We start from the raw sequence: 72,089 nt of genomic DNA on the forward strand, positions 1-72,089 counted from the left end.
AGATCTGATGATTTAAATGTGGGTGGCACTTCAATACTTGCTCTCCCTCTCTCTCTCTCTCTCTCTCCTGCTCTGCCATTGTAAGATGTACCTGCTTCCCCTTCACCTTCCACTATGATTGTAAGTTTTCTGAGACCTCCCAGTCATGCCTCCTGTTAAGCCTGTGGATCTGTGAGTCAATTAAACCTCTTTTCTTCATAAATTAACTAGTCTCAGGTAGTTCTTTATAGCAGTGTGAGAATGGACTAATACAGAAAATTGGTACTGGGAGTGGAGCATTGCTATAAAGATACCTGAAAATGTGGAAGTGACTTTGGAACTGGGTAACAGGCAGAGGTTGGAACAGTTTGGAGGGCTCAGAAGAAGAGAGAAAGATGTGGGAAAGTCTGGAACTTCCTAGAGACTTGAATGGTTTTGACCAAAATGCTGATAGTGATATGGACAATGAAGTCTAGGCTGAGGTGGTCTCAGAAGGAGATGAGGAACTTATTGGGAACTAGAGTAAAGGTCATTCTTGCTATGCTTTAACAAAGAGACTGGCAGCATTTTTCCCCTGCTCTAGAGATCTGTGGAAATTTGAACTTGAGAGAGATAATTTAGGGTATCTGGCAGAAGAAATTTCTAAGCAGCAAAGCATTCAAGATGTGAACTGGCTGTTTCTAAAAGCATATGATCGTATGCATTCACAAAGAGATGATCTGAAATTGGAACTTATATTTGAAAGGGAATCAGAGTATTTAAGTCTGGAAAATTTGTAGCCTGACCATGTAGTAGAAAAGAAAGCCCATTTTCGGGGAGAAATTCAAGCCTGCTGCAAAAATTTGCATAAGTAAAGAGGAGTTGAATGTTAATAGCCAAGACAATGGGGAAAATGTTTTCAGGGCATTTCAGAGATCTGCACATCAGCCCCTCCCATCACAGGCCCAGAGGCCTAGGAGGAAAAAATGGTTTCATGGGCCATACCCATGGCCCACTACTCTGTGCAGCCTCAGGAGATGGTGCCCTGCATACCAGCTGCTCCAGCTCCAGCTATGACTAAAAGGGGCCCAGGTACAGCTTGGGCTTTGGCTTTAGAGGGTGCAAGCCTCAAGCCTTGGTGGCTTACATGTGGTTTTGGGCCTGTGGGTGCACAAAAGACAAGACTTGAAGTTGAGGAACTTCTGCCTAGTTTTCAGAGGATGTATGGAAATGCCTAGATGTCCAGGCAGAAGTTTGCTGCAAGGGCAGAACCCTCATGGAGAATTTCTACTAGAGCAGTGTGGAGGGGAATATGGCTTTGGAGCCCCCATACAGAGTCCCCACTGAGGCACTGCCTAGTGGAGCTGTGAGAAGAGGGCCAACGTCCTCCAGACCCCAGAATGGTAGATTCTTGCAGACATCTTGCATAGTGCACTTGGAAAAGCTGCAGGTACTCAACGCCAGCCCATGAAACCAGCTGTTGGGGCTGTACCCTGCAAATCCACAGAGACAGAGCTGCCCAAGGCCTTGGGAGCCCACTCCTTACATTAGTGTGGCCTGGATGTGAGAAATAGAGTCAAAGAATATTATTCTGGAACTTTAAGATTTAATGACTGCCCTGCTGGGTTTGGGACTTGCATGGGACCTGTTGCCCCTTTGTTTTGGCTGATTTCTCTCATTTGGGATGGGAGCACTCACCCAAAGTCTGTACCCCCATCGTATCTTGGAAGTAACTACTTGTTTTTGATTTTGCAGGCTCTTAGGTGAAAGGTACTTGCCTAGTCTTAGATGAGACTTTAGACTTGGATTATTGGGCTAATGCTGGAATGAGTTAAGACTTTGGGGGACTGTTGGGAAGGCATAATTATGTTTTGAATATGGGAAGGACATGAGATTTGGGAGGGGCCGGGGCAGAATTATATGGTTTAGCTCTGTGTCCCCACCCAAATCTCATGTTAAATTGTAATTTCCAGTGTTGGGGGAGGTACCTACTGGGAGGTCACTGGATCATGGGGCAGATTTCCTCCATGCTTTCCTCATGATAGTGAGTGAGTTCTCATGAGATATGATTCTTTAAAAGTGTGTGGCACTTCCCTACTTACTCTCTCTCTCCTGCTTTGCCATGATAATATGTGCCTGCTTCCCCTTCACCTTCTGCCATGATTTTAAGTTTTCTGAGCCCTCCCAGTCATGCTTCCTGCTAAACCTGTAGAACTGTGAGTAAATTAAATTAAACCTCTTTTCTTCATAAATTACCCAGTCTTATGTTATTGTTTATAGCAGTGTGAGAACAAAATAATACACCATGCATTTATGATAAATTGCCTTTTGACAAAGATGCCAAAGGCACACAATGTGGGGAGGACAGTCTAATTAATAAATAGTGTGGGGAAAACTGGTTATCCACATACAGAAGAATGAAATTGGACCCTAACCTTGCATCACATAATGAAATCAACTCAAAAAAGATTAAAGACTTAAACATAAGACCTAAAACTGTAAAAGAACTAGAAGAAAACAGAGAGTGAGAGCTTCATGACATAGGTCAGGGCAAGGACTTTTTGAATATGACCCCAAAAGCTCAGGCAACAAAAGCCAAAATAGACAAATGGGGATAGCATCAAACTAAATAGTGTCTGCACAGAAAGAAAGGAAAAAAAAAAAAAAAAACAACAACAGAAACTCCAATTAACAAAGTAAAGAGACAACCCACAAAGTGGATAAAAGTTATTTGCAAACTGTACATCTGATAAGTGGTTAATATCCAAAATATGTAAAGGGAGCAAGATGTCTGGATAGAAGGCTCCACCAATTGTCCCCCCAAGAAGGACACCAATTTAACAGCTATCTACACAAAAAAGCACCTTCATAAGAATCATAAATTAGGTGAGCACTCACAGTACCTGGCTTTAACTTCATATCGCTGAAAGAGGCACTGAAGAAGAGAAAAAAAGTCTTGAATCACAGACACTACCCATCCTCCATCCCTTGGCAGTAGCCATGTGGCACAGAGAGAGAATCTGTGAAGGTGGGAGAGGGAGAGCACAGCAATTGTAAGACATTGCATTGAACTCAGTATTGCCCTGTCATAGCAGAAAGCAAACTGGGCTTAACTCAGCTAATGGCTGCCCACAGAGGGAGCATTTAGACCAGCCCTAGCCAGAGGGAAATTACTCAACTCAGCAGTTGGAACTTGAGTTCTGGCAAGCCTTGCCACACTAGGCTAAAGTTCTCTGGGTCCCTAAATAAATTTGAACAGCAGTCTAGGCCACAAGGGTTGAAATTTGTAGGCAAGTCCTGGTGCTGAACTCAACTCAGCGCCAGTGAACTGGTGGGGCACATGACCTACTGAGACACCAGGTGGGACAGCTAAGGGAGTGCTTGTGACAACCCCCCCCCCCAGCCACAAGCTACACAACTTATGGATTCAAAAGGGACCCCTTCCTTCTGTTTGAGGAGAGGCGAGGGAAAAGTAAAGAAGACTTTGTCTTGCATCTTGGATACCAGCTCAGCCACAGTAGGATAGAGAGTCAGTCAAAGATGTAAGGCCTCCTTTCCAGGACCTAACTCCCAGACAATGTCTGTAGACACACACTGGGCCAAAAAGGAATCCACTACCTTGAAGGAAGAGACCCAGTCCTGGCAGGACCCGTCACCTGCTGACTAAAGAGCCCTTGGGCCCTGAATAATGAGGAGTAATACCCAGATAGTATGTCATGTGCCATGGGTGAGACTCTGAGACTTCCTGGATTCAAGTGAGACTTAGCATATTCCCAGCTGTGGTGTCTATGGGGCAAGACTCCTTCTGCTTGAGAATAGGGGAGGAAAAAGTAAGGGAGACTTTGTCTTGCACTTTACATGCCAGCTCAACCTCAGGGGTTGAGAGCACAAAGTAGGCTCTTGGGAACCCCAATTCCAGGACTTGGCTCTTGGACAGCATTTCTGGACCTGCCCTGGGCCAGAGGGGAGCCCGTTGTCATGAAGGGTGAGTTCCAGGCCAGGCAACATATACCACAAGCTGACTGAAGAGCCTTTGGGTCTAAAGGGAACATTGGCAGTAGCGTGACAGTACTCTCTGAGGGCTTGTGGTGGTACTAGCCATGGGATGAGGTTCCTCTGCCTATGAAAAGTGAAGAAAAGATTGGGAAGAATTGCATCACATGATATGAATGCCAGCTTAGTTGTAGTGCAATAGAACACCAGGTAGACTTCTGAGGTATTGACTCCAGTTCCTGGCTCCTGGATGGCATCTCTGGACCTCCCTGGGGCCTGAGGGAACTTGCCTTCCTGAGTGGAAGGACACAAGCCTGATAAGCTTCAACACCTTCTGATTATAGAGTCTCAGTGCCTTGAACGAACATAGGTGGTAGCCAGGTAGTGATTACAGTGGACCTTGGGTGAGACCCAGTGCTGTGCTGGCCTTAGTTCTCAGGCAGCACGGTCCCAGTGATGGTGGCCACAGGGATGCTTGTATAACCACATTACAAGCTCTAGATGGCTGAGAACAGAAACAGAGACTTTGTTTGGGAGGAAGTAAGGTCAGAGAACAAGTGCCTGCCTAGTAATCCAGAGAATGCCTCTGGATCTTATTCAAGACCACCAAGATAGTACCTCTATAAGTCTGCAAGAACCACAGTGTTACTGGGCTTGGGGTGTCCCCTAATGCAGATATGGCTTAGAACATAATACTAAAGTCCTTTTGAAGACCTTGAAAGTCTTCCTCGGAAGGGCAGGTAAAACAAGCTTAGCCTGCAAAGACTACAATAAACACCTAACTCTTCAATGCCTTTACACAGACAAATATCTCTCAGTACCAAGACCATCTATGAAAACATGACATCACTAAATCAACTAAACAAGGTACAAGGGACCAGTTGTGAAGAAACAGATATGTGACCTTTCAGACAGAGAATTCAAGGTGGCTGTTTTAAGGAAACTCAAAGATATTCAAGACAACACAGAGAAAGAATTCAGAATTCCATGAGATAACTTTAACAAAGAGATGGAAATAATTAAAATGAATCAAGCAGCAATTCTGTGGCTGTAAAATGCAAATGACACACTGAAGAATGCATTAGACTCTTTTAATAGCAGAACTGATCAAGCAGAGGAAAAAAATAATGTGCTTGAAGATAGCCTATTTGAAAATAATCAATCAGAGATGATAAAAGAAAAAAGAATAAAAATAATGAAGCATTCCTACAGGATCTAGAAAATAGCCTCAAAAGGGCAAATCTAAGAGTCATTGACCTTAAAGAGGAGGTAGAGAAAGAGATAGGGGTAGAATGTTTATTCAAAGGGATGATAACAGATAATTTCCCAAACCTAGAGAAATATATCAATATCTGTGTACAAGGAGGTTATAGAACACTAAGCATATTAACCCAAAGAAGACTACCTCAAGGCATTTAATTATTAAGCTGCCAAAGGTCAAGGATAAAGAAAGGATATTAAAAGCAGCAAGACAAAAGAAACAAATCACATACAATGGAGCTCCAACATATCTGGCAGCAGCCTGTTCAGTGGAAACCTTACAGGCCAAGAGAGGATGACATGACATATTTAAAGTGCTGAAGGAAAAAAAAAAACTTTTACCCTAGAATAGTATATCCAGTGAAAATATCCTTCAAACATGAAGGAGAAATAGTCTTTCCCAGAGAGCCAAAAGCTGAGGGACATCATCAACACCAGACTTGTCCTACAAGAAATGCTAAAGGGAATACTTTAGTCAGAAAGAAAAACACATTAATGGGCATAAGAAATCATATGAAGGTAGAAAACACTCTGCTAATATTAAGTACACAGAAAAACACAGAGTATTATAACCCTGTAACTGTGCTGTGTACTCTTAAGAAGAAAGACTAAATGATGAACCAATCAAAAATAATAACCACAACAACTTTTCAAGACATAAATAGAACAATAAGATGTAAATAGTCACAACATAAGTTAAAAAGTAGGGGGATGAAGTTAAGGCATAGAGTCTTTATTTGTTTTCTTTTTGCTTGTTTATGTAAGCAGTGTTAAGTTGTTATCAGCTTAAAATAATGAGTTATAAGAGAGTATCTGCAAGCCTCACGGTAACCTTAAATGAAAAAAATATGTATGACAGATACAGGAACCAAAGAAATCAAGAAATTATGTTATACCACCAGATGAAATCACCTTCACTAAAGGGAAGGCAGGAAAGAATGAAAAAAGGAGAAGAAGATCACAAAGAAACCAGAAAACAAATAACAAAATGGCAGAAGTAAGTCCTTACTTATCAATAACAGCATTAAATGTAAATGGACTAAAATTTCTAATCAAAAGACATACCGTGGCTGAATGGGTGATAAAAAAAAAAAAAAGGGAACCCAATGATCTATTGCCTACAAAAAACACACTTCAACTCTGAAGACACACATAGACTGAAAATAAAGGGATTCAAAAGATATTTCATGCCAATGGTAACAAAAACAGAGCACATGTACCTATACTTATATCAGACAAAAGAGATTTCAAGAGAAAAACTAACAAGAGACAGAGGAGGTCACTAATGATAAAGGGGTAAATTCAGCAAGAGATATAACATTGTGAATATATATGCACTCACTACTGGAGCACCCAGATATACAAAGAAAATATTATCACTGCTAAAGAGAGAGAGAGGCCTCCATACAATAAGAGTTGGAGACTTCAACACCCCACTTTCAGCATTGGACATATCTTCCAGACACAAAATTAACCAAGAAACAACGGGCTTAATCTGCACTATAGACCAAATTAATCTAATTATATTTACAGAACATTTCATCCAAGAGCTGCAGAATACACATTCTTTTCCTGAGCACATGGAACATTCTCATGGAGACACCATATGTTAGCTCACAAAACAAGTATTAAAACATTACAAAAAATTGAAATAGTATCAAGCATCTTCTCTGACTACAATGGAATAAAACTAGAAATCAATAACAAGAGGAATTTTGGAAACTATACAAATACATGGAAATCGACCAATATGCTGCTGAATGACCAGTGGGTCAATAAAAAGTTAAGAAAAAACTAAAAAAGTTTCTTCTGCTGCTGAGAGACCAGTGGGTCAATAAAAAGTTAAGAAAAAAGTAAAAAAATTTCTTGAAACAAATGATTATGAAAACACAACATACCAAAATCTATGGGATATAGCAAAAATAGTACTAACTGAGAAGTTAATAGCTATAAGCACCTACATCTAAAAAAGAAGAAGAATTCAAATAATGTAACAATCTATCATAACAAACTAGGAAAGGAGAGTAAACAAAACCCCAAATTAGTAGAGGAAAAGAAATAATAAAGACCAGGGCAGAAATAAATGAATTTGAAATGAAGAAAATGATATGAAAGGTCAAGGAAACAAAAAGTTGGGTTTTTTTTTGAAAAGATTAACAAAATTGACATACCCTTCATGAGACCAAATAAGAAAAAAAGAGAAAAAAATCCGAATAAATAAAATCAGAGGTGAAAAAGGAGATATTACAACTGATAACACAGAAATGGAAAGGATCACTAGTGGATACTATGAGCAACTATAGGCCAATAAGTTGGAAAATCTAGAAAAAATGGATAAACTCCTGGACACATGCAACCTACCAAGACTGAACCATGAAGAAATCCAAAACCCAAACAAACCAATAACAAGTAACAAGATCAAAGCTGTAATAAAAAATCTCCCAGCAAAGAAATGTCTGGGACCCAATGGCTTCAGTGCTAAATTCTGCCAAACATTTAAAGAAGAATAAAAAGCAATCATATTCTGACTAACCAAAAAAATAAAAGAGGAGGGAATACTTCCAAACTGATTCTATGAGATCATTGTTAGCCTGATATCAAAACCAGACAAAGACACATCAAAAAAAAAAAAAAAAAAAAAAAAAAAAAAAAAAAAAAAAAAGAGAGAGAGAGAAAACTACAGGCCAATATCATGTATAAATATGGATGCGAGAATCCTTAGCAAAGTACTAGCAAATGGAGTTCAACAGCACATTAAAAAGATCACTCATCATGACCAAGTGAGACTTATCCCACCAATGCAAGGATGGTTCAAAATATACAAATCCATGAATGTGGTACCTCCTATGAATGGAATGAAGGATCAAAGTCAAATGATCATTTCAGTTGATGCTGAAAAAAGTATTTGATAAAATTAAACATCCCTTTATGATAAAAAAGTTAAAAAATCCTGAGGATAGAAGGAACATATGTCAACATAATAAAAGCCAAATATGACAGACCAACAGCCAGTATCATACTGAATGGGAAAGAAACTGAAAACCTTTCCTCTGAAATTTGGAACATGACAAGGATCCCCACTGTCACCACTGTTATTCAACACAGTACTGGAAGTCCTAGTTAGAGCAGACAAGAGAAAGAAAGAAAGGGCATCCAAATTGGAAAGGAAGAGGTCAAATTATCCTTGTTTGCAGACAGTATAATCTTAGAAGTGGAGAAAAACTAAAGAGTCTACCAAAAAAAAACCCTATTGGAACTGAAAAGCAAATAAGGACAGTTGCAGGGTTCAAAATCAACATACAAAAATCAGCAGCATACATATATGCCAACACTAAACAATCTGAAATAGTAATTAAAAAAGTAATTCCATTTTTAGTATCTACAAATAAAATACCTAATAATTAACTAAAGAAGTGAAAGATCTCTATAATAAAAACTATAAAACATTAATGCAAGAAATTGAAGAGGACACAATAAAATGGAAAGATATTCTATTTTCATGGATTGGAAAAATCAGTACTGTAAAAATGTCTATACTATCCAAGGCAATCTACAGATTTAATGCAATACCTGTCAAAATGCCCATGACATTCTTCCCAGAAATATAAAGAGTAGTCCTAAAATTTATATGGAACCACAAAAGATGCAGAATAATAAAGACTATCCTAAACACAAAGAAAAAAATTGGAGAAATCACAGTATCTGACTTTATACTACAGAACTATAGGAACTAAAATATCATGATGCGGGCATAAAAACGGACACATAAATCTGTGGGACAGAGTAGAGAACCCAGAGAGAAATCCATTAATCTACAGTGAACTCATTTTTGACAAAAGTGTGAAGAACATACACTGGGGAAAGGACAGTCTTTTCAATAAATGATGCTGAGAAAACTGGATATCCATATGGAAAAGAATGAAACTAGACTTCTAACTCTCTCCATATACAAAAATCAAATCAAAATAGATTAAAGACTTAAATCTAAGATCTCAAACTGTGAAACTCTTGCAAAAAAACATTGAGGAAAATCTGCAGGACATTGGTCTGTGTGAAAATTTCTTCAGTAATACACCACAAGCACAGGCAGCCAAAGTAAAAATGGACAAATGAGATCACATTAAATTTAAAAGCTTCTGCATGGCAAAAGAAAAGGACACAATCAACAAAGTTAAGAGACAATCCACAGAATGAGATAAAATACTTTCAAACTACCCATCTGAGAACAGATTAAATAACCAGAATACCTAAGGAGCTCAAACAAATTTACAGGAAAAAGCTAATAATCCAATTTAACAATGGGGAACAGATCTGAATAGATGTTTTTCAAAAGAAGACACAGCAATGACAAACAGGTATATGAAAAGGTGCTCGACATCACTGAGCATCAGAGAATTGTATATCAAAAACTACTATGAGGTATCGTCTCACCGCAGTTAAAATGGCCTTAATCCAAAAGTCAGGCAATAACGAATGCTGGCAAGGATGTGAAGAAAAGGGAACCCTCATATATTGTTAGAGGCAATGTTAATTAGTATAACTAGCATGGAAACCTGTTTGGAAGTTCCTCAAAAATCTAAAAATAGAGATAGCATACAATCCCACTCCTAGGTATATACCCAAAAGAAAGGAAATCAGTATACTGAAGAGATAGCCACACTCTCATGTTTATTGCAGCACTTTTCACAATGACCAACAGTTGGAAGCAATCTTAGCATCCATCGATAGATGAACGGGTACAGAAAATTTGGTACACATACACAACAGAATACTACTCATCCATAAAAAGAATGAGATCCCGTCATTTGCAACAACGTGGATGAAACTGGTGGTCATTATGTAAAGTGAAAATAAGCCAGGCACAGAAAGACAAACTTCACCTGTTCTTACTTATTTTTGCTAGCTAAAAACTAAAACAGTTGAATTCATGGAGATACAGAGTAGAAACATGGTTACCAGATATCAGCAAGGGTTGTGGGTTTGAAGGACAGGGATTGGGGAGAGTTAATGGGTACAAAAAATAGAAAGAATGAATAAGATCTGGTATTTGCTAGTTCAACAAAGTGACTATAATAAAAAATAATTTAATTATACATTTAAAAATAACTAAAAGAGTGTAATTGGATAGTTGGTAACACAAAGGATAAATGCTTGAGGTGATGGATACTCCATTTACCTGGATGTGATTATTACACATTGCATGCCTGTATCAAAATATCTCATGCAACCCATAAATATATCCACCTACTATGTACCCACAAAAATTAAACATTAAAATTAAAAACAAAACAAACAAAATATACAAGGAACAACTCAACAGCAAGAAAACAAGTAACCAATTTTTTAAATGGGCATGGACCTGAATAGACATTTATCAAAAGAAGACATATAAGTGGCCAACGGGTTCATGAAAAAATGTTCAATGTCACTAACCATTTTCTTTCTTTTTATTAATATTATTATACTTTAAGTTCTAGGATACATGTGCACAACGTGCAGGTTTGTTACATATGTATACATGTGTCATGTTGGTGTGCTGCACCCGTTAACTTGTCATTTACATTAGATATATCTCCTATTGCTATCCCTCCACCCTCCCTCCAACCCACAAAAGGCCCCGGTGTGTGATGTTCCCCACCCTGTGTCCAAGTGATCTCATTGTTCAATTCTCACCTATGAGTGAGAACATGCGGTGTTTGGTTTTCTATCCTTGCAATAGTTTGCTCAGAATTATGGCTTCCAGCTTCATCCATGTCCCTACAAAGGACATGAGCTCATCCTTTTTATGGCTGCATAGTATTCCATGGTGTATATGTGCCACGTTTTCTTTTCTTTTTTTTTTTTAAATTTATTTATTATTATTATACTTTAAGTTGTAGGGTACATGTGCATAACGTGCAGGTTTGTTACATATGTATACTTGTGCCATGTTGGTGTGCTGCACCCATCAACTCGTCATTTACATCAGGTATAACTCCCAATGCAATCCCTCCCCCCCTCCCCCCCTCCCCATGATAGGCCCCGGTGTGTGATGTTCCCCTTCCTGAGTCCAAGTGATCTTATTGTTCAGTTCCCCCCTATGAGTGAGAACATGTGGTGTTTGGTTTTCTGTTCTTGTGATAGTTTGCTAAGAATGATGGTTTCCAGCTGCATCCATGTCCCTACAAAGGACACAAACTCATCCTTTTTTATGGCTGCATAGTATTCCATGGTGTATATGTGCCACATTTTCTTTTTTTTTTTTTTTTTTTTTGAGGCGGAGTCTCACTCTGTCGCCCAGGCTGGAGTGCAGTGGCGCGATCTCGGCTCACTGCAAGCTCTGCCTCCCGGGTTCCCGCCATTCTCCTGCCTCAGCCTCCCGAGTAGCTGGGACTACAGGCGCCGCCACCACGCCCGGCTAATTTTTTTGTATTTTTAGTGGAGACGGGGTTTCATTGTGTTAGCCAGGATGGTCTCGATCTCCTGACCTCGTGATCCGCCCGTCTCGGCCTCCCAAAGTGCTGGGATTACAGGCTTGAGCCACCGCGCCCGGCCGTGCCACATTTTCTTAATCCAATCTGTCACTGATGGACATTTGGGTTGATTCCAAGTCTTTGCTATTGTGAATAGTGCTGCAATAAACATACGTTTGCATGTGTCTTTATAGCAGCATAATTTATAATCCTTTGGGTATATACCCAGTAATGGGATGGCTGAGTCATATGGTAAATCTAGTTCTAGATCCTTGAGGAATCGCCATACTGTTTTCCATAATGGTTGAACTAGTTTACAATCCCACCAACAATGTAAAAGCGTTCCTATTTCTCCACATCCTCTCCAGCACCTGTTGTTTCCTGACTTTTTAATGATCGCCATTCTAACTGGTGTGAGATGGTATCTCATTGTGGTTTTGATTTGCATTTCTCTGATGGCCAGTGATGATGAGCATTTTTTCATGTGTCTGTTGGCTGTATGAATGTCTTCTTTTGAGAAATGTCTGTCCATATCCTTTGCCCACCTTTTGATGGGGTTGTTTGTTTTTTTCTTGTAAATTTGTTTGAGTTCTTTGTAGGTTCTGGATATTAGCCCTTTGTCAGATGAGTGGATTGCAAAAATTTTCTCCCATTCTGTAGGTTGCCTGTTCACTCTGATGGTAGTTTCTTTTGCTGTGCAGAAGCTCTTTAGTTTAATGAGATCCCATTTGTCAATTTTGGCTTTTGCTGCCGTTGCTTTTGGTGTTTTAGACATGAAGTCTTTGCCCATGCCTATGTCCTGAATGGTACTGCCTAGGTTTTCCTCTAGGATTTTTATGGTATTAGGTCTAACATTTAAGTCTCTAATCCATCTTGAATTAATTTTTGTATAAGGAGTAAGGAAAGGATCCAGTTTCAGCTTTCTACTTATGGCTAGCCAATTTTCCCAGCACCATTTATTAAATAGGGAATCCTTTCCCCATTTCTTGTTTCTCTCAGGTTTGTCAAAGATCACATGGCTGTAGATGTGTGGTATTATTTCTGAGGGCTCTGTTCTGTTCCATTGGTCTATATCTCTGTTTTGGTACCAGTACCATGCTGTTTTGGTTACTGTAGCCTTGTAGTATAGTTTGAAGTCAGGTAGCGTGATGCCTCCAGCTTTGTTCTTTTGACTTAGGATTGTCTTGGAGATGCGGGCTCTTTTTTGGTTCCATATGAACTTTAAAGCAGTTTTTTCCAATTCTGTGAAGAAAGTCATTGGTAGCTTGATGGGGATGGCATTGAATCTATAAATTACCGTGGGCAGTATGGCCATTTTCATGATATTGATTCTTCCTATCCATGAGCATAGTATGTTCTTCCATTTGTTTGTGTCCTCTTTTATTTCACTGAGCAGTGGTTTGTAGTTCTCCCTTGAAGAGGTCCTTTACATCCCTTGTAAGTTGGATTCCTAGGTATTTTATTCTCTTTGAAGCAATTGTGAATGGAAGTTCATTCATGATTTGGCTCTCTGTTTGTCTGTTACTGGTGTATAAGAATGCTTGTGATTTTTGCACATTAATTTTGTATCCTGAGACTTTGCTGAAGTTGCTTATCAGCTTAAGGAGATTTTGGGCTGAGACAATGGGGTTTTCTAAATATACAATCATGTCATCTGCAAACAGGGACAGTTTGACTTCTTCTTTTCCTAACTGAATACCCTTGATTTCTTTCTCTTGCCTAATTGCCCTAGCCAGAACTTCCAACACTATGTTGAATAGGAGTGGTGAGAGAGGGCATCCCTGTCTTGTGCCAGTTTTCAAAGGGAATTTTTCCAGTTTTTTCCCATTCAGTATGATATTGGCTGTGGGTTTGTCATAAATAGCTCTTATTATTTTGAGGTACGTTCCATCAATAACGAATTTATTGAGCGTTTTTAGCATGAAGGGCTGTTGAATTTTGTCAAAAGCCTTTTCTGCATCTATTGAGATAATCATGTGGTTCTTGTCTTTGGTTCTGTTTATATGCTGGATTATGTTTATTGATTTGCAAATGTTGAACCAGCCTTGCATCCCAGGGATGAAGCCCACTTGATCATGGTGGATAAGCTTTTTGATGTGTTGCTGAATCCGGTTTGCCAGTATTTTATTGAGGATTTTTGCATCGATGTTCATCAGGGATATTGGTCTAAAATTCTCTTTTTTTGTTGTGTCTCTGCCAGGCTTTGGTATCAGGATGATGTTGGCCTCATAAAATGAGTTAGGGAGGATTCCCTCTTTTTCTATTGATTGGAATAGTTTCAGAAGGAATGGTACCAACTCCTCCTTGTACCTCTGGTAGAATTCAGCTGTGAATCCATCTGGTCCTGGACTTTTTTTGGTTGGTAGGCTATTAATTATTGCCTCAATTTCAGAGCCTGCTATTGGTCTATTCAAGGATTCAACTTCTTCCTGGTTTAGTCTTGGAAGAGTGTAAGTGTCCAGGAAATTTTCCATTTCTTCCAGATTTTCCAGTTTATTTGCGTAGAGGTGTTTATAGTATTCTCTGATGGTAGTTTGTATTTCTGTGGGGTCGGTGGTGATATCCCCTTTATCATTTTTCATTGCGTCGATTTGATTCTTCTCTCTTTTCTTCTTTATTAGTCTTGCTAGTGGTCTGTCAATTTTGTTGATCTTTTCAAAAAACCAACTCCTGGATTCATTGATTTTTTGGAGGGTTTTTTGTGTCTCTATCTCCTTCAGTTCTGCTCTGATCTTAGTTATTTCTTACCTTCTGCTACCTTTCGAATGTGTTTGCTCTTGCTTCTCTAGTTCTTTTAATTGCGATGTTAGAGTGTCAATTTTAGATCTTTCCTGCTTTCTCTTGTGGGCATTTAGTGCTATAAATTTCCCTCTACTCTCTACACTGCTTTAAATGTGTCCCAGAGATTCTGGTATGTTGTATCTTTGTTCTCATTGGTTTCAAAGAACATCTTTATTTCTGCCTTCATTTCGTTATGTACCCAGTAGTCATTCAGGAGCAGGTTGTTCAGTTTCCATGTAGTTGAGCGGTTTTGATTGAGTTTCTTAGTCCTGAGTTCTAGTTTGATTGCACTGTGGTCTGAGAGACAGTTTGTTATAATTTCTGTTCTTGTACATTTGCTGAGGAGTGCTTTACTTCCAATTACGTGGTCAATTTTGGAGTAAGTACGTTGTGGTGCTGAGAAGAATGTATATTCTGTTGATTTGGGGTGGAGAGTTCTATAGATGTCTATTAGGTCTGCTTGCTGCAGAGATGAGTTCAATTCCTGGATATCCTTGTTAACTTTCTGTCTCGTTGATCTGTCTAATGTTGACAGTGGAGTGTTGAAGTCTCCCATTATTATTGTATGGGAGTCTAAGTCTCTTTGTAAGTCTCTAAGGACTTGCTTTATGAATCTGGGTGCTCCTGTATTGAGTGCATATATATTTAGGATAGTTAGCTCTTCCTGTTGAATTGATCCCTTTACCATTATGTAATGGCCTTCTCTGTCTCTTTTGATCTTTGATGATTTAAAGTCTGTTTTATCAGAGACTAGTATTGCAACCCCCGCTTTTTTTTGTTCTCCATTTGCTTGGTAAAGCTTCCTCCATCCCTTTATTTTGAGCCTATGTATGTCTCTGCGTGTGAGATGGGTCTCCTGAATACAGCATACTGATGGGTCTTGACTCTTTATCCAGTTTGCCAGTCTGTGTCTTTTAATTGGAGCATTTAGTCCATTTACATTTAAGGTTAAGATTGTTATGTGTGAACTTGATCCTGCCATTATGATATTAACTGGTTATTTTGCTCGTTAGTTGATGCAGTTTCTTCCTAGCCTCGATGGTCTTTACATTTTGGCATGTTTTTGCAATGGCTGGTACCGGTTGTTCCTTTCCATGTTTAGTGCTTCCTTCAGGGTCTCTTGTAAGGCAGGCCTAGTGGTGACAAAATCTCTAAGCATTTGCTTATCTGTAAAGGATTTTATTTCTCCTTCACTTATGAAACTTAGTTTGGCTGGATATGAAATTCTGGGTTGAAAATTCTTTTCTTTAAGAATGTTGAATATTGGCCCCCACTCTCTTCTGGCTTGGAGAGTTTCTGCCGAGAGATCTGCTGTTAGTCTGATGGGCTTCCCTTTGTGGGTAACCCGACCTTTCTCTCTGGCTGCCCTTAAGATTTTTTCCTTCATTTCAACTTTGGTGAATCTGGCAATTATGTGTCTTGCAGTTGCTCTTCTCGAGGAGTATCTTTGTGGCATTCTCTGTATTTCCTGGATTTGAATGTTGGCCTGCCCTACTAGGTTGGGGAAGTTCTCCTGGATGATATCCTGAAGAGTGTTTTCCAACTTGGTTCCATTTTCCCTGTCACTTTCAGGCACCCCAATCAGACGTAGATTTGGTCTTTTTACGTAATCCCATACTTCTTGCAGGCTTTGTTCATTTCTTTTTCTTCTTTTTTCTTTTGGTTTCTCTTCTTGCTTCATTTCATTCATTTGATCCTCAATCGCTGACACTCTTTCTTCCAGTTGATCGAGTCGGTTACTGAAGCTTGTGCATTTGTCATGTATTTCTCATGTCATGGTTTTCATCTCTTTCATTTCGTTTATGACCTTCTCTGCATTAATTACTCTAGCCATCAATTCTTCCACTTTTTTTTCAAGATTTTCAGTTTCTTTGCGCTGGGTACGTAATTCCTCCTTTAGCTCTGAGAAATTTGATGGACTGAAGCCTTCTTCTCTCATCTCGTCAAAGTCATTCTCCGTCCAGCTTTGATCCGTTGCTGGCGATGAGCTGCGCTCCTTTGCCGGGGGAGATGCGCTCTTATTTTTTGAATTTCCAGGTTTTCTGCCCTGCTTTTTCCCCATCTTTGTGTTTTTATCTTCCTCTGGTCTTTGATGATGGTGATGTACTGATGGGGTTTTGGTGTAGGTGTCCTTCCTGTTTGATAGTTTTCCTTCTAACAGTCAGGACCCTCAGCTGTAGGTCTGTTGGAGATTACTTGAGGTCCACTCCAGACCCTGTTTGCCTGGGTATCAGCAGCAGAGGCTGCAGAAGATAGAATATTTCTGAACAGCGAGTGTACCTGTCTGATTCTTGCTTTGGAAGCTTCCTCTCAGGGGTGTACTCTACCCTGTGAGGTGTGGGGTGTCAGACTGCCCCTAGTGGGGGATGTCTCCCAGTTAGGCTACTCAGGGGTCAGGGACCCACTTGAGCAGGGAGTCTGTCCCTTCTCAGATCTCAACCTCCGTGTTGGGAGATCCACTGCTCTCTTCAAAGCTGTCAGACAGAGTCGTTTGCGTCTGCAGAGGCCTCTGCTGTGTTTGTTATTGTTTACTGTGCCCTGTCCCCAGAGGTGGAGTCTACAGAGACAGGCAGGTTTCCTTGAGCTGCTGTGAGCTCCACCCAGTTCGAGCTTCCCAGCAGCTTTGTTTACCTACTTAAGCCTCAGCAATGGCGGGTGCCCCTCCCCCAGCCTCGCTGCTGCCTTGCCGGTAGATCACAGACTGCTGTGCTAGCAATGAGGGAGGCTCCGTGGGCGTGGGACCCTCCCGGCCAGGTGTGGGATATGATCTCCTGGTGTGCCTGTTTGCTTAAAGTGCAGTATTGGGGTGGGAGTTACCCGATTTTCCAGGTGTTGTGTGTCTCAGTTCCCCTGGCTAGGAAAAGGGATTCCCTTCCCCCTTGCGCTTCCCAGGTGAGGCAATGCCTCGCCCTGCTTCAGCTCTCGCTGGTCGGGCTGCAGCAGCTGACCAGCACCGATCGTCCGGCACTCCCCAGTGAGATGAACCCAGTACCTCAGTTGAAAATGCAGAAATCACCGGTCTTCTGTGTCGCTCGCGCTGGGAGTTGGAGACTGGAGCTGTTCCTATTCGGCCATCTTGCTCTGCCCCCCGCCACATTTTCTTAATCCAGTCTATCATTCATGGCTATGTCACTAATCATTTTCAAATTAATACCACAAGAAGATGTCACCTCACACCTTTATAATGGCTTTTATCAAAAAGATGAAAGACAAGTGTTGGCAACAATGTGGAGTTAAGGGAACCTTAACACACTCTTGGGAATGTAGATTAATACAGCCATTATAGAAAATGACGTGGAGGTTCCTCAAAAAACTTAAAATATAACTACCATATGATCCAGTAATTCCACTTCTGAGAATGTATTCAAAGGAATTGGAATCAATATGTCAAAAGGATATCTGCACTTTCATGTTCATTTCAGCATTATTCATAATAACCAAGTTATAGAATCAACCTAGGTGTCTAGAAAGATAAATACTGCATGATCTCACTCATGTGTGGAATCTAAAAATAGTTAAATTCATAGAAGTAGATGATAGAGTGATGATTACCAGAGGCTGAGGAGGGGGGACAGAGAGAATGGGCAGTTGAGGGTCAAAGGATACAATGTTTCAGTTAGACAGGAGGAATAAGTTTTGATATCTATTGCACAGCAGGGTGACTATAGTCAATAATGATGTATGTTTCAAAATAACTGAGAATAAATGTCAAATGTATCTCCACAAAAAAATGTTAAATAAGTGAAGTGATGGATATATTAACTTGAGTTAATCATTCCACATTATATACATATATCAAAACATCATATTGTACCCCATAAATATAATAGTTATAATATATTAGATAAAAATAATATTAGTAAAACAGTAAAAAAATGCACTCTGGTAATTAAAAACTGGTGTGCTTTGTCCAGGCTCTGTCTCTTCTCATTCCATAGTGACCTCAGAGGCCATGTGTTGATAGTGACAGCCCCAAAAGACTAAATAAGCTTGGATCTCCAAGTCTTTGCTTAGAGGAAAACCACAGGCCAGGAAAATCTTCATTGGACTTCTTATGAGAGAGAAATAAATTCATATTGCGCTAAGCCACTGATATTTGGAGGTTTGTGAATCACCCCATTACCTCATCCCAAAGAAGTTTTGACTGTTGATACTACGTGGTGTCCAGAGATATCAGCTGGGATGTGAAGTCTAGACTTTCAGACAGACAAGTCAATTTTTCTCTTGACCTTGACTGCCACGCCGAGCTCTCCTTTTACACTCATAGTGTCTTGTACTACATAATTTAAGGAAGGAATGACCATGTAGACCATGTCCCTGATTTGTGTCTAATTACCAAATCAGCCTAATTATTACCAAATTCTTCTATCTACTCGTGGACTCCTGAAACCTCAGGCTGCTCCTTCCTTGGACAAAAGTTGTTCTCTAAATTTTTGTGTTCATATTTATGGGGCATATGTGATATTTTGTTATATACATAGAATGTGTAATGATCAAGTCAGTATTTGGGGTATCTATCACCTCAAATATTTATCATTTCTATGTGCCGGTAATATTTCAAGTCTTTTAGCTGTTTTGAAATATACAATACATTGTTGCTAAGTATAGTAACCCTACTCTGCTATCAAACATTAGAACTTATTCCTTCTATTTAACTGTACGTTTGTACCCATTAACCAGGCTCTCTTCAATCCTCCTATCCCCACATCACCCTTCCTAGCTTCTGGTATCTATCATTCTACTCTCTATCTCCATGGTATCAACTTTTTTACCTCCCACATATGAGTAAGAACATTGGTCTTTCTGTGCCTGGCTTATTTCACTTAACATAGTGACCTCCAGTTCCATTCATGTTGCGGCAAATAACATGATTTCATTCTTTCTTATGGCTGTATAGTATTCCACATTTTCTTTATCCATTTGACTGTTGATGGATACTTAAGTTGATTCCATATTCTTGTTGTTGTGAATAGTGCTGCAATAAACACCGGGGTGCAGGTATACCTTTGATATACTGATCTTCTTACCTTTGGATAAATACCCAAGAGTGGGATTACTGGATCATATGGTAGTTCTATTTTAAGTTTTTTGAGAAATCTCCATACTGTTTTCCACAGTGGCTATACTAATTTATGCTCCTGCATAGTGTATAAGAATTCCCCTTTTCTCCACATCCTCACCAGCATGTTATTTTTTTTTTTTTGTCTTTTTAGTAATAGCCATTATAACTAGAGTAAGGTAATATCTCACTGTAGTTTTGATTTGCACTTTCCTGCTGATTAGTGATGTTGAGCATTTTTTCATATATAACTTGGCCATTTGCATGTCTTCTTTTTTTAATTTCTCTCATCTTCATTTTTATTAAAAAAAAAAACAAAAAAAAAACAAAGTCACCACCAACCACATGACAACTGGCCAGACAAGGCCTTGCTTCCCTTCCTCCTTCGGGTCCCCTGGGCCTCGTCAGCAGGGTCAGGGAAGCAATCGGCACTGATGTTAGCTTTGTCCAAAGGAGTATTACAAGAGAGGCTCGGGAAAGGGAAGGAAACCTGGACAGGCTTTTCAGCATTGAGAAATCACTTAAAACGGATTTGCTTTCAGTAACTGGTATGTCTGAAATGCGGGGAGGGAAGACCATGCTGTCAACAATCATAATTCGCTTTTTACAGGTTGACTCCAGCGAGCGTTGGGTCGGAATTGCGTCTTAAGGAAGGAGAATAGTTTCATGAGCTTTCTCAGCTCTCCTGGAACAAAGACGAAGGTGCTACATGTTGTTTGTTAGGCTTATACTACAGCGGGTTTGGGGCTGCAGGTCTGAAGTCCTTGTTAGGGCATTTAGTGCTGGTGAGAAGGGTGGGCCCCAGCCTTGGACGCTGAAGTCCTCTAAAGACAAGGCAGAGACACAGCCTCAGATCCCCGTCACCTTCCACTGAATAGGGGAGATGGGGAGGAGGTCTCAGCGGTTGGCCTCCTGCAAGCCCAGATGCCTGCCAGCCTGGGCCTGCTTCCTTAGCGCTGTGAGAGCTTGTGTCTGGTGAGCAGAGAGAAGCAAGTGTGGTCCCTGCAGGGCTGACTCCGCGCAGGGCTCCCCAGCTTTGGGCTTGCAGGGCGACCCTGCTCTGTGACCCAGCGGCGGCTTCAGCCCCAGGGGGAGCTGTGGCACGCACTGCTGCCTACTCCTCGCCAGTCCTGATAGCTGAAGAAGGCGCTCACTCCGTAGGCGACCATCACCAAACACGCAAAGAACGAGGCAACTGCACGCTGGTTATACGGCTGTGTGCCCTTTAGGTACGTCAGGTCAACTGCCGCAGAGCAGGCAATGAAGGCGGTGACATAGAGCATGGCGGCAATGATGTTAAAGATCATTAACACTAGTGGCCAGGGCACCTTGTACAACTTCATGTGCAGCTGAAACAGGTAGAGGTTGAATAAGACGATTGTCACCAGCCAGAGGAAGACAGCGACGAACATCACCCAGCCATAGGCCGGGTACAGGTGGTACGGGGTGTCTGCAATCAGGGCCCACACCAGCAGCCCCAGCACCAGCTGCAGCAGCATGAACACCCTGAGGCGGGAGCGCACAAAGCCCAGGTCCATGCGCAGCGTGGACACAGAGGTTCCGGCGCCCTGCGCAGGACTGCTAGTCCACGTGCTCACTTTTGACTGGAACTCGGCCATGGCGGCTCCACTCAACTCTCTAGGTCGCTTCTGCCGCTGTCGCCGCCCCGCCAGTGGTGGGTGCCGGTTCCCGCGCCGCCCTTCCCAGAGGCTCCCTATCCGGATACGCTGTGGCCCGTGACACTGCAGGAGGCCGTATGTCTTTTGAGAAATGTCTATTCATGTTCTTTGCCCACTTTTTAATGGGATTATCTGTGTGTGTGTGTGTGTGTGTGTGTGTGTGTGTGTGTGTGTGTGTGTGTGTGTGTTTAAACTGTTGTTTGAGTTCCTTGTATATTCTGGATATTAGTCCCTTGTCAGATGAATAGTTTGCAAATATTTTCTCCCATTAACAAGTTGTCTCTTCACTCTGTTGTTTCCTTTGCTGTGCAGAAGCTTTTTAGTTTAATATAGTTACATTTGTCTGTTATTATTTTTGTTGTCTGTGCTTTTGAGGTCTTAACTGTGAAATCTTTGCCTAGATCAATGTCCTAAAGTATTTTCCCTGTTTTCTTCTAGTATTTTTTAGAGTTTCAGTCTTATATTTAAGTCTTTAAGTTCTCTTGAGTTGATTTTTGTATGTGGTGAGAGATGGGGATTGAGTTTCCTTCTTCTGTATGTGGATATCCAATTTTTCCAACACTATTTAGTGAAGAGGGCATCCTTTACCCAATGTAGGTTCTTGGTTTCTTTACCAGTATGGAAGTTTTAACTTTTACATCTTGAGACACTTGAAAGTCTTCATGTTTTGGTTCAAATACTTTAACCTTGACACAATTTTCCATTTTTTTACACAATTCTTACAAATTTTAAAATGATATCTGGATAAATTTCTCATAACCTGTCTGACTGCTTGCCCATAATTTTAAGGCCATTAATATGCTAGGACATTTAAGAAAACTTTAAGATTCACTATACTTTTAATTTGTTATGTGCGTAGGAATTGATTAAGTCTTGGAAGGTTTTATTTGTTTGTCAGATATATAAGGGGCTTAAAAAGTACATTGAGAATGCATGCCTATAATCCCAGCTATTAAGAAGGCTGAGGTAGGAGGATTGCTTGAGTCTGGGAGTTTGAGATCAGCCTGGGCAACGTAGCAAAATCCCATCTCAAAAAAATAAACTAAAAAAAGTAAATTAAATTATTCCATCCCCTTACAGGCAGTTGAAAATGCAGAAGGGTACTTAATTAAATGGGACAAATGTCAGTCAAAAATATTTGCATGATTGTTAAACTTTACTAGATTTAATAACGGAATAATACAATTTGTAGGTTGAACTTAAAAGCTTAGAATAAACTAGGTTTGGAATTTGTATCTGTAATAAATAAGTCACTTATTATAAACTCCCTCACCTGAGAGCAAAACATTTTCTGCAAACAAACAAAAAATCTCATATTATAGATAAAAAACCAACCAACCAACCAAACAAAAAAGAGCCAGTTCCACACCACACAGTAGATAGCTTTGAACCTGCTCTGAGTTGGGGAATTAGATAATCAAGAGTTTGAGAATACTGTGTAGAATAAGGGTAATGGACCCTGATCAGGGTTTGAGAAACTCCTCAACAGAGAAAGAACATGAAATTTAGTGCATATAAAAGATGTGGTATATTTAGACCAGAATAATCATCATGAATGTTTGTTAAAAATAGGATCCTGAGTCTGTGATTCTGATTCCATGGATTGGAGGTGGAATTCTGGGCATCCAGAGTGTTTAATACAATGGTTCTCACAGGGTGGTCCATGGAACAGCAGCGTCAACATCATCTGGAAATTTATTAGAAATGCAAATTATTGGAATCTCTTAATTCCCAGTGTGTAAGATTCTCTAATAATCTGTTTGAACAAGCCCTCTAGTTGACTTTGATGCTCACTACAATTTGAGAACCACCAGTTTAACAGATGATTCAGTTGAGTCTTATGATTGGATGAGTTTTTCAAACACTACTGCAAGTGACAGAAAATTCAGGGCTTGACCTCCTCATTGAAATGGTCGGTTGAAGTTCACAGAATGTGGTAGTTTATTGCTAAAGGCATCTTAGGGCAAGTCTTTAATGGAGGAATCTACAAAAACAGCAAACAGTTGGTTGAAAATAATTGAGCCCATGGCATGGAATAAGAATTACATATAGTTAACAATTAACTTACACATACCAAATTTAAATGATTCAGCAGAGTTCTGAAATTAATCTGTCTATATATACATTTTTAACAAAAAGTGGTTTGTCTTGGCCAGATATGTCTGAAAACCTTGCTTCTGTTCAGATTCGGTCCAAATCTCTCTACTTATGATTTGTTGATCCTTTTTCGCATTCTTTGTAGTCCTTACCCAGCACTGAGCTGCTATTTCTGAAACTGCAGTTAAGGCTCCCGGCTCCGACTTATATTAAGATATTTCCTCTAATGTTCTTTGCCGATTTGAGCCAGCTATTATTTAGGAATGGCTTCTCTGTTTGCCTGGCTTAGTGGTTGTCTCCCTCTCTGAGGAATCTCTGTCTACTGCTTCTCAGTGCTGCCAATACTTCCTGGCTTCATGTCCTCTCAACACCTTCATTTTTCAGTTTTCAGATTAAATATGAGCTAGAAGGAGGTCATCCATTGGGTAGACCCATGGCATTTCCTATTATCACAATGTAGCCTATTGGATGAGGCAGTCTGCTTAATTTTTAATGATTTTTTTTTTGTGTGAATTAATGCAAGTGCATGACTGTGACAGACTGACTATTTAGAAGCCTTTGAAAATTTCATCTTGGTTGTGTTACATATAATTAAAATAGCCATGTACATGAGTGCATCTATTGTACATACCTGCAAAGCATGAGGTTTGGAAGTGCAATGAGATGCTGGAGATAAATCTTGGAAATGCCACTGTTATCTGACAATTCATAATTCTGTAAAGGATGAGGAAGTCGTAAGTAATTGTACTGGAATAAGTAACTGTTTCTGCAGCATTGCCATGTATTTCCCACATGGGCTCATTGAACAGGAAGATTGTACTCCTAAGGGCAGGACTGCCCTTAATATTTGCAGAGCTTAAGGCAAGAAGATCGGTGGAGCCCCACTCCCCAAGCCATGCAGCCCCTATCTCCGTTTCTTTCCACCTCTGGCTCTGTCCTGAACCACTAGGAGCCTTTGGTGACTAGACCGTGTGACTAAATTCCATCACCCCTATCACCCCAACCAGCAGTCACCCCGTAGCACAGTTTGCTCTCAGAATAATGGATCCAAAAGACAGAACTGCATAGGTACTGGAAGTGGCTTGGAAATGTTGGGCAGGGAATCTCAGGGTCCTGAGATCCAGAGTTTGACCTCGATGGGGAGATGTGGGCTTTGAGTGGATATGGCCCCTTGGTCCTATGGATTTCTTGCCTCATGTGAAGGGCACACTGGAGGAGATATAGTGCAGGGCCTTCTAAACTTTTGAGTCCGACTTGTTTGCCACGATCAGGAATGTGTGATATAAGATGGCATGAAATAAGTGTAGACCTCCCCATAGGTGAGGGACCTAGGTGAGGACCCTAGTTTCCCAGGTCTAACGGTAATACTGGTTATGGAATCCAAAGATGGAGAAGATTAATTTGTCAGCAAGGGCGTGTCATGATTGTGGGAACTACACCAGATCCCTTACAGTACTCTTTGTCTTGTGTTTAGATGTCTAATTTTTACCAGTAGCCATGATCAGTTAATGTGGAATCCCAAATCATTATGCTCCCATTTCTCCTTTCTTATATTGTCTACACCCACCTGCTGGAATCTCCCATAGCAATTCGATTTTGCTATTATTTATGCTTTGCAATTTTTAATCAGTCTTTGGAGTTAGAATGTCCCAAAATTCTTTGGGATTTTGAAATGCTTCACGGGGGAAAAATGAGTTTAGTGGTTAAGTAAGTTGAGGGAATTAAGCATGTGTCATCTCCCTGGCCTGGTGACTTAAAATATAGCTTAACATAATAAAGGCTCCGAGAATTTGTGCAGTAAAGAAATCTGTTTCACTTTACTTAACTCATTGATTCCTACATGTATTTGAAAATAGACTCCCACACCTTTTATGCCAAAGAAATAATTATTGGTAGTTTCTGTCTTAAAAACTTAAACTAAGGCTTTCATTCATTCATTTGATACTTATTTACTATCCCAATGACTGGACTAGAAGTACAAAGGTAAACAAAATAAGACTCTGCTTTTGGGGAGCTGTTAATCATTTTACCAGTGTCTTCACATGTTGATTCCATTTATGTTTGGGAAAAGTTTAGTTTTTTTTTAGGAATCTTAGTTCTGTTATAACTTGAGGTCAGCTGCTATTTAGATGGCTGGAGAAATGCTTGCCTGTCAGAGAGTGTCTATTGCTGATTATATTTTCCAATGTGCTCTGCATGTGAAATATACCTTTGAATTAGAAAATCAGAGATTCCTTTTATCTTGGGTCTGATGTGGGCCATGCCAAATACCCAGGGTACCTTAGGGCTGAGGTAATCCAGTACTCCCTCCCAGGATGTGTTGTATCGCATTTATTGATTTGGTATGTTGAAACATCATTGCATCCCTGAAATAAATCCCATTTGATTATAGTGAATAATTATTTTTATATGCTGTAGAATTTTGTTTGCTAGTATTTTTTAGGATTTTTGCACCTATGTTCATCAGGGATATTGACCTGTAATTTTCTTCTCTTATAATGTCCTTGTCTGAATTTGGCCTCAAAGAAAGAGTTTTGAAGTATTCCCTCCTCTAGTATTTTTTGGAAGAGTTTGAGAATGATTGTTATTAGTTTTCCTAAATGTTTGGTAGAATTCAGCAGTGAAGTTATGAGGTCCTGGGCTTTTCTTTGATGGGAGGCATTTGATTCCTGATTCAATCCTTTACTTATGTTGGTCTCTTCATATTTTTTATATCTGTATAATTCAGTCTTGGGAAATTGTATGTATCTAGGAATTTATCCATGATTTCTACATTATTCAATTTGTTGCCACATAAGTATTCATGGTAATCTCTTATGAGCATTCATATTTTTGTGGTATCAGTTGTAATTTCCCCTCTTTTACTTCTGATTTTATTGTGTCTTCTCTATTTTTTTCTTAGTTAAGCTAAAGGTTTATCAACTTTGTTTATCTTTTCTAAACACCAACTCAGTTTTCTTGATATTCCCTACTGTTTTTCTAGTCTCTATTTTATTTATTTCTACTCTGATCTTTGTTATTTCCTTCCTTTTGCTAACTTTGGGCTTAGTTTTTTGTTTTTTCTTTAGTTTCTTGAGGTGTAATATTATGTTATTAGGCATTTATTGCTGTAAATTTTCCTCTTAGAACTGCTTTTGATGCATCCCACAAGTTTTTGTATTTTGTGTTTCCATTATTGTTTTTGTCTCAGGATATTTTTTGATTTCCCTTTCTTAATTTTAATTTTTATTTGTAAACTTGTATTTTAGGTTCAGGGATACATGTGCAGGTGTGTTATATAGGTAAATTGCATGTCATGGGGTTTTGGTGTATGGATGATTTCAGGTAATAAGCATAGCACCCAATAAGTAGTTTTCAATCCTCACTCTCCTCCCATTTTCCACCCTTAAGTAGGCCCTGGTGTCTGTTGTTCCCTTCTTAGTGTCCATATGTACTCAATGTTTAGCTCTTACTTATAAGTGAGAGCGTGTGGTATTTGGTTTTCTGTTCCAGTGTTAGTTCACTTAGGGTAATGGCTTCCAATTTTATCCATGTTGTTGCAAAGGGCATGATCTTATTCTATTTTATGGCTGTGTAGTATTCCATGGTGTCTATGTACCACATTTTTAAAAAATCCAGTCTACCATTGGTGGGCATTTAGGTTGATTCCATGTCTTTGCTATTGTGAGTAGTGCTGTGATAAATATATGGGTGCATGTGCATTTATGGTACAATGGTTTATGTTCTTTAGGGTGAATACCCAATTATGGGATTTCTGGGGCAAATGGTAATACTGTTTTAACTTCTTTCAGAAATTGTGAAACTGCTTTCCACAGTGACTGAACTAATTTATATTCCCACCAGAAGTGTATAAGCATTTTGATTTCTTCTTTGACCCATTGGTTGTTTAGGAGTATGTTGTTCAATTTCCACATACTTATGGATTTTCAAAATTTCTCCTCTTATTGGTTTCTATATTAATACCATTGTGGTCAGAAAAGGTAGTTAACATGATTTTGATCCTCTTAAATTTGTTCAGACATGTTTTGTGGCCTAACATATGACCCATTCTGGAGAATGTTCTGTGTGTGCTTGAGAAAAATGTGCATTCTGTTACTTTTGTATGGAATGTTCTGTATATATCTGTTAGGTTCATTTGGTCTAAACGTAGTTCAAGTCAAATGTTTCCTTATGAATTTTTTTTGAAACAGAATTTTTCTTTGTTAGCCAGGCTAGAGTGCAGTGGCATGATCTCGGCTAACTGCAACATCTGCCTCCTGGGTTCAAGTGATTATCCTGCCTCAGCCTCCTGAGTAGCTGGTATTACAGGTGCACACCACCATGCTTGGCTAACTTTTTGTATTTTTGGTAGAGACGTGGTTTCATCATGTTGGCCAGGCTGGTCTCAAACTCCTGACTTCAAATCATTCACCGTCCTCAGCCTCCCAAAGTGCTGGGATTACAGGTGTGAGCCACTGAGCCCAGCCTCCTTATTAATTTTTGTCTAGATGATCTGTCCATTGTTGAAAGTGGGGTACCGAAGTCCCCTACTATTACTGTATTGCAATCTATCTCTCCTTTCAGATCCTTTAACATTTCTTTTCTACATTAAGGTGCTCCAATATTGGGTGTGCATATGTTTACAATTGTTATATCCTCTTGATGAATTCATCCCTTAATCATTATAAAATGACCATCTTTGTCTCTTTTTCACTTAAAGTATATTTTGTCTCATATGGGTATAACTACAGCTATTATCCTTTGGTTTCCATTTATGTGGAATGTCATTTCCTATTCCCTTACTTTTAGTCTATATGTGCTCTTCAAGGCGAGGTGAGTCTTTTATAGGTAGTATATAGTTGACTTTTCTGGCCACTCTATGTCTTCTTATTGAAAAATTTAATTCATTTACATCAAAAGTAATTATTTGTAGGTAAGGATTTACTACTACCATTTTGCAATTTGTTTTCTGGCTGTTTTGTGTATACTTTGTTTCTTTCTCTTTTGCTGTCTTGCTTTCTGATTTGATAATTTTCTTTAATGATATGCTTTGAATCCTTTCTATTTATGTTTTGTACATCTACTGTAGATTTCTTTTTGTGATTATCAAGAGACTTACATGAAGTATCTTTTTTTTTTTTAAATGGTTGGTAGAACTCATTGTTTTTTGTTTATTATACTTTAAGTTCTAGGGTACATGTGCACAACGTGCAGGTTTGTTACATATGTATACTTGTGCCATGTTGGTGTGCTGCACCCATCAACTCGTCAGCACCCATCAACTCATCATTTACATCAGTTATAACAGGTTATTCCAAGCTAATAACAACTTAACTTTGGGAGCACAAAATAGCTGTATGCTTTTACTCCCCCACAACATTTTAAGTTTTTGATGTCAAAAAGTACACAATTTTGAAATTGGTATCCCAAGACAATTAATTTTTCTATAGTTATTGAAATAGAGTTGTCTATTAATAATTATACTAGAAATAAAATTGCTTTACAAACCACCATTTCAATCCAGAGTATTCTGAATGTGATTATGTATTAGTTATACTATTGAGTTTTGTACTTTTATATGTTTTATGTTATTAATTAGAGGCCTTGGCCTTTAGGTAAAGCTTAAAGAACTCTCCTTAGTAATTTCTGTAAGGCAGGCCTAGTGGGGATGAACTCCCTCAGCTTTTGTTCATTTGTGAAGGTTTTCATTTCTTTCTCACTTCTGAAAGTCGTTTGTCAGGTAAAGTATTCTTGGTTGGCAATTAGTTTCTATGAGCACTTTGAATATATCATTCTATTCCTTCCTGCCTCTATTAGTCTGTTCTTGCATTGCTACAAAGAATACCTGAGACTGGGTATTTATAAAGACAATTTACAAAGAAAAGAGGTTTAATTGGCTGGCTCATAGTTCTGCAAGCTTTACAGGAAGCATGGTGCTCACTTATCATCAAGGGGATGGCTGAAGCCATTCATGAGGGATTCACCACCATGATCCAAACGCCTCCCACCAGGCACCACCTCCAAGACTGGGGATTACATTTCAACATGAGATTTGGGCAGAAACAAATATCCAACTATATTATTCTCCCCCTACTCCTCCCCAAATCTTATGTCCTTCTCACATTGCAAAATACAGTCATGCTTCCTAATCATCCCCCAAAATCTTAACTAATTCTACCATTAACTCAAAAGTCCCAGGTCCAAGTCCAAAGTCTCATCTGAGAAAAGACAAGTCCCTTCCACCTAGAAGCCTGTAAAATAAAAAATCAAGTTAGTTACTTCCAAGATACAGTAGGGGTATAGCCATTGGATAAATATTCCCACTCCAAAAGGGAGAAATTGGCCAAAAAAGGGAGGAATGGGCCCCACATAGGCTGAAAACCCAGCAGGGCAGTCATTACATCTTAAAGCTCTAAAACAATCTCCTTTGATTCCATGTTCCACATCCAGAGCACACTGGCGCAAAGAGTGGGTTCCCAAGGCCTTGGGAAGCTCTTCCTCTGTGGCTTTGCAGGGTTAAAGCCTCAGGGCTGATCTCACAGCTTGGCATTGAATATCTGTAGCTTTTCCAAGCTAAGGATGCAAGCTGCCATTTTTTCTACCATTCTGGGGTCTGGAAGATGATGGGTCTCTTCCCACAGCTCCACTAGGCAGTGCTCCAGTGGGGACTCTGTATGGAGCCTCCAACCCCACATTTCCCCTCTGCACTGTCCTAGTAGAGGTTCTCTGTGAGGCCTCCACCTCTGCAGCAGGCTTCTGCCTGGACACTGAGGCTTCTCTATACATCCTCTGAAATCTAGGCAGAGGCTGCTAAGAATCCACCACTCTTGCGCCCTGTATGCCTGAAGGCTTAACAACATATGGAAGCCACCAAGGCTTATGGCTGGCATCTTCTGAAGCAGTAGCCTGAGTTGTATCTGGGGCCCTTTGAGCCAAGGCTGGAGACAGAACAGCTTGGATGTGAGGAGCAGTGTTCTGAGGCTGCACAAGGCAGCAGGGCCCTGGGCCTGGCCTACAAAGTCATTCTTCATTCCTAGACCTTGGCCTGTGATGGGAGTAGCTGCCACAAAAGTCTCTGAAATGCCTTCAAGGTCTTTTCCCTATTGTCGTGGCTGTTAGCATGTGGCTCCCTTTTGTTATGCAAATGTCTCTAATAAGTGATTGCTCCACAGCCCACTTGAATTCCTCTCCTGAAAAAGTTTCTTCTTTCTCTGCCACATCACCTACAATTTTTTCAAGCTTTTATGCTCTGCTTTCTTTCTAAATATAAGTTCCTACTTTAAATCATTTCTTTGCTCCTGCTTCTGAACACAGGTTGTTAGAAGCAGCCAGGCCAAATCTTCAATGCTTTGCTCCTTAGAAATTTATTCTGCCAATACCATAGGTCATGACTCTCAAGTTCAAACATCTACAGATTCCCTAGAAAATGAACAGAATACATCCAATCTCTTTGCTAAGGCATAACATGCATGACCTTTGCTCCAGTTCCCAATAAGTTCCTCATTTCCCTCTGAGACCTCAGCAGCCCGGGCTTCACTGTCCATATCACTATTGGCATTTTGGTCACAACCACTTAGTCTCTAACAAGGTCCAATCACTCTTTCATCTTCCTATATTCTGAGTCCTCCAAACTCTTCCAGCCTCTGTCTGCTACCCAGTTACAAAGCTGCTCCCACATTTTTAGGTTTCTTTACAGCAATACTCTACTCTTTACCAATTTTCTGCACTAGTCTGTTCTTTCATTGCTATAAAGAAATACCTGAGTCTGCATAATTTATAAAGAAAAGATGTTTAATTGGCTTATAGTTCTGCAAGCTTTATAGGATCCATGTGACAACATCTGCTTGGCTTCTGGAGAAGCCTCAGGAAGCTTACAGTCATGGCAGAAGGCAAAGGGGGAGTAGACATATCATATGGTGAAAGCAGGGGTGAGAGAGTCAGGGGGAGGTACCACATACTTTTAAACAATCAGATCTCATGTGAACTCACAAAGAGTTCACTTATCACCAAAGGGATGACTGAAGCCATTCATGAGGGATCTGCCCCCATGATCCAAACAACTCCCAGCAGGCCCCACCTCCAAGACTGGAGATTACATTTCAAGATGAGATTTGGGCAGGTACAAATATCCAACTATATTACTGTCCTGCAGTGTTTCTGCTGAGAAATATGCTGATAGTCATATTGGAACTCCCTTGTAGATAATGTATTTCTTATTTCATGATGCTTTCAGAATTTTTTCTTTGTCTTTAATTTTTGATAGTTTCATTATTTTGTGCATTGGTGAACTCTGGGTTGAATATTGTTGGTGACCTCTCTGCCACCTGTACCTGGATGTTGGCATCTTTCCTAAGATTTGGGAGGTTTTCAGCCATTTTTTTTTAAAATATGCTTCTGGTCCCTTTGTTCTCTCTTTTCCTTTGGAATTACTGTTATGTGGTAATTAGATCTCTTGATAGTGTCCCATAGTTCTCATAGGCTTTCTTCCTTCTTTTTAGTCTGCTTCTTATTTTTGCTTCATTGGTTGGACAATTTCAGATGTTTGAAGTCAGGCAATGCGATGCCTCTGGCTTTGTTTTTTTGCTTGTGATTGCTTTGGACATTTGGGTTAAATTTGGTTCCAAATAAATTTTATAATAGATTTTTCTAAATCTGTGAAAAGTGATATTGGTATTTTGATAGGAATAGCATTGAACCTGTAAATTGCTTTGGGCAGTATGGTCATTTTAACTATGTATTTTCTTCCAGTCCATGAGCATAGAATATTTTTCCATTTATTTGCATCACATCTAATTTTTTTCAGCAGTATTTTGTAGTTCTCATTGTAGAGATCTTTCACCTCCTTGGTGAGATAAATTCTTATGTATTTCATTTTCTTGTTGCTATTATAAATGAGATTGTGTTCTTGATTTGGTTCTTAGCTAGATGTTATTAGTGTGTAAAAATGCCACTGATTTTTGTACATTGATTTTGTATCCTGGAACTTTACTGAATTTATCAGTTCTAGTATCCTTTTTCAGAGTCATTAGGGTTTTCTATGTATAGAATCATCTTTAAGCTCTCTTATACTTTCTTCTGCTTGATTGAGCCTACTGTTAAAGCTTTTTATTGCATTTCCATTTCAGTCATTGTATTTTTCATCTCTAGGAGTTTTACTTTTTATTATTTCTATTTCTTTGTTACTCTTTTCATTTTGTTTGTGCACTGTTTTCCAAACTGCATTTAATTTTTTACTTCATACATTCTTGTAGCTCACTAAACTTCCTCAAGATTATTATTCTGAATTCTTTGTCTGTCATTTTATAGACTTCCATTTTTAAAGGTTCACTGTTGAAACTTTGTTAGTTTCTTTAGAGGTGTCATGATTTCGTGGTTCTTTGTAAACCTTGTGTCCTTGCATTTGTGTCTGTGCATTTGGGGAGACAGCTACCTCTTCTGGCTTTTACAGGTGTTCTTTGTCAGGGATAAACCTTCACTATTTAGCCTGGCCTGTGATTCTTTGTGGGCCAACTCATAATGACCCTGGGCAGGAAGAGCTTGCTTTTGGATTCTCTAGATATGTGGGCTGCTGCCTTAGCTCTGATTTGGGATGGGGCTGCTGACTCAGCTCCACTGTCAGGTAAGACCACTGGCTGAGCTCTTTAATCAGGCAGAGCTGCTGGCAGGTTACTACAATTGCCTTTTATTGGGCTTGACCAAAAGGTGTATTCCATGGCCAGGTAGCACCACTGTTTGAGGTATGTATTTGGACAGGGTTGTAGGCTGGGACCTCAGGTTAGGCAGAATCACTGCTTGAGATGGATGGGACCAGCTGCTATGCTAAGTAGAAATGCACTGTTGAGGTTTGCCTCCCTGCCTAGATGGGGCCTTGTGGTGGGCTTTGAGGATGGGCCAAGCACTGTTTAAACTCCTAGGTGTGGCAGAAGTAGCCTCTGCACTTTGCCAAAATGCACTGTGGTGGGCATCTATCTCTCTGGGCAGTGTCTAGGCAGGCTGAGTTTGAAGCTGAGTTGAGTGCTGTTTAAACTCTTGGTTGTGGCAGAACTAGCCACTGCTCTTTCCCAGCATTCACTGTGGCAGTCCATCACACCTTTCCAGGACAAGGTCTTCAAGTGGGCATTGAGGCCATGCCAAGCGCTGTTTAAACTCCTATGTGTGGCAGAACTAGCCCCTGCTTTTTGCTAAATTGTGCTGTCCCTGGATGGGGCCCTCGGGTAGGGTCTAAGGCTGGGCCTGGAGGCTGTCTGTTTAGAGATTCCAGCCAGGCAGAACTTCCCACCAATTCTGGTAACAGTCAGCTCAGCTTTGAAGATGAGCTATGCTGTTGACTGCTGTCTCTGATCATGTGCCATTACTGGCAATTACAAAGAACTAACACAAGTATGTGTATACTAGTCACTGTGTTCTTGCTTTATTTCTATCTGACCCTAGGTAGTCTAGTCATGCCAATACCTCTTGTGTTCCCTATGAGGTGAGAGTAAAGTGGGCTTCTTGGGAAGCATCTCAAAATGCTAGGGAAGCTGTATGTCCACCTCTGGCTCTCTTTCCCCACTGTAGAAACTGTGACTCCTGAGGAATTCTCTCTGTGTGACACTGTGGCAACTTGGGGGAGGGGAAGGAAGAGGGGTGACACAACCAGTGAGATCATGTTTTTTACCCTCTCTTGTGGTTCTTATTTGGTTCTGTGGTCCACACAGGTATATCAGGCTTATTTCCAAGTTTTGAGGTTTTCACAAAGGTGTTCTTATTTGTGGCTATTTGTCAGTTGAACTTTTGTGGAGGTTAGTGAAGTCTGAGATCTATTCTGCCAGATTGCTGAGGTGTGTTCTTTACTGTCTTTCACTGTTCCCCTCTGGAACTGACCTTCTGTTACCCACAATGGCAACTAACTTAAAAACACACTCTTGGCCAGGCACACTGGCTCACACCTGTAATCCCAGCACTTTGGGAGGCCGAGGCAGGCAGATCATGAGATCAGGAGATCGAGACCATCCTGGCTAACACAACGAAACCCCATCTCTACTAAAAAAAATATGAAAAAATTAGCTGGGTGTGGTGGTGGGTGCCTGTAGTCCCTGCTACTCAGGAGGCTGAGGCAGCAGAATGGCATGAACACAGGAGATGGAGCTTGCAGTGAGCCGAGATCGTACCACTGCACTCCAGCCTGGGCGACAGAGTGAGACTCCATCTAAAAGAAAGAAAGAAAGAAACAAACAAACAAAACACAAGCAAACAAACAAAAAACAGTCTTTGCATTAACTTTCATTCTCATTTCCTTACACCTTATCAGTGTTTCCTGGTATTGCCTCTCAGTAAAACAAACAATCAAACAAAACCATTTTAGAAAACCAAAACCTACACTCAAACACTTGGGCTACTTATTGGAGAAACCCAAAATCAAGCCAGTGATTCTAATATATTTGGTCATTAAGTTTGCCTAATGGGAGCTAGTGACAGTTTCTTGACTTGCAACTATCATGTTGCAAAATGTTTTGTGTTTTGTTCCATTTTTAATTTCTTTATTTTATTATTTATTTATTTATTTTTTGAGGCGAAGTCTCACTCTGTCATCTAGGCTGGAGTGCAGTGGCAAGATCTCTGCTCACTGCAACCTCCACCTTTCAGGTTCAAGCGATTCTCCTCCCTCAGCCTACCAAGTAGCTGGGACTACAGGCATGCGCCACCACACACAGCTAATTTTTCTATTTTCAGTAGAGAGGGGGCTTCACCTTGTTAGCCAGACTGGTCTTGAACTCCCGACCTCAAGTAATCCGCCTGCCTCAGCCTCCCAAAGTGCTAGGATTACAGGCGTGAGCCATCATGCCAGGCAACTTCTTTAACGTTAAGAAAAAATATATTCAGACCCTACTAGTGGTAGAGATTACAAACCCAGAAAGAAAAATGTATACTGACATTAGGAGTCGAAAAAGAAAAACGCATGATCTAAATTTCCATCTGCTTTTTTTCTTTTAACTTGAATCTGGCTAAATTCACTGGTACATTACTGCTAGTTGGCAAAATAGATTTTTTAATTGTTGCATTCCCTGTATATGTCATTAAAAATGAGAAAGCTGAAAGTAGCCATAAGGAAAGGGAGAGGGATATTGTGTTTCAGTGTGATAGGTAGCTTCTGAGATGGCCCTCAAATACTCCTATCTCTTAATATGTGTGACCTTGAGTAACATGCTTCTAGACAATAGACTATCTCAACTTTGTGGAGATGTAATTTTGTCGTTAGCTTATAAGAGATTGTAGCCTTTGTCTTGCTATCAGACCTTCTCCTTTGCTAGCTTTGTGAGGCAAAGTGTCTTATTTAGGAGACACATGTGGCACAGAACTGAGGTGGACCTCTGGCTAATAGCCAGCAGTTAACTGAGATCCTCAGTCCAGTAATCCAAAAAGAACTGAATTCTGGCTGGGTATAGTGGCACGTGCCTGTAATCCCAGCATTTTAGGAGGCCAAGGCAGGAGGATCACTTGAGGCCAGGAGTTCAAGACCAGCTTGGGCAGCATAGCAAGACCTTGTATCTGTAAACAATTTTAAAAATTAGCCAGGCATAGTGGTCTAGGCCTGTAGTCCAAGTTACTCAGAAGCTGGGGTGGTAGGATCACTTGAACCCTGAGGTTGAGGCTGCAGTGAGCTGTGGTCAAGCCACTGCCCTCTACGCTTGGCAACAGAGTGAGACCCTGTCAAAAAAAAAAGAAAAAAGAAAAGAAAAAGAACAGAATCCTCTCTGCAATCATGTAGTGAACTTATAAGTGAATCTTACATTGGTTGAGTTTTAGATGGACTCAGTTCTGGCTGACACCTTGCTTGAAGCCTTGGAGGACACCCTGAAGCAGAAGACACAGTTAAGCTATGCTTGGATTCCTGGCCCACAGAAAATATGAGATAATAAATGTGTACAATTCTTAAGTATTTCCACTTTCCTATTCAATCTGTTTAGAGCAAATATTTGGGATTTAGAAGGAAAATTTAGACTTTAACAGGGTCACTGCCACCTTGAATACTGAATCAAATTGACCTTGATAGGGATGCATTATGCTTATATTTCAGATTCGAGCTCTCACTTTTGTTAAAAGAAAAGGAAAATACTTTCTCTTTGAAAGTCTACCTGACCAAAATTCTTCATATAAAAATGGCTTCTATAGATTAGTTTCTGAGTACATTTTCTACCAATGGTCTTAAGTCATCCCTAAGCATATGCAAATCTCTTAGCAACAGAAGATTATTCCAAATGAGAAAGCATTATGAGCCAACTCCCATGTAAGCATCTGAGCCAACAAAGATGGGGTCTAAGCTTTATTTTAAAAAAATTTTAAATAAAATTATCCTGAGAGAATGGAGCAGTATGTATAAATCTATCAACTGTTTGAATAAGTTCAGTTGTTTCAAGGTTACTTCTTCTGTGTCTAGTATAAATATATTTCAAAAATATATACAGTAAAATGTGAAAAACAGTTTCTTTGGGATCAACTTGTCTGCTGCCAGAGAAGTTACATTTCTTGTAAAACAATGCTACATAATGGATGGTGGTGGAGTGAGGCCAGCTGGTTTTAAATATCAAGCTGACAGTGGAATGTGGTATTTAGAAGATAGTCACAGCACAACACACAAGGAGGCATAGAGACCTACTGCTTGACAACTTAACAAAAATGCAGTGTGTTCTCCAAAGGATTATTTTAGCCTTATAAATACCTACTTTTTACAAAGTTTCACTTTAAGCTCAATGTGTTTTTCTGTTGTGGGTGAACTCCATGGGAGCATCTGAGAGGTGAAATTCCTTTATAACCAGGTCCTTTTGCACTTGATTTGTTAGCTTAGAAGTTTCTGAGTTGGAGTACATGGAATGATCCACTGTGGTGTGGGAAGAAAATATTAGGAGTTTTCTTTAGATATAAGAAATAAATTAAGCATTATCAGCAGTTAATATACGGACTGACACTAGTGGCTTCACTCAGTCCATCTGCATAGAAGGTTGTTGTGTGCTGTAAGTGTCACGTGTGTCCGTGTGAAGAGACCATCAAACAGGCTGTGTGTGAGCAACAAGGCTGTTTATTTCACCTGGGTGCAGGTGGGCTGAGTCTGAAAAGAGAGTCAGCGAAGGGAGATAGGGGTGGGGCCATTTTATAGGATTTGGGTGGGTAGTGGAAAACTACAGTCAAAGGGGGTTGTTCTCTGGCAGGCAGGGGCAGGGGTCACAAGGTGCTCAGTGGGGGAGCTTCTGAGCTGGGAGAAGGAATTTCACAAGGTTAATCACTCAGTCAAAGTTGGGGGCAGGAACAGATCACAATGGTGGAATGTCATCAATTAAGGCAGGAACCGGCCATTTTCACTTCTTTTGTGATTTTTCACTTGCTTCAGGCCATCTGGATGTATACGTGCAGGTCACAGGGGATAGATGGCTTGGCTTAGCTTGGGCTCAGAGGCCTGACATTAAGCAAAAATAAAATTTTAAGGCCCCCCACTGACTGAATTAATCCCTCCTTTTAAGCTTTTAACCAGATCATGATGGGAAGGAGGGGTCAGACAAGACTCATTATACTCTCCTCCCTTTGGAATTCAAGCATAACTGACCAGCATTAACATTAAAACAGAGATCTTAAAAGTGACAAAAGAGACTTTGTAGCAATAAGACACCAAATTCCAACCTGATTCTAGTATAGTATCACATGACAGATAGCAGGCCCTGAAAGAAATGGAAGTATTTTACCCCAAAATATATTTATTTGGCATATTTTTATTTTTGTTTTTCATACTTTTAAATTTATTTTATTTTATTTGTTGGGAACTTTTTATTTGAGAAGTCAAATGATTAAGTTTTGACACATATCTCTAAAGGTTGACAGAAATTTCTTAGATAAAGTTTGAAGCCTGAGTATGGGCAGTGTCATTATCTTAACACATAAGAAGACGAATCCTTCCATCTTATATCAATACCTCATTGCTTCTGAGATTCTTTTTTTTTTTTTCATTGTACAAATGCAAAGAGTTTTAAAAGAACGCATATATGGGCTTTTAAACACAAAGCAGTGAATTGTGTTCTTCTCAAGGCTTTGTTCTTCTAAGGAAGCCCAGGTTTCTGTTGACAGTTTCAGTTTTGTTTTCCTTCAAGTTTTATTTTAAGTTCCAAGGTATGTGTGCAGGCTGTGCAGGTTTGTTAAACAGGTAGACATGTGCCATGGTGGTTTGCTACACAGATGAGCCCATCATCTAGGTATTAAGCCCAGCATCAATTAGCTATTCTTCCTGATGCTCTCATTCCCTTCACCCGCATCCCCTGACGGGCTAGAGTATGTGTTGATCTCCCCCATGTGTCCGTGTGTTCTCATCGTTCAGCTCCCACTTATAAGTGACAACATGCCATGTTTGATTTTCTGTTCCTGCCTTAGTTTGCTGAAGATAACGGCTTCCAGTTCCACCCATGTCACTGCAAAGGACATGATCTAGTGGTTGTGGTGGTGGTGTTTTTTTTTTTTTAAATGGCTACATAGTATTCCATGGCTACTTATGTATCACATTTACTTTATCCAGTCTATCACTGATGGGCATTTGGGTTGATTCCATGTCATTAATATTGTGAATAGTGCTGCAGTGAACATATGTGTGCATGTATCTTTATAATAGAATGATTTATGTTCCTTTGAGTATATATGCAGTAATGAGATTGCTGAGTCAAATGCTATTACTGCCTCTAAATCTTTGAGGAATCACCGCACTGTCTTCCACAATGGTTGAACTAATTTATACTCCCAACAACAGTGTAAAAGTTTTCCTTTTTCTCCACAATCTCACCGGCCTCTGTTATTTTCTGACTCTTTAATAATCCCCATGCTGACTGGCATGAGATGGTGTCTCATAGAGGTTTTGATTTGCGTTTCTTTAATGGTCAGCAATGTTGAGCTTCTTTTCTTTTCTTTTTTTTTATTATATGTTAAGTTCTAGGGTACATGTACACAATGTGCAAGTTTGTTACATACGTATACATGTGCCATGTTTGTGTGCTGCACCCATTAACTCATCATTTACATTAGGTATATCTCCTAATGCTATCCCTCCCCCAACCTCCCACAATAGGACCCAGTGTGTGATGTTCCTCTTCCTGTGTCCAAGTGATCACATTGTTCAATTCCCACCTATGAGTGAGAACATGCGGTATTTGGTTTTCTATTCTTGCAATAGTTTGCTGAGAATGATGGTTTTCAGCTGCATCCATGTCCCTACAAAGGACACAAACTCATCCCTTTTTATGGCTGCATAGTATTCCATGGTGTATATGTGCCACATTTTCTTAATCCAGTCTGTCACTGATGGACATTTGGGTTGATTCCAAGTCTTTGCTATTGTGAATAGTGCCACAATAGACATACGTGTGCTTGTGTCTTTATAGCAGCATGACTTATAATCCTTTGGGTATATCCCCAGTAATGGGATGGCTGGGTCAAATGGTATTTCTAGTTCTAGATCCTTGAGGAATTGCCACACTGTTTTCCACAAGGAAGAACTAGTTTACAGTCCCACCAACAGTGTAAAAGTGTTCCTATTTTTCCACATCCTCTCCAGCACCTATTGATTGTTTCTTGATTTTTTAATGATTGCCATTCTAAGTGGTGTGAGATGGTATCTCATTGTGGTTTTGATTTGCATTTCTCTGATGGCGAGTGATGAAGAGCATTTTTTCATGTGTCTGTAGACTGTATGAATGTCTTCTTCTGCGAAATGTCTGTTCATATCCTTTGCCCACTTTTTGATGGGGTTGTTTGCTTTTTTCTTGTAAATTTGATTGAGTTCTTTGTAGGTTCTGGATACTAGCCTTTTGTCAGATGAGTAGATTGCAAAAATTTTCTCCCATTCTGTAGGTTGCCTGTTTACTCTGATGATAGTTTCTTTTGCTGTGCAGAAGCTCTTTAGTTTAATGAGATCCCATTTGTCAATTTTGGCTTTTGTTGCCATTGCTTTTGATGTTTTAGACATGAAGTCCTTGCCCATGCCTATGTCCTGAATGGTATTACCTAGGTTTTCTTCTAGGGTTTTTATGGTTTTAGGACTAACATTTAAGTCTCTAATCCATCTTGAATTAATTTTTGTATAAGGAGTAAGGAAAGGATCCAGTTGCAGCTTTCTACTTATGGCTAGCCGATTTTCCTAGCACCATGTATTAAATAGGGAATCCTTTCCCCATTTCTTGTTTTTCTCAGGTTTGTCAAAGATCAGATGGCTGTAGATGTGTGGTATTATTTCTGAGGGCTCTGTTCTGTTCCATTGATCTATATCTGTATTTTGGTACCAGTACCATGCTGTTTTGGTTACTGTAGCCTTGTAGTATAGTTTGAAGTCAGGTAGCGTGATGCCTCCAGCTTTGTTCTTTTGACTTAGGATTGTCTTGGCGATGTGGGCTCTTTTTTGGTTCCATATGAACTTTAAAGCAGTTTTTTCCAATTCTGTGAAGAAACTCATTGGTAGCTTGATGGGGATGGCATTGAATCTATAAATTACCTTGGGTAGTATGGCCATTTTCACAATATTGATTCTTCCTATCCATGAGCATGGTATGTTCTTCCATTTGTTTGTGTCCTCTTTTATTTCACGGAGCAGTGGTTTGTAGTTCTCCTTGAAGAGGTCCTTTACATCCCTTGTAAGTTGGATTCCTAGGTATTTTATTCTCTTTGAAGCAATTGTGAATGGAAGTTCATTCATGATTTGGCTCTCTGTTTGTCTGTTACTGGTGTATGAGAAAGCTTGTGATTTTTGCACATTCATTTTGTATCCTGAGACTTTGCCAAAGTTGCTTATCAGCTTAAGGAGATTTTGGGCTGAGACAATGGGGTTTTCCAAATATACAATCATGTCATCTGCAGACAGGGGCAATTTGACTTCTTCTTTTCCTTACTGAATACCCTTTATTTCTTTCTCTTTCCTGATTGCCCTAGCCAGAACTTCCAATACTATGTTGAATAGGAGTGGTGAGAGAGGGCATCCCTGTCTTGTGCCAGTTTTCAAAGGGAATTTTTCCAGTTTTTGCCCATTCAGTATGATATTGGCTGTGAGTTTGTCATAAATAGCTCTTATTAAGATACGTTCCATCAATACCGAATTTATTGAGAGTTTTTAGCATGAAGGGCTGTTGAATTTTGTCAAAGGCCTTTTCTGCATCTATTGAGATAATCATGTGATTTTTGTCTTTGGTTCTGTTTATATGCTGGATTGCATTTATTGATTTGCGTATGTTGAACCAGACTTGAATCCCTGGGATGAAGCCCACTTGATCATGGTGGATAAGCTTTTTGATGTGCTGCTGGATTTGGTTTGCCAGTATTTTATTCAGGATTTTTTCATCGATGTTCATCAGTAATATTGGTCTAAAATTCTCTTTTTTTGTTGTATCTCTGTCAGGCTTTGGTATCATGATGATGTTGGCCTTGTAAAATGAGTTGGGGATGATTCTCTCTTTTTCTATTGATTGGAGTAGTTTCAGAAGGAATGGTACCAGCTCCTCCTTGTACCTCTGGTAGAATTCGGCTATGAATCCATCTGGTCCTGGACATTTTTTGGTTGGTAGGCTATTAATTATTGCTTCAATTTCAGCACCTGCTATTGGTCTATTCAGGGATTCAACTTCTTTCTGGTTTAGTCTTGGGAGAGTGTAAGTGTCCAGGAAATTATCCATTTCTTCTAGGTTTTCTAGTTTATTTGCGTAGAGGTGTTTATAGTATTCTCTGATGGTAGTTTGTATTTCTGTGGTTTCGGTAGTGATATCCCCTTTATCATTTTTTATTGCATCTATTTGATTCTTCTCTCTTTTCTTCTTTATTAGTCTTGCTAGCAGTCTATCAATTTTGTTGACCTTTTCAAAAAACCAGGTCCTGGATTCATTGATTTTTTGGAGGGGAGGGTTTTTGTGTCTCTATCTCCTTCAGTTCTGCTCTGATCTTAGTTATTTCTTGCCTTCTGCTAGCTTTTGAATGTGTTTACTCTTGCTTCTCTAGTTCTTTTAATTGCGATGTTAGAGTGTCAATTTTAGATCTTTCCAGCTTTCTCTTGTGGGCATTTAGTGCCATAAATTTCCCTCTACACACTGCTTTAAATGTGTCCCAGAGATTCTGGTATGTTGTATCTTTGTTCTCATTGTTTTCACAGAACATCTTTATTTCTGCCTTCATTTTGTTATGTACCCAGTAGTCATTCAGGAGCAGGTTGTTCAGTTTCGTGTAGTTGAGTGGTTTTGATTGAGTTTCTTAGTCCTGAGTTGTAGTTTGATTGCACTGTGGTCTGAGAGACAGTTTGTTGTCATTTCTGTTCTTGTACATTTGCTGAGGAGTGCTTTACTTCCAATTATATGGTCAATTTTGGAATAAGTGTGATGTGGTGCTGAGAAGAATGTATATTCTGTTGCTTTGGGGTGGAGAGTTCTGTGGATGTCTGTTAGGTCCCCTTGGTGCAGAGTTGAGTTCAATTCCTGGATATCCTTGTTAACTTTCTGTCTCGTTGATCTGTCTAATGTTGACAGTGGGGTGTTAAAGTCTCCCATTATGATTATATACGAGTCTAAGTCTCTTTGTAAGTCTCTAAGGACTTGCTTTATGAATCTGGGTGTCCTGTATTGAGTGCATATATATTTAGGATAGTTAGCTCTTCCTGTTGAATTGATCCCTTTACCATTATGTAATGGCCTTCTTTGTCTCTTTTGATCTTTGATGGTTTAAAGTCTGTTTTATTGGAGACTAGGATTGCAACCCCTGCTTTTTCTTGTTTTCCATTTGCTTGGTAGATCTTCCTCCATCCCTTTATTTTGAGCCTATGGGTGTCTCTGCATGTGAGATGTGTCTCCTGAATACAGCAAACTGATGGGTCTTGACTCTTTATCCAATTTGCCAGTCTGTGTCTTTTAATTGGACCATTTAGTTCATTTACATTTAAGGTTAATATTGTTATGTGTGAACTTGATCCTGTCATTATGATATTAGCTGGTTATTTTGCTTGCTAGTTGATGCATTTTCTTCCCAGCATTGATGGACTTTACATTTTGACATGTTTTTGCTATGGCTGGTACCTGTTGTTCCTTTCCATGTTTAGTGCTTCCTTCAGGATCTCTTGTAGGGGAGGCCTGGTGGTGACAAAATCTCTAAGCATTTGCTTGTCTGTAAAGGATTTTATTTCTCCTTCACTTATGAAACTTACTTTGGTTGGATATGAAATTCTGGGTTGAAAATTCTTTTCTTTAAGAATGTTGAATATTAGCCACCACTCTCTTCTGGCTTGTAGAGTTTCTGCCGAGAGATCTGCTGTTAGTCTGATGGGCTTCCCTTTGTGGGTAACCCGACCTTTCTCTCTGGCTGCCCTTAACATTTTTCCTTCATTTCAACTTTGGTGAATCTGACAATTATGTGTCTTGGAGTCACTCTTCTCGAGAAGTATCTTTGTGGCGTTCTATTTCCTGAATTTGGATGTTGGCCTGCCTTACTAGGTTGGGGAAGTTCTCCTGGATGATATCCTGCAGAGTGTTTTCCAACTTGGTTCCATTTTCCCTGTCACTTTCAGGCACACCAATCAGACGTAGATTTGGTCTTTTCACATAATCCCATACTTCTTGGAGGCTTTGTTCTTTCTTTTTACTCTTTTTTCTCCACACTTCTCTTCTTGCTTCATTTCGTTCATTTGATCTTCAATCGCTGATACTTTTTCTTCTGGTTGATCGAGTCAGTTACTGAAGCTTGTGCATTTGTCACGTATTTCTTGTGTTATGATTTTCATCTCTATCAGTTCTTTTAAGGCCTTCTCTGCATTGATTATTCTAGTTATCCATTCATCCATTCTTTTTTCAAGGTTTTTAGTTTCTTTGCACTGGTTAGATAGTTCCTCCTTTAGCTCTGAGAAGTTTTATCAACTGAAGCATTCTTCTCTCAACTCGTCAAAGTCATTCTCCATCCAGCTTTGTTCCATTGCTGGCGATGAGCTGCGTTTTTTGGAGGGGAGATGCACTCTGATTTTTTGAATTTCCAGCTTTTCTGCCCTGCTTTTTCCCCATCTTTGTGGTTTTATCTGCCTCTGGTCTTTGATGATGGTGACGTACTGATGGGGTTTTGGTGTGGGTGTCCTTTCTGTTTGTTAGTTTTCCTTCTAACAGTCAGGACCCTCAGCTGTAGGTCTGTTGGAGTTTGCTTGAGGTCCACTCCAGACCCTGTTTGCCTGGGTATCAGCAGCGGAGGCTGCAGAAGATAGAATATTGCTGCACAGCGAGTGTTGCTGTCTGATTCTTGCTCTGGAAGCTTCCTCTCAGGGGTATACCCCACTGTGTGAGGTGTGAGGTGTCGGACTGCACCTAGTGGGGGATGTCTCCCAGTTAGGCTACTCAGGAGTCAGGGACCCACTTTAGCAGGCAGTCTGTCAGTTCTCAGATCTCAACCTCCGTGCTGGGAGATCCTCTGCTCTCTTCAAACTATCAGACAGAGGCATTTACCTCTGCTGAGGTTTCTGCTGCTTTTTGTTTAGCTGTGCCCTGTGCCCAGAGGTGGAGTCTACAGAGGCAGGCCAGCCTCCTTGAGCTGTGGTGGACTCCACCCAATTCGAGCTTCCAGGTGGCTTTGTTTACCCACTTAAGCCTCAGCGATGGCAGGCACCCCTCCCCTAGCCTCGCTGCCACCTTGCAGTTAGATCTCAGACTGCTGTGCTAGCAATGAGGGAGGCTTCGTGGGTGTGGGACCCTCCCGGCCAGCTGTGGGATATAATCTCCTGGTGTGCTATTTGCTAAGACCCTTGGTAGAGCATAGTATTAGGGTAGGAGTTACCTGCTTTTCCAGGTGGTGTGTGTCTCAGTTTCCCTTGGCTAGGAAAAGGGATTCCCTTCCCCCTTGCACTTCCCAGGTGAGGTGATGCCTCGCCCTGCTTCAGCTCTCACTGGTTGGGCTGCACCAGCTGACCAGCACTGATTGTTTGGCACTCCCCAGTGAGATGAAGCCGGTACCTCAGTTGAAAACGTGAAATCAACCATCTTCTCTGTCACTCACACTGGGGGCGGGAGGCTGGAGCTGTTCCTATTCGGCCATCTTAGGCACACCCCGAGGCTCCAGTTTCGAGCTTCTTTTCATATGATTGTTGGCCGCATGTATGTCTTCTTCTGAGAAGTGTCTGTTTATGTCCTTTACCCACTTTTTAATGGGGTTATTTATTTTTACTTTTAATATTTTTAAACTTATTTTATTTTTATTTTTTGGTAACTTTTTTATTTGAGAAGTCAAATGATTAAGTGTTGACACATATCTTTAAAGGTTGGTAGAAATTTCTTAGATAAAGGTTGAAGCCTTAATATGGGCAGTGTCATTATCCTAACACATTGGAAGATGAATCCACCCATTTTATATCAATGCTTCATTGCTTCCTAAGTTCTTTTTTTTTCACTGTTCAAATGGAAAGAGTTTTAAAAGAATACATATGTAGGCTTTTAAATAAAAAGCAGTGAATTGTTTTCTTAAGGCTTTGCTCTGCTGAGGAAGCCCAGATTTCTGTTGACAGTTTCTATTTTGTTTCCTTCAATGTTTCTTTGTTTATTTTAAGCTCCAGGGTACATGTACAGGATGTGCAGCTTTCTTACTCAAGTATGTCTTCTTTTGAAAAGTGTCTCTTCGTGTCGTTTGCCCACTTTTTAATATAGTTGTTTGTTTTTTTCTTGTAAATTTGTTTACATTCCTTGTAGAGTCTGGATATTAGACGTTTGTCAGATGGATCAAAAAACCGCACACCTAAAATCTTCTGATCTTTGACAAACCTGACAAAAACAAGCAATGGGGGAAAAATTCCCCACTTATTAAATGGTGCTGGGAGAACTGGCTAGCCATATGCAGAAGATTGAAACTGGACCCTTTCCTTAAATCTTATACAAAAATTAACTTAGGATGAATTAAAGACTTAAATGTAAAACCCAAAACCATAAAAACCCTAGAAGAAAATCTAGGCAGTACCATTCAGGACATAGGTACAGGCAAAGATTTCATGACAAAAACACCAAAAGCAATTGTAACAAAAGCAAAAATTGACAAATTGGATCTAATTAAACTGAAGAACTTCTGCACAACAAAAGAAACTATCATAAGAGTGAACAGATAACCAACAGAATGGGAGGAAATTTTTTCAGAGACCTGTGCACGACTGGGAATGGGAGAATCCCCCTTGCTCACCCAAAATGTCCCCACTGTGGTTCTATACTGAGGCAGAGAGCCATCTGGACATCTTGCAGAGGCAATTCTCAAATCCAAGGGGACCTCTACAAGCCTTAGACCCTGGAACAAACTGGCACCAGCACCATAGCCCTTGTAGAGGCTGCAGTTGCAGTGCCTAGGAGCAGTAAGATTGCTCCAACATCCCTCACCAGATAAGGCTCAGCACCAGCTTCTGGCCCAGTGGTCCTGCTTTTCCCAGAAATTGACTGACAGCTGTGGCCTCCTGTTGTCCTGGGAAGAACATGAAGGGGAGGGTGGGTTCCTTTCTGCCACTAGTAGCCAGGCAGGCAATGCCTGCTGGAGCTTACAGCCCAGTGGCCTTGTTTCTGTCTGAACTTAGCCAGCAGGCAAAGCCTCCTGTTGTCCCAAGAAGCACCTGGATGGCAGGGAGGGTGTCTCCACCCACCCCTGTCACTGGTAGCCAGGCAGGCAATGTCTGCCAGATCTTCCAACTCACTGGTTCCACTTTTGTGTGAACTCAGACAGTGGGCACAGCCTCCTCTTGTCCTGGGAAGCACCCAGATGGTAGGGCAGATGACCACATCCATTTTCACCATTGGTAGCCAGGCAGGTAACACCTGCTAGAGCTTCTGGCCTAGTGATTCTGGTTCTGTCTAAATTCAACCAGTGTTTAGACAGTGGGGTGTAGCAGCCTTTGTCCCAGGAAGCGCTTAGACAGCAGGGCAGGCAACCCCAACCACTCCTACCACTGATAGCCAAGTGGACAATGCCTGCTAGAGCTTTCAGCTCAGCAGTCCCACTTCTGTCCAAACTCAGGGGGTGCAACCTCCTGTTGTCTCAGGAAACACCCAGACAGCAGGGTAGGTGATTCCACCCACTCCCACCTCTCATAGCCAGATGGGCCATCCCACCAGAACTTCTGGGCCAGCAATTCTGCTTCTGCCTGAAGTCTGTCAGCAGGCACAACCCTATGGAAGCCCTTGGATAGCAGATTAGGTGACCACCCCCACCCCCACAGCTCCTGGCCAAGCAGAACTTGCTGGCTTGGGCAGTGCCTGTGCAGGGAGGAGCCTTCACTCTCAGATCACTGAAAGAGATGAGACACCTGGGTTCACAGGCCAGTGGAGGAGTGGGGTGTGCCTCCCTCCACAGGGCCAAATACTAACAGCAGAATTGACCAAACAGAGCAAAACAACTCAGACCTTGAAGACCAGTTCTCCAAAATAACTTAGTCAGACAAAAATAAGGAATAAACAATAAAGAAGAAGGAACAAAACTTCCAAGAAATATGGGATTATATGTAGAGATCAAATCTATGATCCATTGGTGTTACTGAAAAAAAGTGAGAGAAAGTAAGCAACTTGGAAAACATATTTCAGGATATTGTTCACAAAAACTTCCCCAGGTTTCCTAGAGAGGCCATGATTCAAATCTAGGAAATGCAGAGAACCCCTGTGGCATATTATACAAGATGACCATCCCCAAGACACATAGTCATCAAATTCTCCAAGGTTGAAATGAAAGAAAAAATGTTAAATGCAGCTAGAGGGAAGGAGCAGGTTGCCTACAAAGGGAACCCCATTAGGCTAATGGTGGAACTTTCAGCAAAAACCCTACAAGGCAAAAGAGATTGGGGGTCTATATTCAGCATTCATTTTAAAAAAAGAAATTCCAACCTTTTCAGACAAGTAAATGCTAAGGGAATTTGTTACCACCAGACTTGCCTTAGAAGAGGTCTTTGAGGGAGTGCCAAATATGGAAAGGAAAAACCATTACTGGTCACCACAAAAACACACTTAAATAATAGACCATTGACACTATAAAGCAATCACACAATCAAGTCTGCATAATAACCAGCTAACAACATGGCGAGAGAATCAGACTCACCCATATCAATATTAACCTTGAATATAAATGGCCAAAATGGTACAATTAAAAGGCACAGATTTGCATATTGGATAAAGAAGCAAGATCCAACTGTATGCAGTCTTCAAGAGATCCATGTCACATGCAATGATACCCATAGGCTCAAAGTGAAGGGATGGAGAAAAATCTACTAAGCAAATGGAAAACAGAAAAAAGCAGGGGTTGTTTTTTCTAATTTTAGGCAAAACAGTCTTTAAACAAACAACAATCAAAAAAGACAAAGAAGGGTGTTACATAATGGTAAAGAGTTCAATTCAACAAGAAGACTTAATTATTCTAAATTTATATGTACCCAACATAGGAGCATCCAGACTCATAAAGCAAGTTCTGAGAGACCTATGAAGAGACGCAGATAACCACATAATAACAGTGGGAGAGTTTAACATCACATTGACATTATTAGACAGACCACTGAGGCAGAAAATCAACAAAGATATTAGGGACCTGAACTTGACAGTTGACCAAGTGGGCCTAACAGAACTTTCCACCCCAAATCAACAGAATATACATTCATGTCATCTGCACGTGGCACATATTCTAAAATTGACCACATAATCAGCCAAAAAAAAAAAATCCTAAGAACATTAAAAAAAAATCATACCAACCTCACCCTAGCACCACAGTGCAATAAAATAGGAATCATTACTAAGAACATCACTTAAAGTCATATAATTACATGGAAATTAAAGAACATGCTCCTGAATGACTTTTGGGTAAACAATAAAATTAAGCAAGAAATCAAGAAATTCTTTGAAAGTTTTAAGAACAAAGATATAACATACCAGAATCTCTGGGAGACAGCTAAAGCAGTGTTAAGAGGAAAATTTATAGTGCTAAACATCCACATCAAAAAGTTAGAAAGATCTCAAATTAACAACCTAACATCAAACCTAGAGGAACTAGAGAAACAAGAACAAATCAACTCCAAAGCTAGCAGAAGACAAGAAATAACAAAAATCTGGGTTGAACTGAAGGAAATGGAGACACACAAGAACCATGCAAAAGATCAAGGAATCCAGCACTTGGCTCCTTGGAAGAATAATACTATTTGTAGACCGCTAGAGACTACCATGGACACCTTTATGCACAAAAACTAGAAAACCTAGAATAAATGAATAAATTCCTTGAAACATTCCACCCCCCAAGATGGAAGCAGGAAGAAATGGAATTGCTGAACAGACCAATAATGAGTTCCGAAGTTGAATTAGTAATACAAATTCTATCAACCCCTGTCCCCTAAAAAAAAAAGCCCAGGATCAGATGAATTCACAGCCAAATTTTACCAGTTGTATAAAGAATTGCTGGTGGCTGGGTGTGGTGGCTCACACCTGTAATCCCAGCACTTTGGGAGGCTGAGGCACGTGAATCACAAGGTCAAGAGATCAAGACCATCCTGGCCAACATAGTGAAACCCTGTCTCTACTAAAAATATAACAACGAAAAAAAAATTAGCTGGACAAGGTGGCATGCACCTGTAGTCCCAGTTACTCGGGAGGCTGAGGCAGGAGAATTGCTTGAACCTGGGAGATGGAGGTTGCAGTGAGCTGAGATCCCTATCAGTATTATGCCTATTACCTAGGTGATGAAATAATTTGTACACCAAACCTCCGTGACACAAAATTTACCTATATAACAAGCCTGCACATGTACCCCAAACCTAAAAGTTTTAAAAAAGATTATTGGAAATTTCCATTTGCAATTTGGAATTTATTCATTCCTCCCTTCAGTTCTGTCAGATTTTGCATCATGTATCTTGAAAATCTGTTGTTTGATGTTTACACATTTGGAAATCTTATGTCTTCTTGGTGAATTGATCCTTTTATCATTATGTAATGTCAATTTTTATCCTTTGTAATTTTTCTTGCTCCTAAGTCTACTTTGATGTGCATATAGAATTTTTGTGCCATGAATAGATAAAAAGAAATTTTTAAAAATATTATTCTATATTACATAATCTTAAATTTGTGTTTTGTGTATGTTATACCATGTATGTAATACTTAAGTACAATAGTGGTTGTATAATGTATATGTATAATAGTGCTTTCAGGTATATTATTTAAAAGTTTGGAGACCATTTTTCTAAACTTTCATTCCTCAAACTGTACTATAACTTACACTGTTTTCACAGAATGTAAATAGATATTATTAATAAATTAATAATGAAGATTTTAATCATCTTGAAAGGATGTAAAATACTAGATTAAGCAAAACTGAACATTTTTTTGCTGCATGACTTTTTGCAGTGGCACAATCTCTGCTCACTGCAAGCTCTGCCTCCCAGGTTCATGCCATTCTCCTGCCTCAGCCTCCCGAGTAGCTGGGACTACAGGCCCCTGCCACCATGCCCAGCTAATTTCTGGTAATTTTAGTAGAGACAGGGTTTCACCGCATTAGCCAGGATGGTCTCGATCTCCTGACCTCGTGATCTGCCCGCCTCGTCCTCCCAAAGCGCTGGGATTACAGGGGTGAGCCACCATGCCCGGCTCAGTATGTCTTTCTTTATCATAAATAAAGAGCAGCTTTATTTTATGTTTGTGAAATAAGTGAAACTGCCTTAGGCAGCTAATCAAATTCTGACCAGATTAGAGCATGAATTCATTTTTCCTAAATTAATCTAAAATAAATCTAAAACAATACCAAAATAGCACTTTATTTGAATGTCTAGCCAAATAATGAGATAACTATGTATGTCTAGCTTGTAAATGACATTTTCATCAAAAAATTCAGAATATTTTGATATCACATGTGCACATAACCTGGGTGAATTTTCTTCTCTATTAATTGGTTCCTCTAAGTCGTGTTTATTCTACTAAGAGATGTCTTGAAGTAGCAATCCCTTTTGCTCACCTTTTTCACTGCCCCATTTCAAACTCCCATCCTCTGTTACCTGCTTTTGTGTGAATAGCCTCATACTGCTTTCTAGGCTACCTTTCTGTTCCTCACTAGAGAAACTTGGTCACTAGAGTTATTTGAAAATGACACACATGATTCATACCAGTTTCTTGTTTAAAAATTTCTACTGCACAGCATACTGTCCAAATTCTAGGATAATATTCAAACACATAAGACCCTTAAACATCTATCTCTAATCAAATGCTCCTTGTGCTGCAGAGGCTGAAAAATTAAAATGTACATTCCACAGACTCCCTTGCAGCTAGCATTTTGAATGTATATAAGATTAACCAGATGCACTTGTGTAAGATATGGAAGGCAGAGTTTTTCTGAGGCAGCATTAACAAGGGTCTCAATGTCAAGTAACCTGCTTCATCAGTGTGGGGAGGCAAGATGTGGGGTATTATCTTTTCTGGTGTAGATTATAGCAGTTATGGTGTGATTATGCAGTGGCACCAGTATTGATTGCATACTGATCATGGTAGCTTTTAAATTATGGCAGTGGCTATGTGCTTCTGGATTTAGAAACTTCTTGATGTAGAGGAAATAGCAGCTTCTTTGGTAGCCCAGTTTTGCAATCCAGCTTTGGAGTTTACTCCAGGAAGCTTCAGCTTTTCCAATGCTTCTTAATGATTAAAAAACTGTAAATGCTTAATTGTTTCTGAGTCTAAAGTTTGAGGCAGACAAATGTAAGGGATGAAACAATTGTAGAGACAGTCAGGTCATAAAGGACTTCATGTGGCTTGTCATATGGAATTTGGAATTTCTCTTATAAGTAATAGTGATCCATTGCTTATAAGAGAATCCATTTTAAGTGACATTTTAAGATTTAAATTTTAGCTAGACCAGTACTACTCAAAGCATGGTCCACACATCAGTGCTGGACCAAAAGCTGTTTGCAATAGATCTACAATAAATATAGAAATTGAGATTAAGTATCTAAAAGTTTTTACAGCAATTTGACATGGCTGCTACTTCCAAGTGAGTAATCAACTGAATTGGACAAAGTGTTAGTCTGTTATTTATTGGAAATTTTATAAAAAGAATAACATGATACTGCTTCTTCACCACAGGTGGTTTGAGAAGCACCAAGCTAGATCATTCTGGAGGTTATGTGAAAGTTAAAATGAAGATATACACATGTTCTTACTTATAAGTGTAAGCTAAGCTATGGGTGTGCAGAGGCAAACAGGGTGGTATAATAGACACTGGAGACTCAGAAAGGGGAAAGTTGGAAGGGGGGTTGAGGGGTGAAACATCACTTATTTGGTACAGTGTGTGCTGTTTGGGTGATGAGTACACTAAAAGCCCAGACTACCACTATACAATTCATTCATGTAACCAAAAACCACCGGTACCCCTAAAGCTATTCAAATAAAAAATTAACAAAAATAAAATGAAGTTATAAAGAAATAGGGAAATGTCTAGCCAGGACAACATAGTGATTTCATATTTGATATACCCCTCTGGCCTGAACACATAGCAGAGAGTGATAAAATATAAAGACAGAAAGCAAAAAAAGGTACAGTCAGCTCTGAAAATAAGGAAATGGAACAGAAATGCGAAGCAGTGAGTGAAGTTGAAGTCCTGAGGTGCTGAGCTCCAGGTTGAGAAACAGAAACAGCGATTCAGGATTTTAGTGTCTGTGAGGGATAAATTACTTCATGATGTTATGTTGGTACTAAATTCAGTGTTGTTCACAATCCTATTTCTTTAATCTTGATCTTGAAAGATAGTTTAGCTGGATACAGCTATTTTCTTTCAGCTCCCCATTACTTTCTGGGTGAACCTCTTTTGGATAATGAATGTGGTATCAGTATATCTTTAATCTGTCTGTTTTTTCCCAGATAGCTTTTATGATATTCTCTTGGTCTTTGGCATACCTCAGTTTCGTTATAGTGTGTCTGGCTGTATTTTCTGGATTTCTTATTTATCCAGCTTGGGATTTTATGTGGTGCTTAATGTCATTATCTTTTAAAACACCGTCTCTCTTTCATGCTCTGTATTCCCTTCTTTTGGAAATTATATCAGAGAGATGGTGAACATTCTTATTCTAGTCTATATGTCTTTATCACTCTGCATTTATATATTTTATTTGTTTTTTGTTTTTACTCTACTTTAAGTTATTTTTTCGTACCACTCTTCCAAATAAGCAATACTCTCTTCAGCTATGTAGTGTGTTGTTTACCATATCCACTGATTTTTAACTTCAAAAACCGTATTCTTTTACTTCTGAAAGTTTTATTTCACTGGTTTTCAAATCTTTCTATGTTTTTTCTTGATAATAGTATACCCCTTTTCATGATTTTCAATTTTATTTGAGAAAGGGTCTCACCCTGTGGCCCAGGCTGGAATGCAGTGGCATGATGACAGCACACTGCAGTCTCAAACTCCCAGGATCAAGAGATACTCCTGCCTCAGCCTCCTGGGTAGTTGGGAATACAGTCACACACCACCATGCCTGCTAACTTTCTTTTTTTTTTTAATTTGTGGATGCATAGTATGTGTATATATTTATGGTATACATGAGATGCTTTGATACTGGCATGTAATGTGAAATAAACACATCATGGTAAATGGGGTATCCATCTTCTAAAGCATTCATCCTTTGAGTTACAAACAATACGATTACATTCTTTAAATTATTTAAAAATGTACCATTAAGTTATCATTGACTGTATTCATCCTGTTGTGCTATCAAATAGTAGGTCTTCTTTATTTTTCTATTTTTTGGTACCCATTAACCATTTCCACCTCGCTCAACACCCCCACTACACTTCCCAGCCTCTGGTAACCATCCTTCTACTCTCTATGACTATGAGTTCAATTGTTTTGGTTCATAGATCCCACAAATAAGTGAGAATATACAATGTTTATCTTTCTGTGCCTGGCTTATTTCACTTCACACAATGATCTCCAATTCCCATCCATGTTGTTGCAAATGACTGGATCTCATTCTATTTTATGGCTGAATAGTACTCCATTCTGTATATGTACCACATTTTCTTTATCCATTCATCTGTTAATGTATGCTTACGTTGCTTCCAAAATTTGGCTATTGTGAACAATGCTGCAACAAACATGGGAGTGCAGGTATCTCTTTGATATACTGATTTCCTTTCTTTGGGGTATATACTCAGCAGTGGAATTGCTGGATCCTAAAGTTTTTTAGGAATTTTATACTTAGCAGTGGAATTGCTGGTAGCTAAATTTTAAGTTTTTTGAGGAACCTCCAAACTGTTCTCCACAGTGGTTGTAATAATTTACATCCCACCAACAGTACACAAGGGTCCTCTTTTCTCTTCATCCTTGCCAGCATTTGTTATTGCCTGTCTTTTGGATATAAGCCAGTAAGATGATATTTCATGTAGTTTTGATAGGCATTTCTCTGATGATCAGTGATGTTGAACACTATTTTGTATGCCTCTTTGCCAATTGTATGTCTTCTACTGAGAAATGTCTTTTCAAATCTCTTGCCCATTTTTCAATTGGATTATTAGATTTTTTTTCCTACAGAGTTGTTTGAGCTCCTTATATGTCCTAGTTATTAATCCCTTGACAGGTGGGTAGTTGGCAAATATTTTCTCCCATTCTGTGGGTTGTTTCTTCACTTTGTTGATTGTATCCTTTGCTGTGTAGAAGCCTTTTAACTTGGTATGATCCAATTTGTCTATTTTTCGTTGGTTTCCTGTGCTTGTGGGATATTGCTTAAGAAATCTTTGCCCAGACCGATGTCCTGAAGATTTTCCCCAGTTTTCCTATAGTAGTTTCATAGTTGGAGGTCTTGGATTTAATTCATTTTGATTTGATTTTTGTATATGGCAAGAGATATAGGTCTAGTTCTTTCTTCTGCATATGGATATCCAGTTCCTAGCACTATTTATTCAATGATACTGTTTTTCCCCAGTGTATGTTCTTGGCATCTTTCTTGATAATGAATTCACTGTAGGTGTCTGGGTTTAAGGGTTCTATATTCTATTTCATTGGTATATGTTTCTGTTTTTATGCCAGTTCCACGTTGTTTTGGTTACTATAGCTCTATAGTGTAATTTGAAGTCAGGTAGTGTTTGTTCTTTTTGCTTAAGACAACTTTAGATATTCTGGGACTTTTGTGGTTCCACATAAATTTTATGATTGTTTTTTCTATTTCTATGAATTATGTATTGTAAACAGAAACCTTTTTTAAATTTCATTTTCATATTGTTCACTGTTGTCATGTATTAGTTTGGTGCAAAGGTAATTGCAGTTTTTGCCATTACTTTCAAAGGCAAAACCTGTAATTGTTTTTGCACCAACCTAATAGAACTGCTACTGATTTTTGTATGTTGATTTTGTATCCTGTGACTTTGCTGAATTTGTTTATCAGATATAATAGTTTTCTTGTGGAGTCTTCAGATATAATAGTTTTCTTGTGGAGTCTTCAGGTTTCTCCAAATGTAGGATCATGTCATCTGTAAACAAGGATAATTTAACTTCATCCTTTCCGATTTGGACAGCCTTTATATCTTTTCTCATCTGATTGCTCTAGCTAAGACTTCCAGTACTATGTTGAATAACAGTGGTGACAGTGGACATCCTTGTCATATGCCAGATTTTAGAGGAAAGGCTTTCAGTTTTTTCCCATTCAGTATGATACTGGCAGTTGGTCTGTCATATTTAGCTTTTATTATGTTGATGTATGTTCCTTCTAGCCCTAGTCTTTTGAGTGTTTTTATCATGAAGGGATGTTGAATTTTGTCAAATGCTTTTTCAGCATCAGTTGAAATGATCATGTGACTTTGATCCTTCATTGTGTTGATGTGAGTATCACATTAACGGATTTGTGTATTTTGTGTATTTTGATCCATCCTCACGTCCTTGGGATAAATCTCACTTGGTCATGATGAATGATCTTTTAAATGTGTTGTTGAAATTGGCTTGCTAGTACTGCACTGAGGATAATTGCATCAATATTCATCAATGATATTGATATGTATTTTTCCTTTTTTTGATGTGTCTTTGTCTGGTTTTGGTATAAGGGTAACTGTTCTCATAGAATCAGTTTGGCTGTATTCCTTTTTTCTTTATTTTTTGGAATAGTTTGAATAAGATTAGCATTAGTCCTTTAAATACTTCATAGAATTCAGCAGTAAAGCCAGTGGGTCCTGGGATTTTCTTTACTGGGAGACTTTATTCTGGCTTTGATCTTATAACTTGTTATTGGTGTGTTCAGTTTTAGGATTTCTTCATGGCTCAGTCTTGGTGGTTTGTATGCCTCTAGGCATTTTTCCATTTCTTCCAGATTTTCCAATTTATTGGCATATCATTGCTCACTGTAGCCACTAGAGACCCTTTGAATTTCTGCAGTATCGGTTATAATGTCTCCTTTTGAATTTCTGATTTTATTTATTTGGATCTTTTCTCTTTTTTCCTTAATTAGTCAGGCAAAAGTTTTGGCAATTGCGTTAACTTTTTAAAAAATCAACTTATTTTTCATTGGACTTTGTATTCTTTTTTCGTTTCAATTTCATTTATTTCTGCTCTGATCATTATTATTTCTTTTCCTCTACTGATTTTTAAGATTGGTTTGCTCTTGCTGTTCTGAATTTTAAGTGCATCATTAGATTGTTCATTTGAAGTTTTTCCCCCTTTTGATGTAGGAGCTTATAGCTATAAACTTCCCTCTTAGTATTGTTTTGCTGCATCCCATAGGTTTTGGTATGTTGTGTTTCTGTTATCATTTGTTTCAAGAAATTTTTCAATTCCCTTTTTAATTTCTTCATTGACCCATTGGTCTTTCAGGAGCTTAATTTAAGTTTGTTGTTTAATTTCCATTTATTTGTATAGTTCCCAAAATTCCTCTTGTTATTGATTTCTAGTTTTATTCCATTGTGGTCAGAGAAGATGCTTGATAGCATTTAAATTTTTTAGAGTGTTTTAATACTTGTTTTGTGAGCTAACATATGATCTATTCTTGAGAATGTTCCATGTGCTGAGGAAAAGAATATGTATTCTATAGCTGTTGAATGAAATGCTCTGTAAATACCTATTAGATCCATTTGATCTATAGTGCAGATTAAGTCTGATGTTGCTTTGTTAATTTTGTGTCTGGAAGATCTGTCCAATGCTGAAAGTGTGGTGTTGAAGTCTCCATCCATTACTGTATTTGGATCTATTTCTCTCTTTAGCTCTAATAATATTTCCTTCATGTGTCTGGGTGCTCCAGGGTGCATGCATATATATTTACAGTTGTTATATCCTCTAGCTGAATTGACCCTTTTATCATTATATAGTGACCTTCTTTGTCTCTTTTTATAGTTTTTGTCTTGATATCTATTTTGTCTGATGTAAGTATAGTGACTCTTTTTGGTTTCCATTGGCATGGATTATCCTTTTCCATGCCTTTATTTTCAGTTTCTCTGTCTTTATAGGTTAAGTGTGTTTCTTGTAGGCAACAGATCAATGGATCTTGCTTTTTCATCCATTCAGGCACTCTATGTCTTTTGATTGGAGAGTTTAGTCCATTTACTTTCAATGTTATTATTGATAAGTAAGGACTCACTCCTGCTATTTTGTTATTTTTTTATGGTTATTTTGTGGTGTTTTCTTCCTACATTCTATCCTTCCTCTCTTCCTCTGAAGGTGGTTTTTCTCTGGTGATATGATTTAGTTTCTTGCTTTTTATTTTGGTGTATCCATTGTATGATTTTCATTTGAGGTTTCCATGAGGCTTGCAAATAGTATCTTATAACCCCTTATTTTAACCTCATAAAAACTTAACACTATTTGCATAAACAAACAAGCAAAAAGAAAATGAATAAAACATCTACACCTTCACTTTATCCCCCTGCATTTTTACATTTTGTTGTTTCTATATATATCTTATTGTACTATGTCTTCAAAACTCATTGTAGTTATTATTTTTGATTGGTTCATCCTTTAGTTTTTCCATTTAGAATAAGAGTACTTTACACACCACAGTTACAGCATTATCATATTCTGTGTTTTTCTCTGTACTTACTATTACCAGTGAGTTTTGTACCTTCAGGTGCTTATTTATTGCTCATTAATGTCTTTTCCTTTCTGATTAAAGTACTCCTTTTAACATTTCTTAGGACAGATCTGGTGTTGATGAAATACTTCAGCTTTTGTTTGTCTGAAAAGTCTTTATTTCTCCTTCATGTTTGAAGGATATTTTCACCAGATATACTATGCTATGGTATAAATATTTTTTTTCCTTCATCGCTTTAGATATGTCATGCCACTCTCTCCTGGTTTGTAAGGTTTTCACTGAAAAATCTGCTGTCATGTATTGGAGTTTTTTAATCATTTTAATATTCTTAGAGAGTCTACATGTAATTCTATTACATAAATTTCAAAAGAACAATATTCTTATTTATTTTTCATTCTGATTCTCATTCATGGTGGCCTATGTTCTTGTATTCATTGCAGTTTTTATTGTGAGCTCTTGCTTTGTAAAAAGGAAGGGGATCTTTCTGTGTGGAAATTATGCACTACCCATACTGAGGAAAGGACTTGTCAGAGAATTCTTGTATTTTTCCCTTCCAGCCCTCCTGAAGTAAAATGAACCTGAAATCACTTTTCCACTTAAAACAATATTTTATTAACAAATAACTACTGTATATATTTATGGGTATAAAATGATGCTTCAATACATATATACATCTAGAATCAGCAAACTGAGCTAATTAATATAGCAATCATATCATATACATATCATTTATTATTTGTGGTAGAATTTTTTTCCTTTTTAATTTTTATTTTATATTTGGAAATGTACAATTTTTATTAGAAAACTAATAAAAACTCTACACTTTAACCTTATCCCCTCAATTTATGTCTTTTTTTAACCTTTTGTTGTTTCTTCTTATGTCACATTGTACTATGTCTTGAAAAGTTGTTGTAAAAGTTATTATTGTTCATTGTTCATAATTTTGTGTTTCTACTTGATATATGAGTGGGATTTTTTTCGGGTTTTCCTCTATTTTATTTTATGTTATTAACTTTTATTTTAGGTTCAGAGTACATGTGAAAGTTTGTTATTTGGGTAAGCTATTGTCATGGGGTTTGTTGCACAGATTATTTCATCATTTAGGTAATAAGTCTAGTACCCAATTGTTATTTTTTCTGCTCTTCTCTTTCACCCTGTACTCCTCCCTCAAGTAGACCCCAGTGTCTGTTGTTCCATTCTTTGTGTTCATGGATGCTCATCATTTAGCTCCCATTTATAAGTGAGAACATGCAGTATTTGCTTTTCTGTTTCTGCATTAGTTTGCTAAGGATAATAGCCTTCAGGTCCACCCATGCTCACACAAAAGACATGATCTTCTTATTTTATGGTTGCATAGTATTCCATGTTACCACATTTCCTTTATTTAATTTGTCATTATGGGCATTTAGGTTGATTCCATGTCTTTGCTATTGTGAATAGTGCTGAAATGAACACTTGTGTACATGTGTCTTTATGGTAGAGTGATTTACATTTATCTTGGTATATACCCAGTAATGGAATTGTGGGTCAAATGGTAGTTCTGCTTTTAGCTCTTTGAGGAATTGCCATTCTGCTTTCCCAATGGTTGAACTAATATACACTCCTACTAACAGTATATGAGTGTTCTGTTTTCTCTGCAACCTCACCAGCATCTGTTATTTTTTGACTTTTTAATAATCGCCATTTTGACTGGTGTGAGGTGGTATCTCATTGTGGTTTTGATTTCTCTAATGGTCAGTGCATTTCTATAATGGTCAGTGATGTTGTGCATTTCTCTAATGGTCAGTGATGTTGAGTTTTTCTCATATGCTTTTTTAATGGGGGTAGTTTGGTGGGGTTTTTTTTGTAAAGTTTTTAAGTTTCTTATAGATGCTGGATATTAGACCTTTGTCAGATGCATAGCTTGCAAATATTTTCTTCCATTCTGTAGGTTGTCTGATTACTCTGTTGACAGTTTCTTGCTTTGCAGAAGCTCTTAAATTTGATTAGATCAAATTTCCCAATTTTTGCTTTTGTTGTGATTGATTTTGGCGTCTTTGTCATGAAATCTTTTCCTGTTTCTATGTCCAGAATGGTATTGCCTAGGTTGTCTTCCAGGTTTTTTATAGTTTTGGGTTTTACATTTAAGTCTTTAAACCATCTTGAGTTGATTTTTGTATATGGTGCATGAAAGGGGTCCAGCTTCCATTTTCTGCATATGGCTCCCCATTTATCTCAGCATCATTTGTTGAATAGGGAGTCTATTCCCCATCACTTGCTTTTGTCGGCTTTGCCAAAGATCAGATGGTTGTAGGAGTGTGGCCTTGTTTCTGGGCTCTTATTCTGTTCCATAGGTCTATGTGCCTGTTTTTGTACCAGTACCACACTGTTTGGGTTACTGTAGCCATTTAGCATAGTCTGAAGACCCATAATGTAATGCCTCCAGCTTTGTTCTTTTTGCTTATAATTGCCTTGGCTATTTGAGCTCTTTTTAGTTCAATATAAATTTTAAAATATTTTTTTCCTAGTTCTGTGAAGAATATTATTGGTAATTAGAAATAGCATTGAATCTGTAAATCGCTTTGGGCAATATGGCCATTTTAATAATTTGGATTCTTCATATCCATGAACATGAGATGTTTTTCCATACAGTGTTATGATTTTTTTGTCCTTACTATTACCAGTGAGTTTTTCTTACTTTCACGTGATTTCTCTTTGCTCATTAACATCCTTTTCTTTCATATTGAAGAACTTCCTTTAGCATTTCTTGTAGAACAGGTCTGGTGTTGATCAAATCCCCAAATTTTTGCTTTTCTGGAAAGGTATTTATTTTCCTTCATGTTTTAAGCACACTTTTGGCATATGTGTTATTCTGGGGTAAAAAGATTTCCTACGTTAGTATATATGTCATGCTATTCTTTCCTGGCCTATGTTTGCACTGAAAAGTCTGCTGCCAGATGTACTGGAGCTCTGTTGCATGTTATTTGCTTCTTTTCTCTTTCTGCTTTTAGGATTCATTCTTTATCCTTGACCTTTGGGAGTTTGTTTATTAACTGCCTTGAAGTAGTCATCTTTGGATTAAATCTGCTTGGTGTTCTATAACCTTCTCATACTTCAATGTTGATATCTTTCTCTAGGTCTGGGAAATTATTCTTTTGAATAAACTTTCTACCATGATCTCTCCCTCTACCTCCTCTTTAAGGCCAACGACTCTTAGATTTGCTCTTTTGAGGCTATCTTCTAGATCTTGTAAGCATGCTTCATTCTTTTTTATTCTTTTTTGTCTCCTGTGACAGTATATTTTCAAATAGCTTGTCTTCAAGCTCACTTATTCTTTCTTCTGCTTGACCAATTCTGCTCTTAAGAGACTCTGATCCCTTCTTCATATATCAGTTGGATTTTTTAACTCTAGAGTTTCTGCTTAATTCTTTTCAATTATTTTAATCTTTTTGTTAAATTTATCTGATATAATTCTGAATTCCTTTTCTGTGTTATCTTGAATTTCATTGGGTTTCCTCAAAGCAGCTCTTGTAAATACTGTGTCTAAGAAGTTGCATATCTCTATCTCTTTAGTATTTGTCCCTGGTGGGCCTTATTTGGTTTGTTTGGTGGTGGCATGTTTTCTGTATGTTTTAGATTCTTGTACATGTTCATTGTCGTCTGGGCATTGAAGATTTAGATATTTATTGTAGTCTTTGCAGTCTCGGTTTGTTTGTTCTCATCCTTCTTTGGAAGGCTTTTGACATATTTGAAGGGACTTGGACCCCGAGTCTCATAATGCTGTGTTTTTTGGAGACTCATAGAGTCACTGCCTTGGTGGTCTTTAATAAGATCCAGAAGAATTATCTGGATTATGAGGCAGTGACTCTAATTTATTTCTCTATTTTCTCCCAAACAAATGAATTTTCTCTCCGTGTGTTGAGCTGCCTGGAACTAGATGCAAGCACCCCTGTGGCTACCACCACTGGTACTGTGCTGGATTAGACTCATAGACTCATAGAGGCACTGCCTTGGTAGTCTTTAATAAGATCCAGAAGAATTATCTGGATTATGAGGCAGTGACTCTAATTTATTTCTCTATTTTCTCCCAAACAGATGAATTTTCTCTCCGTGTGTTGAGTTGCCTGGAACTGATGCAAGCACCCCTGTGGCTACCACCACTGGTACTGTGCTGGATTAGTTCTGAAGCCAGCACAGTTTTGCATCTTTTACCCAAGGCCCATTGTAAGCAGTTACCTGGCTACCACCTAAGTTCCCTCAAGGCCCTAGGGCTCTATAATCTGTGGATGGGAAAGCCAGCTAGGTTTGTGTCCTTCCCTTCAGGGCAGTGAGTTCTCTAGGCCCTGGTTGGGCCTGGAGGTGCTTTCTGGGAGCCAGCAATTGGGGTAAAAAACCTTAGAAATGTACTTGATATTTGATTTGACCGCAGCTTAGCTGGCACTCAAACCACAGTATAAAATACGTTGCTCTTTCCTCCTCTTTCTACAAGCAGAGGAGTCTCTTCTTGTGGCTGCTAACACCACCAACCCATGGAGTTTTCTGCCAGGACACTACTGATACTCACTTAAAGGTCTAGGGCTCTTCAGTCAGCTTGTGGTGAATGTTGCCAGACCTGGGAAACACCCTTCTGGGCAGTGGGCTCCCCTCTAGTCCAGGCCAGATTCAGAAATGCTATCTAAGAGCTTAGGCCTGGACTTGGGTACCTGAAGTACCTGCTTGTGGCTCTACTCCACTCTGGCTAACTTTGTATCTAAGTGCAAGACAAAGTTCCCTTTACTTTTCTCTCTGCTTTTCTCAAGCAGAAGAAGTCTTTCCCCATAGCCACCATAGCTGGGCATGTGCTCTCTCACACCTGAAGCCAGCAAGTCTCAGAGTCTCACCCCAGGCCCGTGACATCCTACCTAGGCATCACTGCTGGTTATTCAGGGTCCAAGCGTCCTTTAGTCACCAGGTGATGAATGCTGCCAAGACTGGGTTTGTCCTTTCAAGCCAGTGGGCTCGCTTTTGGTCCAGGGTGGGTCTGGTAATGTAGTCCAAGAGCTAGGGCCTGAAATGGGTGCCTCATGACTGCACCTGGTACCCTATCTTACTGTGGCTGAGCTGGCATCCAAGATGCAAGACAAAGTCCTCCTTACTCTTTGCTCTCCTCTTCTTAAGCACAAGGAAAGAGTCATTTTTGTTGCTGAAAATTAAGCTGCCTGGGGTAGGGGCAGGGGTGGTGCAAACATTCCCTTAGCAGCCCCTGCTCATATCTCCTTAGGTCATGTGCCATGCTGGTCCACGGGCTCTAAGCCCAATCCAGCACTAAGAGTCACCCAGGAGTTGCAGTCCTCATGTCTTAGAATATGTTTCAAATTTACTTATGACCTGAGAGTACTTTGGTGCTTGGTAGTGATGCTTGCCAAGAAACTCAAGTTCTGGCCCCTGGGATGTGTGATTTCCTGCTGGTCAGGGATGGTCCAAATGATCCCTCCTTGCATGGGTGCTAAGTCCAGCACAGCTTTGTTCTCCACTGTGACAGGACATCCCTGCATTCAATGCAAGTTTCCCAGTCACTTTGCTTTGCTTTCTCAAGTGCACAGACCACACTGCACAGCCACTGCTGGGATATGGTGTAGGAGTTGTGTTGGCAATTCAGGATTGTCTTTCCTGCCCTCTTCAATGCCTCCTTCAGTGATACGAAGTTAAAATCAGATACTGTGATTGCTTACCTCATTTTTGTTTCGTGTTGTGGTGCTTTTCTGTGTGCAGATAGTTGTTAAAATTTGATATTCCTGACAAATTGTCAGGAAGGGATCTTTTCCACCATCTTGTTGTGCTCCTGATGTAATTATATTTCCTGCGGTGAGAAAATTTATGCTGATTTATCACCTAGGAATGTATTGAATCAGTCAGTGTATTAGGAGAAATTGAGTATATCTTATTTATTGATGTAGTATATCACATTAATAGATTTTCTGATAGTGACTTATTATTCATTTCTGGGATAAATGCTACTTGCTTGAGATGGATTTTTGTTTTGTTTTGTCTTCAGGACAAAGCTGGGTTTTACTTCATGAGATAGGTCTAGGATTTTCTTCTTTTATATTTTCCTCCATAAACTGTGTGTGTGTGTGTGTGTGTGTGTGTGTGTGTAGGGAGAGAGAATGAGAGAGAGCAAATTAATTTAACAATGCTGAAATATCAGAGGCTTAAGAAAACAAATATTTGCTTCTTGCTCATAACAAACGTGCTTCACAGAACTGAATGAAATTGAGACCTGATATAGTTTGGCTGTGTCCCCACCCAAATCTCATCTTGAATTGTAGCTCCCATAATTCCCACATGTCATGGGAGGGATTTGGTGGGAGGTAATTGAGTCATAGGGCAGGTTTTTCCCATGTTGTTCTTGTGATAGTGAGTAAGTCTCACAAGATCTGATGGTTTTGTAAATGGGAGTTCCCTTGCACATGCTCTTTTGCTTGCCACCATGTAAGGCATGCCTTTGCTTCGCCTTCCATCATGATTGTGAGGCCTCCCCAGCCATGTGGAACTGAATCCATTAAACTTCTTTTTCTTTATAAATTACCCAGTCTCAGGTATGTCTTTATTAGCAGCATGAGAACAGACTAATACACCTACCTTTTACCACATATAAAAATTAACTGAGGATGGATTAAAGATTTAAATGCAAGACCACAAACTATAAGAATCCTAGAAGAAAACCTAGAAAACACCATTTTGGACATTGGGTTGGGAAATAATTTATGATTGTCCTCAAAAGCAATTGCAATGAAAACAAAAATTGACAAGTGGGACCTAATTGATCTAAAGAGCTTCTGCACAGCAAAAGAAACTATCAGCAGAGTACATAGACAATGTACATAATGGGAGAAAATATTCACAAACTATGGATCTGACAAAGGTCTAATATCCAGAATATATAAGGAACTTAAGCAATTCAACAAGCAAAAGACACATAACCCCATTAAGAATGGGCAAAGGACATGAATAGACATTTCTCAAAAGAAGACATACAAGTGGCCAACAAACATATTAAAAATGCTCAGCATCATTAATCATCAGTGAAATGTAAACCAAAACCACAGTGAGATACCATCTCCCACCAGTCAGAATGGCTGGTATTAAAAAAATTTTTTTAAATAGACTCTGGTGAGGCTGTGGAGAAAAAGGAATACTTATACACTGTTGGCGAGGATGTAAATTAGTTTAGCCACTGTAAAAAGCAGTTTGGAGATTTCTCAAAGAACTTAGAACTACCATTTGACCCAGAAATTGCATTACTGGGTACATATCTAAAAGAAAACAAATCATTCTACCAAAAAGACAAAATCACTTGCATGTTCATTGCAGCACTATTCACAATAGCAAAAGACATGAAATCAACCTAGATGCTCATCAGTGGTGATTTGGATAAAGAAAACGTGGAACATGTACAACATGAAATACAATGCAGCCATAAGAAAGAATGAAATCATCTCCTTTGCAACAACGTGGATGCAGCTGGAGGCCATTATCCTAAGCAAATTAATGCAGGGATGGGAAACCAAATACTATATGTTTTGTTTATAAAGGAAAGCTAGACATTGGGTAGTCATGGCAATAAAGATGGAAACAATTGACACTGGGGTCCACTACAGGGAGGAGGGAGGAAGGGTGCTAGCGTTGAGAAACTAATTGTTGGGTACTATGCTCGGTACCTAGGTGATGGGATCATTTGTACCCTAAACCTCAGCATCACACAAAATATCCAGGTAACAAACCTGCAAATGTAACCCCTGAATCTAAGATAAAAGATGAAAAAAAAAAGTTAAAAAAAAATCTGCTTCAGGTGGGGCATCTCTTCAGAGCAGATCTCCTCAAGGGGATCCAGGCTGTTTTCATCTTATGACATTGTCATCGATTCTAGATCTCTTCAGCAGGGGAAGAGCTCAAGGATGGTGAAGGGGCTTTTGACTTCCTCAGCCCCGAAGGGACCATGGACAAAAACTAGTCACATGGCTCCACCCAGCTCCAAAGGGGCTAAGAAATATAGTCTTTTAAATTCTCAGAAAGGAAAGGAGAACTGTATGTTGGAGAGTACAAGTAATGTCTACCACTCAGGTAGTGTAAATTTGAACCTTATGAAGGCAAATCTGCAGTTTTAAATTTTCAAGAGAGACTTTTCTTCCCACCCAAATCCCTGACCCAGATGTTGCCTTTGCTGAAGTATTTATGGTCTGTCTATACTTTCAAATAGAGTAGAGAGTTTTAAGAGCTCACGTTTCATTCAGGGATCTCAATTCCATCTCTATGCCTCACAAGAACCCAAGATCTATGCTTCTCTAAGTGGCTGTTAATACCTAAGTCTTTTATTTACTGATGTAGGTAATACTTTTAGGGCAGCCAAGGCATTAATGCCTCTTATACAGTAGAGGTTTCCCCCACCCCAGTTTTGACTCCTAGGGATTCCTTCATTCGTTGCAGTTTTAATTTTTATGTAGCTTCTAACTGAAAGGAAAATGACAAGAACTCCTATATATCACTTATCCAGATTCACCAGTTTTACTCATTTGTGCTCTCTCTCTGTCTCTCTCTGTCACACACACACACACACACACACACACACACACACACACACACACACACACAGTTTACTAAGGAAAATATAAGAGAAGAAAATCGTAGAACTATGTCATGAAGAAAATATTATATCAAATCCAGCAGTACTAGAAGTAATTCAAAAGAGAATAAAAGCATCTTAACTTTGTGAATCATGTTGTTAAACTTTCTCTGTTTTATAATGCTCTGACATCTTGGTTACTTGCTAATCCTGGAAAGACTGCCTCTCCCAGGGATAGCTAATTCCTAGAGATAGTAAATAACTTGCCTGCCAGTAAGCCTTTCATAAACAAACCAACCAATCCAAAGCCCATAGCTTCAACTACACGCTTTATCTAGCTCTTAAATACCAAGCCAATATTTTCCCTGCCCTAAATCACCCCAGGTCCAGACACTGGACAATTAGGGACCACACCTAGAGCTTAGAGCCTCTGAGATTATTTAAACTAGCCAATCTTAAATTGAAGGTCCCCAGATTCTAAGTGAAGTAACTAAGGAATGGAAAACCAAACATCATATCTTCTCACTCATAAGTGGGAGCAAAACTATGAAGATACAAAGGCATGAGAATGATACAGTGGATTTGCGGGGAAAGGGTGGGAGGTAGGGTGAAGGAGAAAAGACTGCAAATTGGGTACAGTGTGTACTGCTCGGGTGATGGGTACACCAAAATCTCAGAAATCACCACTAAACAACTTATTCATGTAACCAAACACTACCTGTTCCCCAAAAACCTATGGAAATTAAAAATAAAAATAAAAAAATAAATAAAATACTAATTAAAGTCCTTAAGACACCTTCAAATTGTGTTTTATAACACATAATACTGAGTAACAAAAGCAACTTTTGAAAAGATTCATGTGGTTTGTTCTCATGTTACCTTTGCTTAAGTATTTATGGTCTGTCTATACTTTCAAATAGAGTAGAGTTTTAAGAGCTCATGTTTCATTCAGGGATCTCAATTCCATAAATATTGCCATAAAGTTTAAAATCTGAAAAATAATACTATAGATGGTGAAGCGATGAATAAAAATGTAGCAATTTAACTAAAGTTTACATTATAATGATAAATTCTAAATGTATAATGTTGATTAGCTCCAGGGAGAGAGGGAAGGAAATGAGATTGGGGGTGGTAACACACGGGGCTTTACCTAGACATGTTATCATCTTCCTTTAAAAATCAGATGCAAATACTACAACATATTAAAATTTGATCAAGCTAAGTGGTAGTTGCATGGATGTATCTTATATTTATGGCAACAGTTTTCTGTGTGGAATATTTCACAACCAAATCAAAAGAGTTAGGAAGGTAAATTAGAAAGCTGTTTGGTAATTTAGGTGAAAGTTGATAAGAGTATGGTTCAGAGCAGTAGTCTGGAAAGGAAGGAGGAGAAATAAATATGTAGGCTAAATAGAGAGATTGATTGGATTAGGGCATGTGAGTAGGGAGGAAGAGTCCACAATACCTTATAGGTTTCTAGTCTTATTACTGTGTACATGGTGTTGCAACCACTGAGATACAGGTTACTTAAGAAAAGCCAGTTTAAATACAAGACAGGAATATATTTTCTGCCATGTTGCATTTGAAGTATCTATGGGACCTCCTGGTAAAGGTATGAGACTGAAATTTGAATACATGATTCTGAAACCTGTGAAGAAGTATGGATGGACTACATGGGTATGGAAATCAATAGAATTATAGATGGTGGTGTAAACTATGTGAGTATGTGAGCCCATGTAAGTGATAGCAGAGTGAGATGAGGAGCAGAGAAAGGAGGCTGAAGTCCTAAAAAACATTAACATTTAGAGGGTTGGAAGAGTAGGGGAAGTTCAAAGGGTAGTTGGGGTTGGAGAGATACAGAGGAGAACCACGAAAGTGCTGTTTCACAGAGGTCTATAAAGTTGTGTCAGAATGCAAATGTCCCTATTCATTTACTTATTTTCTATGCCTGCTTTCCTACTACAACGGTGGGGAAGTTCTGACAGAGACTGCATGACCCTCAAAACAGAAAAAGTTTGTGGGCAGTTTCTCTAGCACAATATAGCTTATCCTGATGCTCTATACAGAGGTAGGGTAATGATGTGTACACAACTGTGTAAAAGTCTATAGATGTTCAAGGAGGAGATATACTGGAGAAGACTAAAAGAGTTAGAATGTTTTCTTGGATAAGATGTAACTTGAACTGTTACTTGAAGTAGGATGAAATGAAATAGAAAAAGATATGTCATCCTTTTTTTCCCTAAACCTCTGGATGTTTTTTATTCATTGTACATTACCATTTCCAAAGTGTAATAGTCAAAACTGAGTAAGAAAATTCATCCAAAACTTGGAAATAGGCAAAAAGGTGACTGAATATCTTTGCAAAGTCATACTGGAGTATTGGCAATATACTTATAGTGCTTGAAGATTGATTCTCTAGATCAGTGGTTCTCAAACTCTCAGAATCCTGTGGATGACTTATTAAAACAGAGTACTGTACCGCATCCCAGAGTTTCTGATTCAGTGGATCTTGAGTAGGGCTTAAGAAATTGCATTTCTACAAGCCCCCAAGTGATTCTGGCGCCGCTGGTCTGGGGAGCATACCTTGAGAACCATTGTTCTAGAGGAACATACCAGTGTTTAGCTTACTATTTTCTGTTGATTAGGGAAAAGATTCTGTAAGGTTACATGTTACATGTTACATGTTAACTTATAGAAGTTGCTGATGATTTTTGTTCAGTAGAAATGCAAATAATTTCTGTACATGGAAAAAGATAATGCCCCCACATAGGGTATTAACCTGTTTTGTATTTCAGCAATTTAGCAATCTTATTTCAGCATTCTTTCTTTCAGTGTCTGTATATATTAGTCTCTCATATCATTCTTCTTCTTTTTCTTCTTCTTTTTTTTTTTTTTTTTTTTTTAGACAGAGTTTCACTCTTGTTGCCCAAGCTGGAGTGCAGTGGCACCATCTTGGCTCATTGCAACTTCTGCCTCCCAGGTTCAAGTGATTCTCCCGCCTCAGCCTCCCGAGTAGCTGGGATTACAGGCGCCCACCACCATGCCCAGCTAATTTTTTATATTTTTAGTGAAGATGGGGTTTCACTATGCTGGCCAGGCTGGTCTCGAACTCCTGACCGCAGGCAATCCACCCACTTCAGCCTCCCAAAGTGCTGGGATTACAGGCTCTCAGATCCTTCTTTAAACAGCTCTACCACCCCTTTAATATCCTCATTAATAAGGTAAATAAATATTTGTGTGAAATAAATTTTTGACATATTTTCATGGTTGTCATGATTTTTAACTTTTTGAGAATTATGCCTTGACAGGTTTGTGTGATCAAATAAGTTCCTGAAAAGCTAAGTTGAACAAATTTACATAAGATTCTTTTTTAATAATAGTTTTTAAAATCGACACATAGTTACACAGGATTCATAACTACACACATCTCCCAGCCTTTAATTTGCTGTTTGAAAAGTAGATGATGCTACATTTCACAAACTTATTTGACGCCGGACACTTTTTTTGCTAAAAATATCTTTAGAAAATACTGTCCTACATAGTTAGCATCAGTGATATCACAGTCACTACCACAATCTCTAAAAGAAACATAAGTTACCTAACTGAATCTCATCTCAGTTGGAGAAGAATATTTTTAAAGATGAGGGAAGAGAGCTTTGTGTAATTTGGCACCAAGGAGGCCTCTATTCAGGGTGAGGAAAGGTTTTTGTCCCCTTTTTATTTCTTAATACCAAGCAGAATGCCCAACACCCCATCAGAAGTCCTAAGAGATGACAGAGAAGTGTCCAGTACATTTTTTTTCTTGCCTAAGTCAAACTTCCCATTGCCAAAAACCTTTCTTTTTCGCCCAGCAAAATGTTTGTATATTTTTCCTTTTTCATTGATGTCTAGGATAACTCTCCCACAGAGTTGGAGAACACTCACCAGTGGTTTGGGAGAAAAAGTAGCTGTGTCAGGAAATCTTGGTTCTATATTAGTAACCCTATATCATCAGAGGCCTGGATTGAGCCCAAACCCATGTTCCAACTATGGTTTCTCATTCTGGAAAGCTCTCTTGTCATTTGGGGCTTTTTTCCCCCCCAGGAAGGCTCTCACTTTCTCTCTCTACAGCCAACTGACTCTCTTGAGTGCTAACTAAAGTTGGAGAATTTGAGGATTGTAAAGATTGTCATTTTGTGGTTGACTTAGAAGAAAACCTCGTAGGGAATCATGTCTCTAAATCTATGAAGTAGAGAAACTGCTCTTCTTAAGTGTGCAAGGACCCAGAAGACTGTTCCTATGGATAATTGTGTATCAGTCCAAAGTGAATAAACCATGTAGGTTTGTATTTGAAGTCCCCAGAAACATTTCCACCAAATAGGAGTGTGAAGTGGTCCTTCTAACCTTTAATTTAATCACTTCTTCTCTACCTGCTAGAATATATTCTCTCAGGCAACTTTTCCCCACATTTCATCCATATGGACAACTATTGAGGTTGGTAACCTTGTTGTTAGTGGGCTCTACAGAAATGTATAGGGATCTTAGCATCCAGAGTTCACACTCACATCACTGCCCACCAGTTCCTTTGACGTAATGCAGACTGGAACAAGTCCTTGCTATATGATTCCCTCAGGTGGGTCTCCAAGATTCAAAACTGAACCCTGGCTTTTTTCCTAACTACCATCAAACTACCCCATACTCACAGTGATATACGTCAACTCCATGTGGGCAAACATTCCTATATTTCATCAATCATTTCTTCGTCTTTTTTTTTTTTTTTTTTTTTTCATGTTTAACAATCTTTAATTCAAATGTAAAAGTTCAATACAAGCCATTTATTGGGCTTGAAATTTGTTGGTCTTTTAAAAACAAGAAATGGGGAAATGCAACAAAATGATCTTTCCACTTTTCAGAAGCTTTCAAGTAAAGGATAGATCATAGGGCCATAAAAGATCCATTTAATCAAACCCACTTTCACCTCCTACCAATTGTCTTACACCCATTCCACAATCTTAATACATATTCCTGAATGAAGATTTACAGTTCAGCTTTGCTTACATAACCATTTAAAAAATACTTAGCACCAGCGTGCTTCCTATATGCCAAACAAATCATGAAACTACTTCAATATGCATTTCTTCTTTTTAAAACAAAGGGGGCAGTTATTTGTAGAAAGCAATACTTAGCCTCCAGATAAATTTCCCAGAAATGGCATATGCCATTCAAAGGCCTAGACACTCTCATGCTTTCAATGTGGAATACCTAGCCTAATGTGCATAGAAGCATG

The 72,089-nt window shown here is 39.1% G+C and overlaps 1 protein-coding gene across 1 annotated transcript; it reads right to left on the reverse strand.

The window, feature by feature from the left end:
* Positions 1–20,582: 20,582 nt before the first annotated feature.
* On the reverse strand, positions 20,583–21,122 carry LOC126945747 (plasmolipin-like). Its single transcript, XM_050775854.1, has one exon. It carries the CDS (start codon positions 21,120–21,122, stop codon positions 20,583–20,585), a length of 540 nt encoding a protein of 179 aa, XP_050631811.1.
* Between the last annotated feature and the right edge of the window lie 50,967 nt (positions 21,123–72,089).

The sequence above is a fragment of the Macaca thibetana genome, chromosome X (assembly GCF_024542745.1).
Source record: "Macaca thibetana thibetana isolate TM-01 chromosome X, ASM2454274v1, whole genome shotgun sequence".
Lineage (NCBI taxonomy): Eukaryota > Metazoa > Chordata > Mammalia > Primates > Cercopithecidae > Macaca > Macaca thibetana.

What these genes read in the sequence shown, in the direction of transcription:
- LOC126945747 (XM_050775854.1), bottom strand. Translation starts at nt 21,122, where the DNA reads ATGGCCGAGTTCCAGTCAAAAGTGAGCACGTGGACTAGCAGTCCTGCG.